At 44.6% G+C, this 70,624-nt stretch overlaps 1 protein-coding gene across 1 annotated transcript; it reads left to right on the top strand.

Moving 5' to 3' along the window:
• Nucleotides 1-17,906: 17,906 nt before the first annotated feature.
• On the top strand, nucleotides 17,907-57,251 carry txnrd3 (thioredoxin reductase 3). The gene is made up of 16 exons (XM_080495903.1): nucleotides 17,907-18,209; nucleotides 21,206-21,266; nucleotides 24,296-24,405; nucleotides 29,790-29,897; nucleotides 30,025-30,097; nucleotides 30,168-30,287; nucleotides 30,431-30,573; nucleotides 34,231-34,346; nucleotides 35,751-35,976; nucleotides 42,508-42,600; nucleotides 46,606-46,682; nucleotides 51,348-51,504; nucleotides 52,589-52,696; nucleotides 53,120-53,215; nucleotides 53,331-53,465; nucleotides 56,598-57,251. The coding sequence occupies exons 1-16, from the start codon at nucleotides 18,096-18,098 to the stop codon at nucleotides 56,658-56,660; spliced, it is 1,800 nt and encodes a 599-aa protein (XP_080352029.1). The 5' UTR covers nucleotides 17,907-18,095; the 3' UTR covers nucleotides 56,661-57,251.
• The last annotated feature ends 13,373 nt before the right edge of the window (nucleotides 57,252-70,624 follow it).

Here is a 70,624-nt window from a genome sequence, read left to right as displayed (position 1 = left end):
GCTTGTCTACCTGCCTTGTTCCTGTCATAACTTCTTCTTTGTCCTGTCCCTCGTCTTCTGCCTCTTCCTCGTCTTCGGCCGCCATGGCCGCTGAAGTAACATACTTCACCTTCAAAACACACTTCCTCTTCTCCTGCCCAAAATAAATCACCTTTCTGTTTCTTGTCCTTCTTCTTATTTCTGCTAACCTTCTCTGCATGTGTTGCCCATCTCATCAAGTGTGCTGTTTGCAGTTGGAAGGTCAACACAGTGCTCTCTCACCCTACTTTGCACTTCTGGTCTAAGTCCATTCAACAGAGCATTTGATACAGTTGGTTTCTCTGGGCTAAGTAATCCACCTGTTTTACTACAATTTTGTTTAAGAGGTTTTGTAAATCTCGTGTTTGGTCTCAAGCTCCCTGATTGTTCATGTAGGGCAGTAGTAAACAGTGAGGGGGTAAATTGTTGCCCCACTGTTTACATAAGGACGGGGGTGTGTGCTCAACTACTTCCCCAGCCTGTCCTTCATCCTCCTCTCCTTGTTCATTATCTCTATGTCCCTGTCTGTTTCTGCCTCGTGATGTTGTTTTGTTGCCCTCTTTCTTTGTTACTGAGCCATGAACTGTTTCTGTTTTTTCCTTTTATTACACCTAATTTTCTGTGATGAGCTTCACTAAGGCATTTTCGTGTACGTTGTCGCTCTTTGGTTTTTCTTTCTTTTTCCTTTCTTGTTTGTTGCATTTCTTCTACTTTAAGTCTGTTAACCAATTGAGTACATGTTTCAACATGCAGTTTCCCATTGAATTCGTATTTCTTTTTCCACGATTTTAAATATTTAACTGAATCTGGGTGATCTGGGAGTTTTGCATCACCTTTCACTTCAGTAGTTTTACCGCAACAATTATTTCCCATTTTGGTTTTTTTTGTTTTTTTTTCATAAATTGCAGATGTGTTCAGTTGTCTCACAGAAATCAAATGTTTAACTTGTATATTCCTTCAATTGTAATTTCTTTTTCAATTCTTTTGTCAATGAATAGGATCAAAACTAAACTCAAAACATTTTTCAACATAACATCTTCATTGCTCTTCAGTCTCGTTTTCTGAACATACACAATTTCTTACCTCATACTACAGATTTCCATCATGTTACAGTAGCTCACTCATACTCTGTCCATGTGCAAAAATAGATTTACAAGCTTTTGTCTGCATCATGTCTCAAAGTAAACCACCACATGGTGTCAACTTTTTGAGATTGAGGCATTTTTAATCTTGAAGGGGCGGCGTATAGTTTTGGCGGTGATGGTGGTGGTGGGGGGGACTTGTCCCCTGAGGAGTCATAAGCCAGCCCCACCACCTGCTCCACCCAACCCTCCGTCTGTATGCAAAGTGGCATACCATGCAGCACACGCGCCTCACATCCATTGTAAAGATGATCATCAGTCTGTTGAAGTTGAATCATCCTCACCTCCGGTGAGTGTTGGAAGTCTTGATTCCTGCAACTGTCGATGCTTCCAAATCCTCCATGGTCGTATAGTCGTGTTTCTGGCTATTGGACTGCACCAAGGACTTCTTAGGGGGGGGGGTGTGTCCTGCCACAATAATTCTCAATTCTGCCCTGCATTAACTGATAATGATGGTCAAATGTTACATCAGACCAAAAGCCAATAAGACAGACCAAAATCATTAATTCCGGAGATACCAAATTGCCCACGGTTTAGTTAAAGGTGTACAGGAGGATGTTATACTTCTGGGTGGATCATCAAAACTATATGTCCTCCCAATTGTCAATCATTCTGGTGACGTAAGGCCGTCGTATGTGCTTGTCCCCAGGTAGCGTGGATCTATTAGTTTTCACTTTCTGTGCATGCGCGCTTTCAGATGTATATGGTGAGCTACGCCTTCAGCGAGCTCGCAGTTCTCACCGGGTACTTTGAAAATGGCAGAGGGTCGCAAAAGAGAAAAAGTGTCTTTGAAGTGTATGAGAAGAAGAGAAAGGCTTCGGAAGAGAGAAACAAGACCAGAGTGTTTCTGGGAGATTGTTTCACACGATGGCGCTGAAAGCCCAGGTTGGGCTTCCCACTGATGCTTCAGTCACCAAGTTTCTACTCCACAGGTAAAGTTTGGCTTCTATTTGGAGAAATCCATTTCAAATCACTTCCAGTAAAAGTGATCTACGTCTATATTGTAACTTTCCAGGGTTGATTAGTTTATTTTGTAATTTGCATCGTCAGTCGTTATTACGGTGAGCGATGTGAGCGAAGCCGACTTGTAAACAGAGCGTGCACGAGGAGAACTGGGCTCGTCACGTCTCTCTACACGTTTTAGTAGGCGTTCCGTCTCGGGAGCAGGTAGAGCGTTGCGCATGTGCATTTTTTCAAAAGGTGGAGAGGGCGGTTCTTTCCTAAAATTTGGGAAAATCCTCCTGTATACCTTTAAGAGTTTTGAATTTTGGGTATAAGCCGTTACTCAGGAGATTGTGGCGTGCACCCTGGGGGAGGTTCTCTCATGCAGTATGGAGTGGATGTGTCTGATTCTGTCCATCTCTTCTTTCATGGCTTCCACAACATATTCTTTTGTGTAGAGCCCTTTCTGGTGATTTTGTGAGCTTTGATACCAGAACTAAACCAAACCATTTGTCACCATGTCAAAGACCAGAAAAGGACTTTGGGCTTCTTCAGAAGACAGAAACATTCAACAGTTTGGATTTTACAGTGCAGGGAGAACTTATTCCAACACAAGCGCAGGAAAGCACCAACTTAAACTTTCAATCATAATGTGTTGGACCTTGAAAATATTGAACCATGCATTTTTAGATGAACATAAATTATACCCCATTATGTTTATGATGAAATGGCAAAATTCACATTTTTCTTCACCTCGTTTTCAAGCTTTTCCCCACTTGAAGACAGAACATCAACAGAAACGGTAAACATCAGTCCAACAATGATAAAGTTGGACTGAGAAATTCTGCTGCTTTTTTATTTCACAATCATGTGAAAAATATACATTTAGCATTTTTCTTTTCCACTGAATTCACAGGGTTTCGGTATACCAGTGCATTCAGTCATTAAAACTCAATCCTTTCCCATACAAATTTTTAATAAGATTAAACCTCAGGGCTTGGAGACCCTAAATATTAAAGATCATATCAAAAATAGGTTGTGAATGAAGCAAGTGACAAATATTACTTGATTACAAGTGTTCATAGGCCTTTTCAATACAACTTCACTGAAGAAACACATCATGAAATCAAGGTATCAAAGCTCTGGTCGACCCAGGAGTTATGTGTTGTGCATTTCTAAGTGACAGTTACTAAAAAGGTACAACCACAAATATTGTTTGAAACAAATCGGGCTTTACAGCCTATTTATATATATATATATATATTAGGGATGTCCGATAATATCGGAGGGCCGGATTTTTACAACTGATATTGGAGTTTCCGAGTCTGCATGAACGCAGCATGTGACGTTTACGGGCGCGCGCTTGATGACGTTTAACAACAACGAATACGACACACTAGACTCGTGGCTAAGAAGGAGAAATGTCCGTGGTTTGGAACTATTTCCAAGTGTCAACCACGGATAATAAATTTGCAATTTGCAATGACTGCAAAGCGTCGGTTATGCGAGGAGGAAACAAGGTGGCTTCCTTTAATACCTCAAATTTAATAACCCATCTCAAGAAGAACCACGCGGAGTTGCATGCGACATTTGCGCAGCAAAGTGATGAAAAGAAGCAACAGCCGAAACTGAAGAAAACCACACAGTTGTCGCTTAAAGAGTCAACTGAGAAAAAACAAAAGTACGACAAGGACCACCCCAGGCGGAAAGCCATCGATCTGAAAATCATGGAGTGCATCGCAATGGATAACCAGCCTTTTTCTATCGTTAAAGATGCCGGATTTACCAAACTTGTGGAGTTCCTCGAGCCACGTTATTCCATGCCCAGTCGCAAGTATTTCTCAGACCAGTGCTTACCTGAATTGCACAGTATTGTTTACAGCCACGTCGAGAAGCTAATTTCTGGTGCTGTGTCCATTAGCTTCACTGCAGATATCTGGTCTTCAAGCGTTAACCAGGTTAGCATGTTGAGTTTGACTGCTCAATGGCTAGATGAGGACTTTGGTTTGAAAAAGGCTGTACTTCATTCTCAAGAGTGCCGTGGGTCTCACACGGCAGACCGAATTGCGTCTACTTTTGAGGGGATGTTTGACAAATGGAATATCCCCAAGGCGAAAGTGCACGTAGTGGTGAGAGACAATGCACGTAACATGGCTAAAGCTGCGATGGAGTTTGGTGTGTTAAGTCACCAAAGTCTGCCCTGCAGCTTGCAGTGAACGGAGGTGCCCTGTCTCACCGAAGCATTTCAGATGCTCTGGCTGTGGGGAGGCGACTGGTAGGACACTTCAAGCACTCACCACTGGCTTACAGTAAACTTGAGGACATACAAAAGGAACTCAAAATGCCTGTTAAAAAGCTCCAACAAGATGTGCCCACCAGGTGGAATTCCACGTTTTATATGCTGCAGAGCCTAGTGGAGCAGAAGAGGGCCATAAGTGCATTTGCTGATGATTGTGAACTACCTGCAGCTCAGAAACTGACAGCAACTCAATGGGGCCTTCTAGAGAAGATGATCCCCTTACTGTAACCTTTTGAGCAGCTAACCAAGGACATCAGCTCTGCAGAGGCCACTGCTGCAGATGTAATCCCTGCTGTGGTGTCCCTGACACGGCTGCTTACCAAGGAAGATGGATCTGACAAAGGTGTGAAAACAGCCAAACGTGCTCTACTGGAAGCTGTCAGTGATCGCTTTAATTGTGTGCAATCTGGACCTCTTCATGCCATTGCCACCATGGTTGATGCTCGTTACAAAGATCGTTTCTTTGACATGGATAAGAAAGAGGGAACACGCAATATGCTTCTGAACGTGGTGAATGAAATGACCCGCGGCAGCAATGGAGAGGCTGCTGGTGGACGTGCAGATGACCCAGGCCGGGAGGACCAGGACTGCCCACCTAAGAAGGCCCGAACTGGAAGCATGAACCTGCGGGACACGTACCAAGAAATCCTTGCAGAGAATGAAGTTGCAGGTCAAGCACCTACAAGCGAGACAGCACAGGTGAGCAATTGATAAACTTAATCATCAAACTAAATTTAGTCTGCTGTGCTGAGTGCGTCACATTAAAAATATACATTACATACAATGTGTCAGGAGTCACACACCTCGCTCTAGCACCGGATCCTCTCTGGCACTCCTGCAGGCAATCAGCTAATTGATTGCCATGCAGTCTTAAGCCCTGCAGTGAGGTGGGTCTGGTGCCAGAGGATTGTCTATTCCCAGTCCGTGTGGAGAGTTCCCCCGGGTCTCCTGTTGGCTGCTGCCGCAGGGGAGTCGGTGTTGTCCTCCCCGGGGTGGTCCCCGTTCCTGTTTCCCGGTTCCAAAAAGTCCCCGTCCGGGTTCCGTCCCGGTTCCAAGAAGTCCCCGTCCGGGTTCCGTCCCGGTTCCGTTCCCCGTCCGGGTTCCGTCCCGGTTCCGTTCCCCGTCCGGGTTCCGTCCCGGTTCCAAGAAGTTCCCCGTCCCGGTTCCGTCCCGGTTCCGTCCCCCATCCGGGTTCCATCCCGGTTCCAAGAGGTTCCCCGTCCGGGTTCCGTCCCGGTTCCAAGAGGCCCCCCAGAGATTCCTCCGGGTCCCGTCCCGGTTCCAAGAGGCCCCACAGAGATTCCCCCGGGTCCCGTCCCGGTTCCAAGAGGCCCCACAGAGATTCCCCCGGGTCCCGTCCCGGTTCCAAGAGGCCCCCCAGAGTTCCCCCCGGGTCCCGTCACCGTTCCAGCTCCCCTTTCCCTGTTTCCTCAATAAACATTGACGTTTGCAAACAATTCTCTGCTTTGAGGTCTGCTTTTGGGTTCTAGCTCCACGCACCAGCTCCCAGCCGTGACAGAATCCTCTGGCCAAGGATGAACCCAGCGGACCTGAAGCACCACGCTCCAAGCCCCAGATGCCCCGGTCCCAGTCTCCTCCAGCCCCCCCGGATGCTCTCGGGGATCTACGCCGAGCAACCGAACAAGCCGGGTAGGTCGCCAGGTGGCGACCATTGAGGGGGGGTACTGTCAGGAGTCACACACCTCGCTCTAGCACCGGATCCTCTCTGGCACTCCTGCAGGCAATCAGCTGAGTGATTGCCATGCAGCCTTAAGCCCTGCAGGGAGGAGGGTCCGGGGCCAGAGGATTGTCTATTCCCAGTCCGTGTGGAGAGTTCCCCCGGGTCTCCTGTTGGCTGCTGCCGCAGGGGAGTCGGTGTTGTCCTCCCCGGGGAGTGAGTGTCCTCCCCGGGGTGGTCCCCGTTCCTGTTTCCCGGTTCCAAAAAGTCCCCGTCCGGGTCCCGTCCCGGTTCCAAGAAGTTCCCCGTCCGGGTTCCGTTCTGGTTCCAAGAAGTTCCCCCTCCGGGTTCCGTCCCGGTTCCAAGAAGTCCCCGTCCGGGTTCCGTCCCGGTTCCGTTCCCCGTCCGGGTTCCGTCCCGGTTCCAAGAAGTTCCCCGTCCGGGTTCTGTCCCGGTTCCAAGAAGTTCCCCGTCCGGGTTCTGTCCCGGTTCCAAGAAGTTCCCCGTCCGGGTTCCGTCCCGGTTCCAAGAAGTTCCCCTCCGGGTTCCGTCCCGGTTCCGTCCCCCTCCGGGTTCCGTCCCGGTTCCAAGAAGTTCCCCCTCCGGGTTCCGTCCCGGTTCCAAGAAGTCCCCGTCCGGGTTCCGTCCCGGTTCCGTTCCCCGTCCGGGTTCCGTCCCGGTTCCAAGAAGTCCCCGTCCGGGTTCCGTCCCGGTTCCGTCCCCCTCCAGGTTCCGTCCCGGTTCCAAGAAGTTCCCCCTCCGGGTTCCGTCCCGGTTCCAAGAAGTCCCCGTCCGGGTTCCGTCCCGGTTCCGTTCCCCGTCCGGGTTCCGTCCCGGTTCCAAGAAGCTCCCCGTCCGGGTTCCGTCCCGGTTCCAAGAAGTTCCCCCTCTGGGTTCCGTCCCGGTTCCGTCCCCCTCCGGGTTCCGTCCCAGTTCCAAGAAGTTCCCCCTCCGGGTTCCGTCCCGTTTCCAAGAAGTCCCCGTCCGGGTTCCGTCCCGGTTCCGTTCCCCGTCCGGGTTCCATCTCGGTTCCAAGAAGTCCCCTGTCCGGGTTCCGTCCCGGTTCCGTCCCGGTTCCAAGAAGTTCCCCGTCCGGGTTCCGTCCCGGTTCCAAGAGACCCCCCAGAGATTCCTCCGGGTCCCGTCCCGGTTCCAAGAGGCCCACCAGAGATTCCCCCGGGTCCCGTCCCGGTTCCAAGAGGCCCCCCAGAGATTCCCCCGGGTCCCGTCCCGGTTCCAAGAGGCCCCCCAGAGATTCCCCTGGGTCCCGTCCTGGTTCCAGGAGGCCCCCCAGAGATTCCCCCGGGTCCCGTCCCGGTTCCAAGAGGCCCCCCAGAGATTCCCCCGGGTCCCGTCCCGGTTCCAAGAGGCCCCCCAGAGTTCCCCCCGGGTCCCGTCACCGTTCCAGTTCCCCTTTCCCTGTTTCCTCAATAAACATTGACGTTTGCAAACAATTTCCTGCTTGAGGTCTGCTTTTGTGTTCAGGACACTCCACGCGCCGGCTCCCAGCCGTGACACAATGAATACAAAACCATTTGGCTGTCAGTGCTTCAAAGAAAAATAATAGAAATTCTATTAAAGAAAAGGAAGAATTCTATTATATATTTATTCCCCCTCTCTCTTTTTTTATTCTTTCTTTAGGTGCATGCATATCTAGGAGAAGCCATCCTCCAGAAAGGATGCCCTTTGGAGTACTGGATGCTCAACCAGGCCCTCTTCCCCGCTGTTGCTCGTGTTGCACGCAAGTACCTGACTGCACCCTGCACCAGTGTTGACAGTGAACCAGTGTTCAGCACTGGTACCAGTACCTGACTGCACCCTGCACCAGTGTTGACAGTGAACCAGTGTTCAGCACTGGTGCCAGTACCTGACTGCACCCTGCACCATTGTTGACAGTGAACCACTGTTCAGCACTGGTACCAGTACCTGACTGCACCCTGCACCAGTGTTGACAGTGAACCAGTGTTCAGCACTGGTACCAGTACCTGACTGCACCCTGCACCAGTGTTGACAGTGAACCAGTGTTCAGCACTGGTGCCCACATCATTGATGAGAAGAGAAATCTCATACATTGCTGAGATGCTGAGATGCTTGTATTCATACAGAACAATCTCCCTCTTACACATGAGGACATGGGGAAAGAAATAGACCAGTTATATGGACGAGTCAACTTCAGTCTTTGTTTTTGTTGCACTTTAAAGGAGGGCTGTTTTAATTTTGTGAGCATTTCTGTGCCTTTCTTGTTTATATTTACACTATTGTGTTACTCTTAAAAGAGACTGAGCCCAGTTTGAGTCTATTATTTGACAAGTTATGTCCAGTTATTCATTCATTGACTGTTTACAACTAATGGACTGAAGATATGCCTCTTCCTTTTTTTTTTATATTGTCTGTGGTGTTGTTGAGTTTGTTGTTGAGGTTTCTCTCTAACACTAAATAAATATGGCACTTTTTTCCATAATTTAAGTTGTTGTTCTCTTATTTTTCTCAGTGTGTACATTTGGAAAGCCATGTTTGATTCACATATGCATCCAGTGGGGCATCACAATAAAATTAGGCATAATGTGTTAATTCCACAGTAGGAGATATTTTATGTTGTTGTTTCCTAACAGTTTTGATGTAAAAAGCCAGCAGATATCGCTATCGGTGATATCGGTATCGGAAATTAAGAGTTGGACAATATCGGAATATCGGATATCGGTAGAAAAGCCAATATCGAGCATCCCTAATATATATATATTCTTATTTCCTAAGCAAAAATGGACTCTCAGAGAAGGGAATCACTGTGTCCCATCTGTTCACAGAGCTGTTAAATTTGAACAAACATTCATCATGAATTGAATTGAATCCTTTTGTGGCAAGATTTTAGCTTCCTAACCGAGTTCGAATATCCTCCAAGATCGATCCAATTTCGCGTACACGTTCAAGAGTCGTGACCTGCACGCTCCTGAGTTGGTTTATCACATGAGTCTGAGAGTTCAAAGCTCGGCACAGTCCTCCAGTGACAATAGGCAACCTTCCCAATGTGGCTGCCCGCATCTTAACTTTGCGATAGATCAGCTCCAATCAGCAGCATACCTGCTATCTTGAATCCCAATATGTAGAGGTCCTCCACATCCTCCATGGAAAGAAAGGCCAAACACAGGAACCTCCAGGAACCCCAGGAATCCAGCATGTATCTGGCTGCAAACGTCCCATCGGGACATGCAGGCTCTCCTTTGACCGATCTTCGTGTCGTAAAAATTTGGTCGATCGCATTGAGAAACCAGTTGATCAGTTCCATGGTTCCGGTTAAATTCAGATGGGGGTCTGAACCCTCTTGTTAGATCTGACACGAGACAGTAGAGGACGGGAGCAGCAAGCAGGGAAGACGAGGGGGAGAGAAGAGAGAAGCGTCCGCCTTCGCCGAGAGCCGGAAGAAGAATTCATTCATTTTACTGTTTGCAAATGGGTAGATGAACACTGACTGTAAAAAGCAAAACACTTTCCTGGTGGACTGAGGCATCACATTTTGCACCCTTAAATTGAAAAACTGAATTGATTGCCAGCTTTGTAGTACCTCATCAAGGATTGCGCATGCATTGGGGTATGTCAAACCCGGTTCATAGTACAGGCCTCAGCTCTCCATTAAGCAATGTGTATAGTGAAACCACACTCCTTCTGGGGACATCTTTCCATTCCTGATGTTCCAGCCATGCTTCATACTGTAGAGCATCCGGCCTGATGTAAACAGGTGCTTTGTTGTCATTTCACCAGACTTGATTTCTCCGTGGTGGGAAGAGATGACTGCAGAGCAAACCTGACAACCCCAAAGGCAGGTGGTGGTGTGTTAGGAAATGCAGGAAGAGGAACTTTTCCAGAAAGACTTCAACTCCCTGAGAAGTTCTACCATGTGCTGGAGGTAGTAATCATGTGGAACCTTTTCAAAAGCTTCAATGACAAAGTGGCAGTGTGTGTTTTGCAGTGAAGTTTCATACCTTTGTGTGCGTTCCAGTTGAAAGCAGTTGACAAACCCTTGTCCAGTTGATTAGGATCATTTAAAAACTGATGAGCAAGGAGATTATGAGTTTTCATTGTCAGTTTGTGATCAATATGAAAAAAAGCATAGCTGGTCGAACCAGTGAGAAACTGCCCTTTTAAGCATATAGATTTTTCTGTAATATTCTGTCTTTTTGGGAGGACAGTCGAAAATGTTCACTCTTCGTGAAGTACTGAATTTTCTACGGTCATATTTACCAACATATGAATCCATTGAAAGAGTTAAAAAATGCATTCCAAAGATGCGTTTACCCACAGTTTCAGATCTTATACCTGAACTTTGTACACAAACTGTTGGACAAGTTCCACCTCAGAGAAACAGACCTGTGCTTCAACTTGAACACACAAAACAGCAGAAATATAAACTCAATACGTGAGGCAGCGGTACTGACAACAGGTCGGTCAGGGTTTTTGAGTGAATGTTTCTCACACCAGTGGTCTTTTCATTGATGAATGATCAGGGTTGTTCGCCCAGGGTGGAAAACCAGCCAGGTCTACCACTGCATAGAGTCACCCTGAAGATGAAGATCCCCTCACCAACAGCACGATAGGCATGTGTTTGTTTCATTCTCAACAAAAAAAAAACCCCAATAACTCTTCAGAAATGTTGGTGTGTTAAGAGATGTGTTATAATTGAAATGCAGTGATAAAAGTTTCAGACTTAACAGGTCATATGAGGTGCGGTGCACAAAACATGTTTGATTTTTCTTTTCAAAGTGTAAATCACTAAAGAACAAGAAGGTTAACTTCACTCTTCTTCATAATGCTGCAATCTGCAGGTCTGGACAGGTTCAACACCATCAGTGTCAACAAACGCAACAAAGCTGTTTTCTTGCGTGTGTTAGAAACTCGTTCAGCTGGTTCGAGGTCTTTGCTTCAGCTCACCTCCACAGCTCTGAGAAATTCTGCTGCTTCTTTATTACACATTTCTTCTTTCTTTCTTTCTCCTGGAACAACTTGTTTTCTCACGCCTCTCTTGTCTCCTCTCTGTTGCTTGTTTGATGTCTATTCTTCACAGGTGTGCCTCATTTTGACTCCTCACTACGGTGGCCCTGAACTGCAAACCACAACAACAAATCACTAAACACAACAACAAATTGAAAAACACAACTGCAAATTCAAAAACACAACAGCAAATCATTAAACACAACAACAAATTGAAAACCACAACTGCAAATTGAAAAACACAACACAAATGAAAAAACACAACTGCAAATTCAAAAACACAACACAAATGAAAAAACAACAACAAATGAAAAAACACAACAACAAATTGAAAAACACAACACAACTGAAAAAACACAACAACAAATGAAAAAAACACAACAACAAATTGAAAAACACAACACAAATAAAAAACACAACAACAAATTGAAAAACACAACGACATTCACTTTAATGGAAGAGCAGCAGGCGAGCTCTCTGATTGGACGATGGTGCAGTTCAGCCTTTGAACCGGAAGTTATTCTGCTTGGAGCGCGAATTTCAAAACATGGAAAGGTTTGGTGACTCCACCAACTCTTTCTCGCAGCTTGGACAAAACATTGTTCCTCCTTTCCTTTCCGATATTTTCTCCTCTTGAAACTAAAGGCGCCACAAGCGAAATGACCTCCGGTTCAGAAGCGCTACTGTCCCATCGTCCAATCAGAGCTATCTCTCGCTGCCAACTGGTACCTGCCTTTTCTGTTTAAGTTACCGTCTTTGTGTTTTTTCATTTGTGTTGTGTTTTTGAATTTGCAGTTGTGTTTTTTCATTTGTGTTGTGTTTTTGAATTTGCAATTCTGCTTTTCAATTTGCAGTTTGTGTTGTCTTGGTAAGTTCACAATGAACAGACAAGGCGTGATAACGTGTCGGTTAACTTTATAGCAGTCTTCACAGATAAAACATCTCGTGCTGCATGCCTGGCTGTTTACATCCAACTCCTGTTACTGCGCATGCCTAACCACTGCTGCATGCTGGGAAGTGTAGTCTTCTAATAACACACAGAACACCACATCTTTCCCCCTATAAAGAAGACATAATATTTACCCCTTACAACAAACCATGCTTAGGTATAATAATAATTATTTCTAAACTTTGCATTTCCCCTTAAGCATTAAAACATCACCTTAGATTCATGTAAACATTTTTCACATACATTTTTTCATTATTATTTTTTTTTTTTTTTTACATCTTTCAATGAACTTAAAGGTCCAGGTTGCACCTGTGTTTAGCAACAGTCCATAGTCAGGAGTCTTCAGCAACTCTCAATCAGCCTTTTAGGTGGCTGAGCATGTCTCTTAGGTCTAAACAGTCCTTCAACAGCTGGCGACTGTGAGAGTTTGGAAAGTCTCTCAGCTGCTGGTGACGCAGACACTGCTGTCAGACCACAGTCAGTGTGGTCAGGCCCACTGTTAGTTGGCTCTGCAGATTCAGCTGTGTCCTGCTGAACCGTGTCCTGAACTGCAGTGTCCTTTTTAGTCAGCTGTAGTTGAATATCTGTTCGGTTCCTCCTCAGAGACGATCCATTCTCCATCTGAATCCTGAAGGAGCGTGGCGCAACTTCCTCCGTGACTTGTCCCTTTTGTCTCCACGTGCCTGTAGAGATGTCCCTGAGACGCACTGTGTCTCCAGGCTTCAGCATGGGAAGGTGCTTCGCTGTTCGATCATGCAGCTGTTTTTGTTTCACTTTTTGTTCCTCCTTTGCTTGCCTGACTTTGTGTGCACTTTTGGGCGTCAGCAGGTCTTCACTAACTGGCAGGTTAGAGCGAATGCGCCTACCCATCAGCATTTGGGCTGGTGACAGTCCATTCTGTAAAGGTGCACTCCTGTAGATCAGTAAGCTTTTCTGAAAGTCATCTCTGTCCTGTGCTTTTTTCATCATGTTTTTTACTGTTTTCACAGAGCTTTCTGCCAAGCCGTTAGACTTTGGATAGGTTGGACTCGACGTAATGTGCTGGAACCCCCATTCTTTGGCAAAGGCAGCAAACTCACAGCTCGAAAACTGCGGGCCATTGTCTGAAAACAGTTCGCACGGGACGCCATGTCTGGCGAAGACAGTCTTGAGGTAGCCGATAACAGCTTTACTCGAGGTTGACTACAGTGCTCCAACTTCAGGATAGTTAGAGAAGTAGTCGGTGACCACGATGTAACTCTTACCATCATAGTCCAGCAGATCAGTTCCTACCTTATAGTAGGGTCTGTGGGGCACCGGATGAGTCATCAGTGGCTCTGCTTGTTGTTTTGGCCTGTAAGTGCGGCACAGGTCACATGACGCTGTTGTCTGGCTGATGTCTTGGTTGATTCTTGGCCAGAACATCACCTCTCTTGCTCTGCGCTTACACTTGACTTCTCCGAGGTGGCCTTCGTGTATCTTTTGGAGCATTTGTTTGCGCAGTGAGGGTGAAATCACAAATTTGCCCTTCAACACTATGCCATCCACCACTGTGAGCTCTTCTCTGTAGTTCCAGTAGTCACATATTTTCACGGGGCAGTGTTTTTTGTTTTCGGGCCATCCGTTCTGTACTGTGCATTTCAGTTCTTTCATCGTTTCATCTGCATCAGTCTCTCTCCGTATTTGTTCTGTTCTGTCAGCTGTTACTGGCAGAGATGTCACGATCATGTCCACATATGCCTGTATTTCTGCGCTTTTCTCACTGTCGGCATGTTCCTCCTTGTCCACTGCTCTAGACAAGGTGTCTGCGGTGTACATGTATTTTCCTTGTGTGTATAGCATGTGCACATCATACTTTTGCAGCCTGATCAGCATGCGCTGTATCCGTACTGGACAGTCATTTAGAGGTTTTGACATGATGGACACCAGCGGTTTATGATCAGTTTCTACTTCAAAAGACTGACCATAGACATATTGGTGGAAGCGCTCACATGCATACAAACTCGCTAACAGTTCCTTTTCAATTTGAGCGTACCTGGATTCGGCACTGGTCAGGGCTCTGGATGCATAAGCGACGGGTAGCCACTGCTCGTCGTGTTTCTGCAGTAGCACCGCTCCCAGGCCGTACTGTGATGCATCTGCCGATATCCTGGTGCTCCTCTCTGGGTCGTAGAACTGTAACACGGGCTCACGTGTCAGAGTCTCTTTCAGTTTCAGAAAACACTTTTCCTGCTCGTGGGACCAGATCCATTCGTTTTTTGTTCGAGAAGACTCCTGAGAGGTGCTGACTGTGTTGAAAGCTGTGGGACAAACTTAGCAAGGTAGGTAACCATCCCTAAAAACCGTCTGACTTCATCTTTATTGGTTGGTCTTTCCATGTTGTTGATTGCTGAGGTTTTTCTCGGGTCTGGCTTCACCCCCTCTTCACTAACAACGTCTCCCACAAAGGTGAGTGTTTTCACTCCGAACTCACATTTGTCCTTGTTGAGTTTCAGATTTACTTCCCTTGTTTTGTCTAGCACTTGTCTCAGTCTTTCGTCGTGTTCTTGTCGCGTTGACCCCCATACTATGATGTCATCCATCATTGTCTCTACGCCTGGAATGTGTTCAAAGATCATGTGAATAGTCTTGTGGTAGACTTCCGGCGCTGACAAGATACCATACGGCAGATGAAGAAACCTGTACCTGCCCTCCGGCGTGTTGAACGTGCACAGTCGCGAACTTTCCTCGTCCAGTCTCAGTTGCCAAAACCCAGACGACGCGTCTAGTTTACTGAACCATTTAGCGCCAGCAAACTGTGCCATAATTTCTTCTCTGGTTGGTAACTTGAAATGTTCTCTTTTGATTGCTTTGTTTAAGTCCCTTGGATCCAAGCACGTCCTCAGAGCACCTGTTTTCTTTTGCACGACGACCAGCGAGCTGACCCATTCAGTTGGTACATCTATTTTCTTGATGACCTCCAGTTTTTCCATGCGTACTAATTCCTCTTTGAGTTTTTCTCGCAGTGCGAACGGGATTTTCCTGCAGGGATGAACAACAGGAGGCACACTTTTATCCACGTGTATTTTATGTATTCCAGGTAGACATCCAAGTCCTTCGAAACAGTCTTTATACTCCTCCATGAGTGAGTCTTGATCATTTGCAGATTCTGGTGATGTCACAACAAACACTCTTTTTACCAGATCGAGCTTGGCACATGCACTGAGTCCCAGGATTGGTTGTACTCTCATGTCCACGATCAGTAGCTGTGCTTTTATCTGCCGACTTTTGTGTTTGAAGGTTGCAATGCATCCACCTTTAACAGGGACACGTTCTCCTGTGTATCCTGTCACTTTTGTTTTCACTGGATAGATTTTGCTCTTTACAGTGAGTGTTTTGTAGTCCTCCAGAGATAGCAGATTTACGTGGGCACCTGTGTCTAACTTGAATGGTATTATACTCTCATTTACCTCTATTGGCAGAATCCATTCTTCCTTTTCGATTGTACAGGCCTGCACCACATCCACAATGAACTCGTCATCCTCTTCTTCCTCATCAACTGTGTGAACTTTCTGTTTTGTAGCTGCCTTGCAACATTTAGCATAATGATTGCTTTTTCCACAGTTGTTCCAGGATTTTCCAAATGCAGGACATGACTTAGGCTAGGCCTCCACATTTACCACACTTAAACTCTGCAGATTTCACTTTTTGGTCTTTTTGTTTGGTAAATGTTTTCTTTTTCCATTGTTCTTTATGTATTGCATGAACTGTAGTTTCACCTCTCCGTAGCTCTTTTGCTTGTGCTCGGGTGGTTTCTGCTGCTCTGCACACACTAACACACTTGTCCAGTGTGAGTCCTGTCTCTCTGAGCAGTCTTTCTCTGAGACCATTATCCACTGTGCCACAAACTATCCTGTCTCTCACTAATGAGTCTCTCAATGTGTCAAATTCACATGTTTTACTCAGCGTGTGGAGCTCTGCTAGGTACTGATCAAAAGGTACTCCTTGCTTTTGGTCATGGGTGAAAAACTTGTACCTCTCAAAGGTCACGTTCTGACTAGGCACGAAGTAGTTCTCAAACTTTGTCAATAGCTCTGCCAATGTCAGATTAGCTTCATCCAGCTGAAAGCTATTGTATATATCCAAAGCATCTTCTCCAATAACATGCAAAAAGATATGAGCTTTCTGTTTTTCATCATCACCCCCTGCTCCACTAGCTGCTAGATATATATTAAATCGCTGCTTAAAGCGTTTCCAGTTATCAGCAAGACTACCAGTCAGTTGCATTGAAGTGGGTGGACTTAGCTTGTCCATGAGCGTACGTCGGGGTGAGACAACTTCCACAGCTCTCTGTTGTTGCTGGTTGTGTCCCGATCCGAGCCCGAGATCCTCTTCTTCTTGTTCGATCTCCTCTTCTTCCCCGTTTTCACTTCCACTGCTGCTCGTAACAACGCTCGTAGCCATGACATGCCGTAGCAAACTCCGCTGGCATGCTGCTTTGTTAGCACGTTTCACTCACGCGACCGGACTTTCCTTTTTTCTTTTCCATTGCTCTCCCGTGGCAAAACTTCCTTCTGTATCTGCTCACGGCCACTTCTGACACCATGTGTTGTCTTGGTAAGTTCACAACGAACAGACAAGGCGTGATAACGTGTCGGTTAACTTTATAGCAGTCTTCACAGATAAAACATCTCGTGCTGCATGCATGACTGTTTACATCCAACTCCTGTTACTGCGCATGCCTAACCACTGCTGCATGCTGGGAAGTGTAGTCTTCTAATAACACACAGAACACCACACAATTGTGTTTTTTCATTTGTGTTGTGTTTTTGAATTTGCAATTGTGTTTTTTCATTTGTGTTGTGTTTTGGAATTTGCAGTTGTGTTTTTCAATTTGCAGTTGTGTTTTTGAATTTGTCGTTGTGTTTAATGATTTGCTGTTGTGTTTTACAATTTGCAGTTGTGTTTTTGAATTTGTCGTTGTGTTTAATGATTTTCTGTTGTGTTTTTCAATTTGCTGTTGTGTTTATCAATTTGCAGTTGTGTTTTTGAATTTGTCGTTGTGTTTAATGATTTTCTGTTGTGTTTTTCAATTTGCTGTTGTGTTTATCAATTTGCAGTTGTGTTTTTCCATTTGTTGTTGTGTTTAGTGATTTATCGTTGTGGTTTGCACTTCAGGGCCACCGTAGCCACCGGACCAAGATGGCGGCACCCCCGCTCACCAGCGCTGATAGGTTGCATCTGTCGATACGTGTCTACTCTTTTATAATGTCAATGATTAAGTCTCTTTTCCTTAGCTTATGGAGAATAAGAACGTTCCTAATCATGGCCGCCACTTATAAACACTTCTGGGCTTCAGGAAAAATAGATAGGATATGCACATGTGTCATGCACATGTGTCATATACCCAATGACACATATGCGTCCTCTCCTGTCATACAGCACTTCTACCACTAGATGGCGGTAGACAACAGACCATGTCCTCTGAAAAAACAATGTGTTTTAATGACGAGGTTGTAAACAGTTCATAAATTATAATACTGACCATCTTGTTTGTAGATTAAATTAAAAATACCCGCTATCATGTCCTTAAACAGTTTGAAAACGAATCAGATTAGTATCTCCCTTTCTGAGACTCCCGAGTTCTTTATTCCTATGCAGGTAGTTGTTTCTATTTGATTCAAACTCAAAGTTTAATCCAAACACGTTTTTAATCTGTATATTTGGGAGTGTTTCCTAATCATATGCTTCTATGGTATGTAATTAGTCAACTTAGTGACGTTGAATATGTGGGTGCGTTTTGCTGTAGTGGGTGTTTTGGCACGGGCGGTGCTTGACCGCTGCAAGTTGAACAGCCATTGGTTGAGCGGTGAACGCCGTGACGCAGATGGAACGCACGCGGGGCAAAGGTTTGGCGCGGTTGGGTAAGGAGAACAGACTCGCATTGCAGACGGCGGACAGAGAGGACGCGAAGTCACACAACCGAGTCTCTTTGTAACTATTCCCCTCCCAGAGGAAGACCAAAAAAAAACACATTATCGGGTTTATTTGAGGAGTTTATCTCATCCTCTCATCCTCCAGTTGTCGGCGCTTGCTTGTGCACGGGCGCACGTAAATTCCTTGAAAATGCCTCCCGTCGAGACCGACACCGGGAGGGAGCTCAGGTCTCGAATACAGACGCTCATCGACTCCAACCAAGTGATCGTGTTCAGTAAGAGCTACTGCCCGTACTGTCTCCAGGTGAGGGGATTTATTGTTCTCTGCTGGGAGTTTGGATGTATTTTAGGGAGGACTGTGCTCAGGACATCGGTGGGAAACTTGTATCTCCCAGGGCGGAGGGCGGACTCACGGGCTCCGTCTAAGTCCTGGTTCGTCCGGTGTTTCGGCTTCACTCGTTGCGCTGTTAACTGGTGACCGACTTCCTTCGTGTTGTTGTTGCTCCTGGTAACAACGGACTTATCCTGCGAACGCAGTTTAACTGCGATTTACAATAAAGTGTTTCTTAGTTTTATTTGAACCTCTGCCGTCACGACAGACGCTAAAGGTAGTCTGTCACCGGTTCACTTTCGGCTCCAAATTGTCCGCAGTTTGGGTTTTCTTTAGGTCGTTCAAAACTTTTAAGTCACGTTTCTGGCAGAATTAACGAAGTAAATGACGTTTAATGGGTTGGTGCGAAGTTCACACTGAGTTTTACAACACTGGCTTGCATAATGTACCCTTATTAACACAGTGCTTGTCACAATAAGGGCAGGGCCCCCTGTAAGAGGCGCCAGAGAGCGAATTAGACACATCCTTTATCACTTTAGCAGAGCATTTTAATTAAATGTAAGTTTTAATGGAAAACGTTAGCAACACATGTAATAATTTGTGAGAATTCAACTATGTCGCTATAAACCAGTCGACCAGTCTCAGTATTGTAGTATTTTAATCAATGTTAAACATTCACATCAAATTTCAAATGTGATGCACATTGGTCGTTTCACACTCGACGTTTAATCTTCCTAAACTAAGGGTCCATTTACACAATGGTTTTCAAGTGAACACGTAAAACATTTGTTGTTTTGGAGGTCTGATTAGACGTCATCAGTGCTTGTAGCCACTAAAAAAACTATCTCCATGGAAATGAGGGGAAATGCAACTTTCTGGAAACAATCCGTCTGCACATGTAGAAACTCGGCCTGCCATAAATGATTATTTTGATAGTCTACTAATCACAGATTTTTTTCTCGATTAGTTGACTAATCAGACCAAACGTTAATTGAATGTAAAACATTACAGCTTATTGCGCCAGCATGAAGCTGCTCTTGTATAATCATCATTAGTTTTCAGCTTGAAGTGTTTAAGGTATATGCATAAGATGATGGTTCATTAATCCTTTACTGAAATATGCTTGTAGCAACAAACACTTGTTCAACTGTGTAGAATAAAGTGCAAACAGCTGAGTAAAATAAGGAAAAGGCACTTGCCTAAACAACACAAAAATAAATACTTCAGCTTTATTGTTTACATTCTTTTTCTTTCCGTAATTTGTCTTTGGCATCAAACATAGCAACTGTAGGCACATGTAACTAAGGAATTATGGATGTTTTGGTCTCAGTGACTCAAATATAACAAGTGTGTTTTGTGCTCAGTGCTCACAACTGTATTCAACTACACTACGCAAACATTAGCATTACCACATTTCCTATTCAAACACGTCACTGTAATATGACACAAAAAGCATGAAATGTCTGTTCTCAAAGACTAATGAATCAAATCGTCATTGCTAATGTTAACGTTTACAGCTATATGAGTAAGTAATAAGTTAGCTTCCTGTTTAAGCTAATATTAGCAGCTAACTAGCCAGTTAGCTTGTCGATACGACGGTCCCTCTTCATCGTCGTCATAAGCCACAGCGTGCTTCCTTTTCAGCTGCTCGTGCATCAGTTCTGCTACCGTGGAAGTTCTGTCTTGCAGATATTGCATTGTGCGCTTTTCTCTTTTGTTTTCTTAAAATGCTCCCACACTGTTGAGCTCCATTGCCGCCGGGTAGCCATGATACCTGAGCCCGTCTGGTACAACTTCAGGTGACATCACGGCTGGCCCTGATTACCACTATTGTGCATGTGTGACCAGGACATAAAGGCAGACGTGGCAGTGGAAGGTGCCGCTGCAGTTTTGAGAGAAAAACAAAGATTAAAAAAAATAAAAACGACGCTTCAACTATTAAATTAGTTGTCCACGATTTTAATAGTCGACATAATCGTGACTCGTCGACTAATCGTGGCAGCCCTCGTAGAAACACTGCACATGTGCACTATGGCCCTCGTAAATAGTTCTTCTGCACATGCTCAGTAGCTAGACAATAACAACGTTTGCCTCTAGAGTGGCATGACTCCCAGACCATATTCTACTTGGTAGTTTTATAGTTGACAGTCACTGTCCAATAAAATCCAATTTAGTCGTCTGTCAATATGAATGTCCGTGTACTCCCATTGTTAATGTTTAGAACGTTGTTCTCTGCGTGTACGCGTGCGGTTTCGCTGCAAAACCAGCCTATAGCACCCACTAGTAGACAACATGCTAAGTACATCTCTAAAGTTTGGGCGTCTGTCATTTAGAGCACCAGTCCACAACCTTTTTTGCGCTACGGACCGGTTTAATGTCAGACAATGTTTTCACGGACCAACCTTAAAGTGTGGTGGATAAATACAACAAAATAAAATCAGACGACCAGCACAAAAACTTTAGTATTTTGAAAATATAATAATAAACGTGAATCTACTGTGCACTTGTATGTCTTTCTACTTACTTTTATGTTCTTCTTCTGTCTCCTCACTGGAACTTTTCCCCTTTGCAAAGAATCTTTCCAAACGCGACTGGTTTTTACTCATTTAGCCGTTTGTGGGTTTAATATCAGCGCTAATGTGTCATGTGACCGACACAAGTGTGAGTCATAGACGGATGTAACGGAGAGAATTCGATCATTTTTCAAAATAAAAGATTGTTCCGACTCAGATAATAAATAAAATGTAAATGATGTAAGTTGTTTATTCTTTGTGTGCGGTCAGGTACCAAACGACCCACGGGGGTTTGGTGACTGCTGATTTAGTGCGGCTAATAATTCAAACCTTTTCTAATTCTAATGTTGAAGAACCCTGTTTTGATCAGATTGTGTACACTATGTTAGAGTTTAGAGACTACATGTTTTTGAGAACACGCGATAAGAAACTGATCCCTCTCTTGTGTGTCTGTAGGTAAAAGACTTGTTCAGAGAGCTCAAAGTGGAGTGTAACGTGGTGGAGCTGGATCTCATTGGTAAGACTGCTTTAGCTATACAGACGCATCAAAACATTTTAGCCTGATCGTTGGTGTCAGATCCAAATATATTGCACCTGATTGTAAATACACTGTTTGTATGTGTTAAGGCAAATCGATGCACAACACAGTCACTGGTTGCTTTATCTGTCTGTGAAAACAAAACTGTGGCACGAGAAGCTGATGAAAAGAAGTTGTGGTTCGATTGAAATGAAAGTGGAAGCGTAAGGTAGCCTTCAACATTCACAATGTTTCACATGTTGCTGAATCTCTGAAGATAAACTGTGCAATCTAAGCCTCTTTTAAAACTTGGGAGTCACCGTGAGCCGTGCTGCATTTCAAATTAATGTGCACTGACTGGACTTCCCTCCCCAAACGATTTGTTAGCCAACCCATGCTCGCATGCCGTCGTCTTCCTTTACTGGGAAACTGCTGACTCACTCCCCGAGTGTGGCTCCACGCGATATGGCTCTGTTCTTTCACATCTCACTCTGCGTCACTCTTGTGTCCTTTTTCAGCTGGATCAGTTTTCAGTTGAAGTTTGACGATGAATCATTTAATAATTACTGTCATTTTAGCAGTGAAACCAGTCAGGCTGTTTATTTTTTATTGTTGTAAACCATTTTGACAAAGAGGAATGTGATATTGTGTAATATTAAAATGGTGCAGGCATTACATAGTAATCGCCCCTCCTTTCTGATTGGCCACTTTAAGTGTCACTTTTTTCCTGGTCAGAAGTACATTAGAGGTTATCATTGCTGTGCAAGTAGGTCTTACATAGTTATCTCTCAGATTTCATGAGGGTCCGAGCATTGACAATGCGTAGGACCCTGTTGAAACCCTAGGTATTATTATTATTATTATTATTATTATTTGTCAACCCAAACTGACGTGATTTTGAGGGCCTTAGCATACATAACCTTTTGTGAAACTTTTTGCACTTGTCAGGTCCAGTGAAAATTCTGATAATTTGGGGGCATTACATGTGTGACTTGCGACATGGCTCAATGGCGCCACCTGCAAAATTGGGAAAAAGTAGCCCCAGAATCCCTTTTCGCCGGGAGCTACGAAAATTGACACACATATGCAACAGGCCAAGACAAACACAATACTCTCTTCCGGCCCTACTGGAAACTCAACTGAAAGTTGGATATTTGGAGGAAAATTGCATATTTCAGTGAATTTTTGCTCAAAGTTTCCCAGGGAGAAACTACAATCTATTTTCAACTTAGGCTCTTTTGATAGAAAATGGGGTTGAAGAGCAAAATTGATCAAACTTTGTTGCAAAAGTTTTCGGGTGCGGCCGTGACCACGCCATGAACTTGGTTTCACCGTGAAACAGGAAATGCACTGTAAATTGGCTGACTTTGGTCAGACCGGCCTTTAATTTAGCACATTGCATTAAAGTCCGGTCCTGATCACAACCATATGAGTGTTTCCTCTAGGATTTTCTTTTTCAGCAGCGGGGGCAGCATTTTGGACTTGCCCCATGTCTGATCACAGTCGAAACAGTCACAACCATCAGGCATAATGCACTCGCATTAGCATACATGCTAATCAGTATATGTGTTTTGATCGTCAGCATACTCGTTTACATTGGCACACGTGCTAATTAGCATCTGGGCTAATTAGCATACACGACACGCGAGAATCCATATTTGATCACTGTCGAGACACGACCATTGGGCATCGGGCCAGCTGCTGGTAACGTGAAGTGAGGTGTGCATGCAACACATTGTGACATGCAACACATTGTGACATGCAACACATTGTGACATGCAACACATTGTGACATGCATGGGCGTCTGAGGACCTCTTCAACGCTACTTGCAGCTTACATTTGATTTTATTTTATTTATTTTTTTTTTTTTTTTAACTGTGCTAGCTAAACTGGTGTCTAGTCAATGCCTAATTTTCCTTAATCTGGGTTATTCACAGAAACATAGATTGTTTTTATATATATATATATATATATATATATATATATATATATATATATATATAAAAACCCTATTGATTAATTCTATTGATAGTTTGTCATTAATTATATGAGTGGGAAACAGTGACGTTACGCGATCAATCAGAAAGAAGAGGGGATTATGAGGCGTGTATGCAACGCCTGCCACCCTAAGTGACGATACTCAACATCACCGCACGCGGAGAATCACAGAAGTCACACTGCGATTCCATCTTTTATGAGCTTGTGATTTTGGCATTGAATTTACACCGTGTAATTGTACGGACTTGCAGTTTTTTTTATTGTGTGGTTGTGGTTTTAATGTTTTGGTTTTTGTTTCCTTATAAGAGCGATCAATGGGTGTGATTGTAATTTTTCCCCGATAATCACTTTTATGTAACACCATTATATATTTTTTTAATAAAGTTTTCAAGCGTTTAGCTTTGTAATGATTTTTCTCTTTGGAAATAATTTTTTTTTCCCGGTATTTACCACAAACATTATCAGTAATTAATGACACAGCTCTGATTGAGAGATACAGAAATTGTTAATTATTCTGAATCCTTTCACTTCACTCGAGCCACTTCAGTCTCCTTGTTTCTACAATAGGTTCACTAAATACACTTTTATTGACAATATTTTCAAAGCATACAGAAAACTGCAAATAGTACATGCAGATATTTGTATTTATTAAGTGTCGAAGTTTAACAGTTACTGGCCAGACATTGGACAACATGTTCACATTTGCTTCACATGAACCCAAATGCATTAAAACAAATATACATGTTGATTAATGACCATTGGACCAATTACTTCTTCTGCTTCTGTGTATGACTCATACTCTATGGAATCGTCCGTTTAATCATCATTTTTCTTTTCTCCATGATGAGCTGGGATGTGCATTAGCAACAGGAAGCAGAACATAGAAGTTGTCATTAGTTTCAGTCTGATAAATATTTTGCCTCTCCTCGTTCGTCCTTGGATACCACTGAGATTCTGTGTTTTCTCACTATGACGGGGAGCGAGCTCAGGATGACCAGCTTTTAAAAAAAAAAATGATTTCTCTGTCTAGAGGATGGAACTGACTACCAGGAGATTCTGTTGGAGATGACGGGACAGAAAACTGTCCCCAACGTCTTCATCAACAAGAAGCACCTCGGCGGCTGCGACAAAACTGTGCAGGTGTGTGTGCATCCGTTCGTTTCAAGGAGCTCCGCTTCTGTTTTTCCATTGATCGGCGAGGTCAATGCGCAGGGCAGTTGTTCTTCCTCTCTACCCACGAAATAATGGGAGTGTTCAAAATGTTGTTGGCAGCAGAAAAGGTTGAGGTGAGATGAGACATGTGAAGGTGTGTCAGTGGCTTGGCAAACCGGTTACAACCTGGAAATGTTGGATGAGTTCACCCAGAGCTCTTTGAACTTGTTTCAGTCGTTAATAAAGGAGCAAAAGCCACAAAAATCCGTGAAGAGTTTAAAAGGCTGAAGGCAGATTGGGGGAAAATATAACTTAGATTCGCATTACATCTTTTTCAAGTGAGAACACAAATCCTTGGCATTATGAATGTCAGTTTACATGACAATGGTGTTCGGAGCCACTGAAAAACAGGTGACTTTTTTTTAAAACTCTCCGTCTCTGTGGAAATGAATGAAAAGACTTTTCTGAAACGCTGCCACTGTGCATGCACAACCCAACTGTGGTACATAGTTCCTCTGCTCATGATCAGTAAATGGACAATAATAGCAGTGTTTGCCTGTAAAGTGTCATGACTCACTCTCCATGTTCTCCTGAGACCTGCTTTGGTTTGTACAACACCAGCCATTAAATCACCAGACACATTTGGGCCAGCAGAGTTGGATCCAGGAGGATTTTACTCTGAGCTGTGCTACATGCTACTTGCTGCAGAGTTCCGGGACTGGCACACCAGCAATGCTACATGATAAAGGTATTACAGATTCTTTATCAGAAAGCTGGTGAGTGTGACGGCACACGGTTCCCACCCAACCATGTGTTGTCTGCAAGTGTGTAGATTTGCATATGGTGGACGCAGTCGTAAAGTGGAGCCTTCAAAGTTGTTGGTGTGCGTGGTGTTAACACATAGGCTATGTGAAAATGGTTTGCAGCAATGCACAGCCTTTGTTTATTGTAGCGCCCCCTCGCCTCACCAAGATACTAGAATATGACGAAAATGCGAACATTCATCTCGGTCCGGTTTTGGTTACCTTGAATCTTTTGATTCACTCACGAGGAGAGAGTAGACGTCAAGATGAACAGTGACAACCTTTATTGCCTCTGGAACAAATGTATGGAAATGCAAATAAGTAACGGAACAAATTAGGGCTGCGACAACAAATCAATAAAATTTGATTAGTAAAAGTGTTGGCAACTAATTTCATTATCGATTCATTGCGTCATGCGATTTCTGGACTATTCGCCATGTTGCAGAGCCGTTTACTTCACCGTCGGAGCTTTGTCAATGGTTTTCTGACTGAAAGTTTAAAGAAAAGAAAAAACCCATTAGCCTGCAAAGCGAGTTGAACGGAGTGAGGCGGTACAATAGAACCTGTGAGCAGCAACCTGGTAACAACGACATCCTGGCCTGGACACGTAATTTAACTGGTAACACACCTTAATGAGGACAACCTGCCTGACGAGGACAACGGACAGGTTTTCCTGGAACATTTCAAGCTGAGGGACACTGAAACAGCCAAATACTGATTATTAGAATATTCCGACATTGTGGTGTCAGATTAGTTTTGACATGGACACAGAACAATGCTGCATTGTGAAGCTCCTCTCCGTTAGTTTCACTTTCTCTTTCCAGCAGAGAACATAAGGCCTATGGACCAAAACCCACCGTAAGCGTATCCAATCTGGTCCCACCAAGCAAGGAGCTTATAGAGGATTTAGACTAGTTTGTTGTTTTTTTTAGTTTTATTGTATTTTGCACCAGAATGTTTCATTAAAATTGACTTTATGTTAAAATTGTAATAATTTTCACTATCTAACATTTTGATCTTGTAAAAACATAGACAATTCCATTCCATACACTGTGACCACAACAAAGAGATTCTTTGAAGGGTAAATTTAAAGGTTATTATAGCAATATTTTACCAGTCTGGTCCACTTGGGATGAAACTGGACTGTACGTGGTCCCTGAAGTAAATACAATCTTATTTAATAATTTTTTTATACATCTTGTATACAGGTGTGTATATATGTATTTATATTATATACATCTCTGTATTGATTCAATTATGTACTTTTAAATAACTATAACATTGTTGGTGTTTGGTTCGTTCAATATCAACTGGTCCTACAACTTGAAATGTTTTTTGTTTTTTTAACCAAGTCATCGACTAATCAAAAAAAGAATCGACTAGTATTAAAATAGTCGTTAGTTGCAGCCCCAGAACAAACATAAAATTACAAAATAGAACTTGTCCATGGTACCAAGGAATACACAAAAAGATCAGGTTTGATTCCTTTTGATGTATTTCTCCTTTAAGGGAAACGAGATCAAATGTCCCTTTTGAATTTGTGGATTATTGGCTATTTCTAACTCCACCTGGGTAGTTTTGTGTGTCTTATCTGGTCTTTGAATGAGTTCATAATCCTAATGTCTTGTGAGGACCCACATCTGGCCACATCAGTGTTCTCATCCATCCACAGTCTTATTGTCTCCGGTTTTGGCTGGCCGCTATACCCAATAGGATTCGGATTCCAATCCACTGCTGGTCCGAAGAAAAATTTAAACCAACCTACACACACAGTACAAAAAGCATACATTACTATCCTTTGTTCTATTCATCATCAGACCTCATTTCTTACATCCATCATTCAAAGTATCTTTTCAAGCATAACGAATTACTCAGATTAAAAAGTACTCCAATCCTCGTGAAATGCACCACAGCAAATGTGTTTTATTGCTGTAAACAAATGATTCTCTGTGAATTTACATATTGGAACTTGGGTGGACTCAACTGATGCACGTGAATGCATCACGAAAAGCTGTCAGCTCCTGATGTTAAAATCAGACCAACGGGGATCACGCTCCTCGCTAGATTGAACTGAAACGGTGTTTCTCGGCGGCGGCTAACCAAGATGGCGATAAAGAGCCAGAGCTATTTGCTAGAGCAATCTGACATTTCAGCCATTGCCCTTTCACACCGTGCTCACTGTCACACTGGTAAATGCAGCCTCTTAGACCTGCAGAGCGATCCTTCTCTTGGAGATTTAATGCATCACTTTTTCATGACGACCTCTTTATCAAACTTTTGGAAATGCAGACAGACCTCTATTTAGAGGTAATTGACTGCAGTGACTGATCCAAGATTGTTGAGGGAAGCTTATAAAACCTACATATGAGGCATGATTATATCGTACTCCAGCAAGAAGAAACAAGAGCGCACTCGAGAACAATCACAGAATTGAAAAGAAAATCCCAAAATTACAGGAAGAATTTCACCGATCCCAATCGAATGGAGTGCTTAAAGAGCAAAAGGCAGCAAGAACACTGTTGACTAATTTCCTAAGAGTGTAGCAATGTGCGTACTGGTCCCCGTACCGTTCGGTCCGGTCCAGAGGTGTACCGCGGTACAAACATTTTAAGACCAGGGCTGGACGTCAAGGCTTTCCCGAATGTCCGAGGCCAGTAAAAGCTTTGCTCGGGCAACTGAATCATCCACCCAACTTGCCCGAATGGGCTTGAGGTTTTTTTTGACGATATTTTGACGTTCTCTCGCCAAAAGTCACTTGGTATCGCCAACGGATCACACCATCGCTGGGCGTGGCCATTTCTTGCCCTGAGAGCGCGATCATGTGATTCTGGCGTGGATGCCGATGGTCGTGGCCGCTATTTTCTTTCCGACTCGTGTTCCTCATTCTGGTCAGTGACGTGCCCAGAAAACAGGCTTTCTGATAGGATAGCGTCAACTCCTCCTCGTCCGCCATTTAGAATTTTTTACTTCCGTCAACATTCAGATAGTCACCAGAAAATATTAAAAAGTCACTTGAATTCATCCCATAACAACAACTTCAACTAAAATGACATATTTTTGATTATTTTGACTTTCTCATCCCGAAGTTTCCTAATTTTTTATGGTGCTGGAAAAAAGTTGACTGACCAAGAAGAGGAGGAGGAACATGGACACAATTTGATTTGTTTATATAATAAAAATACATGACACACATTTACCATGTTATTGAAAAATGTAATGTTACTCAATCTGTCAAATCAAGGACGTCTTCAGCTTGTTCAGAGTGAACTTCCAAGATCATGTCTCTGCTCCGACATGAAACGACACTTCAATTTGACAAATTTAGTAACCCTGCCCAGTATTCATGTGAGTCACAGCATCATTTGCGTATGCCGTCTAAATGATGCTGTATGGCATTTAGACAATTACTTGTACCAGTACTTGGCATCGGCAGGTACCGTATTTTCCGCACTATAAGGCACCTAAATACCTCAAATTTTCACAAAAGCTGCCAGTGCACCTTATAACCCGGTGCGCCTTATATAGGGAAGAATTGCTCTACTCAAGACTGCTATTTGACAGCTGAACAACCAGAAGCTTTTATTTTGACAACTCTAACTTCTCAACTGGATCTTCAGAGCGGACGACACTCCACACAACACCTTCATCACTCATGGTTGCACACCAACATTCTAACAAACCAAAATAAACTAGATGAAATAATTACTCCCTAAACTGGGGAACAAAAACACATAAACACAATCAACACAACACCAAGCCCAACAACAACCCACAATAACCTCCAACAACACAAAACATGAATTCCCATCATGCCTTGCATCCTGAGCTCCTCAGTGCAGCCGACAGCTGCAATGAATTATGGGAGTTTCTGTTTGTGGTGTTTTAAATGCAATTATTGGGGGTTATATTTGGTTTGTGGTGTCGGTAATAATTGTGTTGTGTTGTGTTTTTGTTGCTTAGTTCATGTAGTTTAGTTTATTACCGGTAGTTGTAAGTTGTCAACCAGCAGTGAAGAAGGTTTTGTGTGTAGTGTCCTCCTGGCATAGGCTGCAGGTAGGACTATCAAAATAAAGTGTGTGCACCTCTCTGGGTGTTAGAATCAGTGGAAAATGTAACCTAATGGCTTTGAGCTATAAAGGTTGCTGATCACTGGTCTATTCCATGCGCCTTATAATGTGGTGGCCTTATATATGAACAAAGTTGTAAATTATGTCAATCAATGTAGGTGTGCCTTATAGTGTGGAAAATACGGTAGCTAAAAGTTAGTACCATGTTAATAAAAGTGGTATCAGAGCATTGCTACTCATTATGATAAAATCTCACTTGTGATCAATCTGAGCTGTAATTCTCCTCTGAGCTAAAGGGAGGCGGTATGTCAGGGTGATAATTCCTCTGTGGCAGTGTGCCATATGGATAGCAACTCCTGTCACCATCCGCTGCCGTGAGAAAACAAACATCTTATCAAAGCTACAGTCCCGCTGAGCTTCTTTGTGCCTCCATAAGTTCTGCACAGCTTGTGTTGAATATGCATAAGCACCTTTCTGATACAACACCATGTTAATGTTTCAGGCCCATAAAGACGGCAGCCTGCAGCAGCTGCTGAGCGGAGAAAAGGAAGCCTACGACTACGACCTCATTGTGATCGGAGGAGGATCTGGAGGCCTTGCATGCTCAAAGGTGAGAAGATCTAACCGCAGCAGGAAGTCTGCTGTTTTTGCTCCATTGATTGGTGTCATTTCCTGAATCAGTGAGTAACTTCTGGTTGAGTAATTAAGGCGTAAAGTATCTGCTCCGCTGACAACAGGAAGCCGCCACGTTGGGGAAGAAGGTCATGGTGCTGGACTACGTTGTGCCCACACCAAAAGGAACCACCTGGGGTAAGATGCTTCCTGTTCCTGCACCAGTCGAGACGCAGAAAGTCTGAAAGCTAATGGAATGTTTCTCCAGGTCTTGGCGGGACCTGCGTGAACGTGGGCTGCATTCCCAAGAAGCTGATGCACCAGACCGCCATGCTGGGCACCGCCATACAGGATGCCCGCAAGTTCGGCTGGGAGTTCGGGGAGACAGGTGAGGACTCGGAGCAATGGCCTCAGAGGTCCCGGTGAGGGGACGTAGCCCCTCTCATCCGCAGTCAATCAGCAGGTGAGAGTTTAGTCTCACCACCACCTTCTGGCCAGTCGTACTCACGCTCGCTTCTCATGCGTCCTCAGTGGAACACAACTGGGACGCAATGAAGACGGCAGTGAACAACTACATCGGCTCTCTGAACTGGGGCTACAGGGTGGCGCTCAGGGACAAGAACGTGAACTACGTCAACGCGTACGCCGAATTTATCGAGCCGCACAAAATCAAGGTAACCACTTCCAGATGATCTCAGTCAAGAAATGTCGAAAGCAGGTTTCAGTTGAGGAGCCACCAAAAGCACAATTACAGTTGACCGTGCAGGTCAAATACTGCCATAATAACCTTTGTTGTGGTGCAGAGAATGTGATGAAAATGTTGATATTTTTTCTATTACTACTGAAATTGACAACGATCTCAAAATAATCCAGTTTTAAATAAACCCTCTGGTGCCAAATACAGTGAAATGTCCAAGCAAGCTCTCCTATAGCTGTTGCATTCTGGTTGTTTTCACATCCTCACCCTGATGCAGAACTTTGAGGCTGGTTTGATAGCAATGAGGTAGTTCGCTTTCATAGCAGATTCACCGACATCTCGGCTCGGGTCTCAGTGTTATGTAGTGTCTGCTACTCTTAATAAATTCGCAGAAAAAAATACATTTTCTTAGAATCTTTAACAATTTGCTTTGTGGTATGGTATACCACACACTTTGCCTGCAACTAACAGTTATTTTAATGATCGATTAATCGGTCAATTATTTATTTGGTTAATCGATGAATCGGTTAAAAAAAGAAAACATTTCAGATTGTAGGACCAGTTGATATTGAACAAACCAAACATCAAATATGGCATGATTATTTAAAAGCAACTGAAGCAATACAAAAATGTATACAATATACATATATATATGTATACAAGATAATTATTAAATAAGATTTAATGCACTTCACAGACCACACACAGTCTAGTTTCATCCTGAGTGGACCAGACTGGTAAAATATTAGTATAAAGTTTCAATGTAAACTTCACTGCTCCACAGATGTGTGATGTTGCAACAGTAATCTCAGCCAGGGTGAGGTGACGTCTCTCCCCTTCAGAGTGTGCTCTGGCGGCTAGCCGGTTAGCTCGAGTGCTGCGCTGCAACGTTGATGTTTCAGAGGGAGCGAATGGTGGCCGAGTGACGCATAAATGGCGCGAGACAACAAATCGATAATTTAATTCATTTCCAACACTTGATGATCAAATTTAATCGATTTTATCAATTCATTGTTGCAGCCCTACGACATACCACATACGTGAAATGCTCTCTCTCTATAGCCATGATTCCACCCCAGTGCCAAAGTGTGTCGGGGTGGGAGGAGAGATACGGCAAAACGCATCTTGGCCCAACTCTGTCGCGCTATCCCACCACAGACAGTTTGGTTAAAATATAGGCAAGAGTTGTGAATGACGTGGGTGTGTGTCGGGCAATGAACACGGAAGGACCCAGCAATGGGCAGCCTTCCAAGTAAAGCCTTGAGCCTCCTTTCTCCATGACGTTGCTTAAATTTCTCATTGTGTCCAGCTCCCGCTGAATCTCCTCCTCTCTTCTCCTGTTACTGAAAGGGATGTCTGCGCCTTGTTGAAAGACCGCGGTGATGTGGAGTGGGCCGATGCTTAAATGAACCGAGTTTGCAAAACAACCAGTGAGGGGAAAGGCGGCGTATGTGAACGGGAGAGTTTACGGCTGATGAAATATTTAAATATTGCAGGCAAGTTGAAAGGGACAATTGTCACCACCAATCAGCTTGCAGCTGCGTTGTCGGTCCTCCTTCTGAGGCCTCAGTGGAGGGGGTGACGAAAAATGGAACTGGTTGTTAAGGTTTTTTCCGTACCATCCACATCTTTTGTCAGTGGAGCCACACGAAAACCCGTTCCATCCCGGCACAAACAGGCGGTGGGACCTCAGCGTATGTATTGTACTGCCACAGTGTTAACAACAGTCAGCCAAACTCTTTTCACAGCCAGGAAAGCGAGCAGCCTTGCTCCTTTAATGATTTCTTGTAGCTAATAGCGCTTTTCCACTAGCTCCTACTTGATCTTACTCGTCTTGACTCTACACGACTCAGCCTTGGCCGTTTCCATTACAATATACAGTAAAACTTCTGATGTAGAGACAACCTAAAATCCAGGGGATAGGGTGAGGAGCTCCGTCACCCTTAGAGATAGGGGGAGGAGCTCCGTCACCCTTAGAGATAGGGTGAGGAGCTCCGTCACCCTTAGAGATAGGGTGAGGAGCTCCGTCACCCTTAGAGATAGGGGGAGGAGCTCCGTCACCCTTAGAGATAGGGGGAGGAGCTCCGTCACCCTTAGAGATAGGGGGAGGAGCTCCGTCACCCTTAGAGATAGGGTGAGGAGCTCAGTCACCCTTAGAGATAGGGTGAGGAGCTCAGTCACCCTTAGAGATAGGGTGAGGAGCTCAGTCACCCTTAGAGATAGGGGGAGGAGCTCAGTCACCCTTAGAGATAGGGGGAGGAGCTCAGTCACCCTTAGAGATAGGGTGAGGAGCTCAGTCACCCTTAGAGATAGGGTGAGGAGCTCCGTCACCCTTAGAGATAGGGTGAGGAGCTCAGTCACCCTTAGAGATAGGGGGAGGAGCTCCGTCACCCTTAGAGACAGGGTGAGGAGCTCAGTCACCCTTAGAGATAGGGTGAGGAGCTCAGTCACCCTTAGAGACAGGGTGAGGAGCTCAGTCACCCTTAGAGACAGGGTGAGGAGCTCAGTCACCCTTAGAGACAGGGTGAGGAGCTCAGTCACCCTTAGAGACAGGGTGAGGAGCTCAGTCACCCTTAGAGATAGGGGGAGGAGCTCAGTCACCCTTAGAGACAGGGGGAGGAGCTCAGTCACCCTTAGAGACAGGGGGAGGAGCTCAGTCACCCTTAGAGACAGGGGGAGGAGCTCAGTCACCCTTAGAGATAGGGTGAGGAGCTCAGCCACCTTAGAGATAGGGTGAGGAGCTCAGTCACCAGGGAGGAGCTCGGAGTAGAGCCGCTGCTCCTCCACACTAGAGGAGCAGCTGAGGGGCTCAGGCACCTGTCTCAGATGCCCCCCGGACGCCTCCCCAGGGAGGTGTTCCAGGCATGTCCCTCCGGTAGGAGGCCTGTAGGCAGACCCAGGACACACTGGAGGGACTATGTCTCTCGGCTGGCCTGGGAACGCCTTGGGGTGCCACCGGAAGAGCTGGAGGAAGTGTCTAGGGTGAGGGGAGCTTGGGCAACTCTGTTAAGACTGCTGCCTCCGCGACCCGGCCGTGGATAGAGCGGTAGATAATGGATGGCTGGATGGAATTCACCAAAATCTGGCATTTTCCTATAAATATCTGACTTCCGGTTGAGTTTTTGGTATGGCTGTAAGAGAATTCTTCTTGACAGTCTCGGCCTGTTACATATGTGTGCCGATTTTTGTAGCTTTTGGTGAAATGGGATTCTGGGGCTACCTTTGTCCAATTTTGCATGTGGCGCCATTCGGCCATTTCGCAAGTCACATGCGTAACTCCTCCACATTATCGAAATTTTCGCCAGGCTTGACAAATGTACAAAGATCCACAAAAACGTGTCTGTTTCATGCTGGCAAATAATAATGATGATAATAATAATCCCTATGATTATGGTCCGATGCACTGTCAGTGCTTGGACCCTAGTAATCCTTACAATTTCGATGTGGTCCTTCTGCACTTTCAGTGCTAAATATGAAGAAAAATGTACATTTAGATAAAATTAGGTTTGTCCTCATGGAAACATGAATTTAATATTTTGGGGATTGTGGTAAGTGTTTGTGCATTGATTTCATAGCGCAAGACTTGAAAGTCTTATGCTTGTTTTCTTGTCTGAAGCTTTCCTTTGTCTGACAGGCCACAAATAAACGAGGAAAAGAGACTATCCACACGGCGGCCAAGTTCATCCTGGCTACCGGAGAGAGGCCGCGGTACCTGGGCATCCCGGGAGACAAGGAGTACTGCATCACCAGGTGAGTGCGCAGGTACACACACTCTAATGTGATAGCTAAGTTACCTGAATCCTCTTTGAACCAGAGGGTGTGTTTTCTCCTGCTTGTTTTCCTGTCATCTCTGCCACCACACACACACACACACACCTTGTTACCTTGTTAATGATGCAGCAGGAAGCCTTGGCTCAGGGCAATCATTAATCTCCCACCTGTCAAAACCTCATGCAGGTTTATTCTCAAGTGTGTATGGCGATCATGTGAGCAGCCGTCGCCTCTCGCATCAGATTTATAAAGACTCAGAGTGTGAAAGAAAGAAGACACAAGTGGAGTTTTACTATTTGAATGTGTTTTGTTGAGCTGGACTCCAGTGTTGGTCATAAAGTCCAAATTGAAGCCATTCAGTTCATCACTAATGAGGAGCTAGACACGTCTTTGAGGACTCCTGCTCCAATTATTTGACATGACTGTGTGCATGTGACATTAAAAAAAAATATATATATACATTTTACTTGAAGCTTCTTCAGAAAGGAGACGAGCTTGTAACAACAGCTGTAAATATGTCAACAAACCTGAATTACCCTAAAGGGCTATCCATGTGAGAATGTCGGTTCACATAAACGCTGTTTTTGGACAATCATCCACACGAGGCTGCGTTTTAGAAGCCCGAAAACATGTTGTTGTTTTTTTAAAACATGTGTCCCAGAGCAGGGAAATTCTAAAACCCTGGCTCGACATTGAGGTGTGGACAGCGAAGACCATCCTTTATGAAACAAAGATGATAATAATTGCCGTGCCTCTCCTATCCACCACGGTCTGCGATGGTATCTAATAACCACATATGTACTACATGCTCTTAAGCTTCGTGTTGAACTGTGTTCATAGTGATGTGTGGACGGAGTGTTTTGGGTTGTTTTGTTTTTTTAGAACGCCTGGGTCAAAAAAGGTCATTTTGGCTTGTGTGGACAGGGCCAAAATGTCTTTTCTATCAACACTTTGACAGGTGAGATTTCTGGTGTTCCACCAAATCAAAGCAAAAGGAGCTGTGTTTATTTAGCACGAAATACAACACAGTCATTTGTAGATGCGTTTAACAGAGAGAAACCAAACAAATCCACATGAGCGACGGTGGAAAGGAAAAACTCCCTCTAACAGGAAAAAACCTTTGCAGAAGCCAGACACCTTTTCTGATGGCCTGTTGGGGCGAGGGGATAGAGGAGATAAAGGGACAGGGGTTAATAAACAGACCTTGGTTCGGGTTAGGATACAGACCCTGGTTTGGGTTGGGAACTGGCTTGTGAACTTTCTCACTCTTATTAGCACCTAGCAGGAGAAATGCAGTATTGAAGTATCTTGTGCATCTCTAAGACAAACTGACTCAGTGCAAATGATGCTTCGGGGTAAAGAAATGGCTCTTCCCTCCTGCAGTGATGACCTGTTCTCGCTGTCATACTGCCCGGGGAAGACGCTGGTGATTGGGGCATCCTACGTGGCACTGGAGTGCGGTGGCTTCCTGGCCGGCCTGGGCCTGGATGTCACCATTATGGTGCGCTCCATTCTGCTGAGGGGCTTCGACCAGGACATGGCCAACCGGGCCGGAGAGCACATGGAGGAGCATGGGGTCAAGTTCCTCCGGAAATACGTCCCTGTCAAGGTGAGCGAGCATCCGCAGGATGGCCGTGGGTCACTGGGTTTGCTAACAAAGCATCTGCCAACAAAGCAGCAGCTGTTGAGCAGACTTTGAACCCAGAGTGTCTGCATTTGATTTATTGTTGAACCATCTGGGTTTTAACGGTTTGATCCTAAATCTGAAACGGCTTGATTATTAAATGAACCAGATCACCATTTTAATGTAAAGTGTGAGTGTTTATTCTTTCTCCAGTCCCGAGTGCAGGTAGAAAATCTTGTGAATTTCAAATAATTGATATTGTAAATTAAGCCATCTTCGTTCTCTGTTTGGGTTCATGACTATATCAAACATGTCGGACAATCTGAGTGGCATGTGATTGTCTCTCAGGCACCAAACAAAACTTGTAGGAATCTCAGCAGAACATTTTTCCATTGAATTAATGGAGAAAAAACTAAACAAAACAAATCTACCCGAATTGTATTTTTTAAATCATTAAGGTTATGGTTAGATTAGCTTTGAATCGCATCAAAACCAAATGTCCCACCACTCTAAACAGAAAATGAATCATGCTAGTAAACAGATAGGTGATTGGCGGCCTTAAAGCTCTGTGGCCGGCGGACGCACCGGTGCATCCTAATCACATGACCGTTTTAAAAGGCAGTAGCGTCATCTGGTCCAGTGTTTCAATCCGTGTCAAAAGTGCAGATATAAAACTACAAGATCGTTTTTAAATGATGTTGATAGCCCAAATAAAAGAGATGTGAGGAAAACTGTGTCCGTGTTTTTAGTTTTTAGTTAATTATAGTTTAGATTTACTTCACAAGTAAACTAAATGATTGGTTGAGCATGTCTAGGAATTTTATCATCAATAAATCTATGCCAACCGAATTTGTAGTTTTATGGTGTTTTTAGATCCACTGTGTTAATAAAGTATGCCAACCTAAAAAACAATACTTCAGAGCTGCATTTATGAGGTTGTCCTGAACAAAATGACACCAAAAAAGACAAGGTTTAAGGATTTTATATTTGAGATATAAAGGAAAAATCAATTGCAGTGAAAAACAGCACAACGTGCTTCAGGCCCAGAAGGGTTAAGGCCAATTCATACTCCAGAAGAACACGAAGAAAGTTCAGCACTTCGGAATCCTGCCAACAAAATGACGCAATCTTTTTTCGGCCAGCTCCCTCTGGCCAAAGAAAGTGGGTTCGGCTGTGCCAACCGTCCGGGGTGGAGTATGTCGATGGCGCACAGCCAAAACTTCTACACTATCAAAGGATCAAAAAACAATGTCGCTACGAACACTTGGCTGCCACAAGCCAAAGGGAACCAGTGCTGGATAAATCTACATATTTTTTTTGTTATTACTTTACAATGATGAAATAAAATCAAGTAAATATTAAATCATGAAAGTAAATGGCACAACAAAATAGCTTGCGGGAAAGAAATAGGTAGATCTTTATTGTACTTTCTAATGGATTGTGGACTACTAAATGCTTTATTGTGACATGTGATGAGTTGTAGGTCCAGTTGATATTCAAGGGACCAAACACCAAGTATGTTATGGAAGAAACATACTTATTTAAAAGTAACTAATCCAATGCATACAATATACATACACGTAAAGACAGTTTCCTCTAGGAGTTTTTTCCAGTAGCTGGAGCGAGGGCGTGCAGTTATCCATAATTTCCCTTCGTAGTTGAAGCATTTGTGCCACAACCAGTGCTGGTCAAATATATATACATTTTGTTATTTGTATAAAATCATAACATAGTATCAGGTAAATATAAAATAAAAATAGATATACACACACACACACAAACACCTGAACTTTTAGGAAAAAAATTGACCATAAATGGTGCGTTCTAGTGCATTGTGGACGACTAAATTCTACATTGTGTGTGTGTGTGTGTGTGTGTGTGTGTGTGTGTGTGTGTGTGTGTGTGTGTGTGTGTGTGTGTGTGTGTGTGTGTGTGTGTGTGTGTGTGTGTGTGTGTGTGTGTGTGTGTGTGTGTGTGTGTGTGTGTGTGTGTGTGTGTGTGTGTGTGTGTGTGTGTGTGTGTGTGTGTGTGTCAAAAAAAATTCCCCTCTCACCCTCCGCAGGCGGTCACCTGTTTTTTCTATTCCAAGCTCGGGTCCTCTACCAGAGGCCTGGGAGCTTGAGGGTCCCGGTCCTCTACCAGAGGCCTGGGAGCTTGAGGGTCCCGGTCCTCTACCAGAGGCCTGGGAGCTTGAGGGTCCTGGTCCTCTACCAGAGGCCTGGGAGCTTGAGGGTCCCGGTCCTCTACCAGAGGCCTGGGAGCTTGAGGGTCCCGGTCCTCTACCAGAGGCCTGGGAGCTTGAGGGTCCTGCGCAGTATCTTTGCTGTTCCAAGTACTGCACTTTTCTGGACTGAGATGTCCGAGGTTGTTCCAGGGATCTGCTGGAGCCACTCCTCCAGTTTGGGGGTTCCTGCCCCGAGGGCTCTACTGTCACCTTCACCTTCCAAGCCTCTCCAGCTCCTCTCTGAGCCCTTGGTATTTCTCAAGTTTCTCATGTTCCTTCTTTCTGATGTTCCCATCACTTGGTATTGCTACATCCACCACCACGGCTTTCCTCCGCCCTTTATCAACCACCACGATGTCTGGTTGGTTCGCCATTACCATCCTGTCTGTCTGTATCTGGAAGTCCCACAGGATCTTCATCGGTCATTCTCCACCACCTTTGGGGGGGTCTCCCACTGTGACCTTGGGGTTTCCAGACCATACTCCGCACAGATGTTTGGGTACACTATGCCAGCCACTTGGTTATGGCGTTCCATGTATGCTTTCCCAGCCAGCATCTTGCACCCTGCAGTTCTGTGCTGGATTGTCTCAGGTGCCTCTTTGCACAGTCTACACCTTGGGTCTTGTCTGGTGTGGTAGATCTGGGCTTCTATGGCTCTGGTGCTCAGAGCCTGCTCCTGTGCAGCCAGGATGAGGGCCTCTGTGCTGTCCTGTAGGCCAGCCCTCTCTAGCCATTGGTAGGACTTCTTGAGATCAGCCACTTCAGTTAAGTTCCGGTGGTACATCCCATGTAGGGGCTTGTCCTCCCATGATGGTCCCTCTTCCAGCACTTCCTCATCTCGCCATTGTCTGAGACTTCCGTTGAGTATGTCATCCGTTGGAGCCCTGTCCTTGATGTACGTATGGAGCTTGGATGTTTCATCCTGGATAGTGGCTCTCACGCTCACTAGTCCTCGGCCTCCTTCCTTACGGCTAGCATACAGTCTCAAGGTGCTGGATTTGGGATGGAACCCACCATGCATGGTGAGGAGCTTTCGTGTTTTAACATCTGTGGTCTGTATCTCTTCCTTTGGCCACCTTCTTATACCTGCAGGGAACCTGATCACTGGCAGGGCGTAGCTGTTTATTGCCCTGGACTTGTTCTTGCCATTGAGCTGGCTTCTTAGGACTTGCCTCACTCGCTGGAGGTATTTGGCCGTTGCCGCTTTCCTTGTTGCCTGTTCAAGGTTGCCATTTGCCTGTGGTATTCCCAGGTACTTGTAACTATCCTCAATGTCTGCTATTGTTCCTTCTGGGAGTGAGACCCCTTCAGTGTGGACTACCTTGCCTCGCTTTGTCACCATCCTACTACATTTCTCGAGCCCGAATCACATCCCAATGTCATTGCTGTAGATCCTGGTGGTGTGGATCAGGGAGTCTATGTCCCGTTCGCTCTTGGCGTACAGCTTGATGTCATCCATGTAGAGGAGGTGACTGATCGTGGCGCCGTTCCTGAGGCGGTCTCCATAGCCAGTCTTGTTGATTATTTGGCTTAGGGGGTTCAGACCTATGCAGAACAGCAGTGGGGACAGAGCATCACCTTGGTATATGCCACATTTGATGGACACTTGTGCAAGTGGCTTACCATTGGCCTCGAGGGTGGTTTTCCACAACCTCATCGAGTTTGCAACGAACGCTCTGAGAGTCCTGTTGATGTTGTACAGCTCCAAGCATTCAGTGATCCATGTGTGTGGCATTGAGTCGTAGGCTTTCTTCTAATCAATCCAGGCAGTGCACAGGTTGGTATTACGGGACCTGCAGTCTTGTGCGACTGTTCTGTCAACTAGGAGCTGGTGTTTGGCTCCTCTGGTATCTCTACCAATGCCCTTCTGTGCTTTGCTCATGTATTGATCCATGTAGTGGGGCAGATAAGTGTAATTTTTTAGAAGAATCGTGCAAATGATGATACAAGCATCAAATTTGGCACACTTGTTCTCCAAGGGGTACTAATCAAATCTGCCCGATTGGCCAATTGAAAATCCAAGATGGTGGCCATTTTTCAAGATGGCTGCCAAAATAGCCATCCGAAGTTGATATTTTGCTTAAAATATTTGTAGTTGTCAGATTTTCATGATTAAAGTGTGGATTCCTATGTTTTCAAGCCTGCTGAACTATATTTTCTAGTTTATGACATGGTTAAAACACTCTGGGACACAGTTTTCATGTTTATTTATGAATTCCATATGTTGGCTGGGTATTGCAATGTACGGGTGTAGTGTTAAGAGTTAGTACCTTTGACTCAGTGGTTAGTCACATCTATTGGATGGACTACTGACACTGGTCCTCTGCGCTCGCCAAACTCTAACCTATGGCTCCAAGAAGATGCTAGTGCACAGCATCTGCCACCCTTGTAAATTGTGTTGGCTCGCAGGTTAAACTATATGTGGTATAGCACACAGAGTCTCCGCATGTGATGGAGTACATCTACATCTAAAACCTTCAAGTGCACTCTGATGATGGTCTTGAAGGAGTGATTGTCGCGCACTACCAAGGCACATTGGTGACATCACTGCTGTGAAACTCAGCATGGGGTTCAGTGTCAGCTACATAGATGATTAATGTTGACATTATACTGCAACAACCGACTGGTATTCCAAATGCTGCCTAATCAACCCCAGATCAGTTAGGCAGCCGCACCTGAATAGACAGGATGTACCAGTGCGGGAGAGCCGAGCCAAGGATAACGGGGTTTTAGTTATCTAGATGGTTTACAGATCGCACAGGACTAGCTGGATATGAAGACATGTCTGGTGCGAAGGATGCCACATACAGCAGCAGGCACCATGAGCACACAGTGAGTGCCCAGAAATCCTTCTTTGTAAAGGTTGAATCACTGTCTGCAGTGATGCAGGAGATGGGTAACCCATTCCAAGAAGATTCAGTAGACCTGATGGTTTTAGACTCAAAAGACATTGCAAACCCAACTCAAGCTAAAATCACCAGCGAGGCAAGGAGCAGTTCCTATCATTTATGAAAGGGCTAGAGGATGAAACTGATAGTCTTTTCTATCATCCAATCAAGAAAAACCCTGTTTCATTCTTCAAACAAGATCAGACTAAGGGAATTTCGAAGGAGAAAGTCCTAAAAGATGACCAAGTTATTCTCACGACTGTTTATCTCATGCCAAAACAGACAGTGTCACTTGCAAGAATTCTTCAAGCACGAGAATCAGTCACACCCTGCATCTCTGTGATAGCGGGAAGCTTCATATGTGTCAGAAATCACAGCTGGTTGAAATCCTTGAAGCCCAAGTAAATGTCTCCGTGGGAGAACCAAAAGGAGACACAATCATCATTGATGGCTCAGCACTTATCAATGCTTCACCTCCTCGTACTTCAAAGATTTTTGATGACTATGCTAAACATCATCCCAAAAGTCCAATCCTATGGTGCTAGGCATAAACGGGTGGACATACTCTTTGATGTCTACAAGAAATCAAGTCTGAAATCTGAGACGAGGCTAAAAAGAGGGCAAGGAAGCAGAAGAAGGGTGACGGGAACAAGTAAAACACCAGGAAACTGGAAAAGCTTCCTTCGTCACCCCTGGAACAAGTCTGAACTGTTTCACTTTCTTGCTGAAAAGATCTGTAAAGCAGGGATGACAAGCACAGTCATCGTTACAAAAGGAGAAGATGCCATTACTAATGCAGTGAAGTCTCTGGATGCTCTGTCCCCATGTTATCATGAAGAAGCTGACAGTAGAATATTTGTTCATGCCAGGCATGCAACGACGGATGGCAGCAAGTCTATAATCATCAAGGCTAATGACACACATGTGCTAGTCATAGCAATATCTGTACTGCCATCCTTCCAGGAACTAGATCTTCAGGAAATGTGGATTGCCTTTGGCCAAGGAGCCCATATGCGATGGATTCCAGTCCATGAGATAGTCTCTGCAATAGGGCTTGAGAAAGCTAGAGGAATCCCCTATTTCCATGCATTCACTGGATGTGACGTTGTGTCTGCCTTCCGTGGGAAAGCAAAGAAATCTGCATGGCAGACTTGGAATGTATTTGATGACAAGGTTCAATTTAATGTCTTACTCTTCTGGTGCTTCCTGTTGAAACAGAAACCTAATAACCCAAGCAAGATATTAAAGCAGCCGTTTCCTGTTGTGCTGCTTTCTGAGACGACTGGATAATGAGATAAGACAGTTAATCAATCCACTGTTTCTGCTGAGTCATAATGACGGATGGTTTCAGCCGGAGCTTGGATCCAGAGTGACGTGAAGTGACCAGCTTCCTCTGTGTGACAGGTGGAGGAGCTGGAAGCAGGCACTCCTGGCAAGCTGAAGGTGACAGCCAAGTCTACAGAGAGCGACGAGATCATCGAGGGAGAGTACAACACTGTACGTATCATCACACTTCTCACACGGCAGTTTTTAATAGGTTGTATGCATGTATGATTGCAATCTTATGTTATACTCAAAATATATTATTAATTAGGTGTAAAGAAAATAAATTCATTAAGTTTAAATCAATGATGTCGAACACGTTAGTTCAGGGGTCACATACAGAACAATTTCATCCTGAGTGGGCAGGAATGGTATTATCGTGCTTTAAGAACATTTAAATGTAAGTTTTTCCTTGTTGTGGTGCAGAGTATATGTGATGAAAATGTCAATATTTTCAACTTCATCTTCAACTTTATGTATATCCAACATTCATTTTGAGGTGCTTTTAAAGGAAAGACACCCAACAAATCAAATCCACATGAGTGACAGTGGAAAGAACAAAACGTCCTCTTTTGGGAAGAAACCTTTGCAGAAACCAGACTCAGAGGTGGCGGCTTTCTGCTGGCCGGTTGGGAGGACAGGACAGGACAGGACAGGACAGGACAGACGGATAGATTTGGGTAGGACACGGACCCTAGTTTGGGTTGGGGGACGTAGAAGAAAAAAGCATATATATAGGCTGCACTTGACTATAAGCAATAGGTGTCCACGTTGTAACAGGACAGGAATTGCATTGTGGGAATATAAGCCCAGAGAGAAAGACAGTTTTATCAGTTCTTCACTGATTCTGGGGAGGAAGATTCCTCAGACATGGAGTCCAGCAGGGCAGTTTTACATAATATACCTAAACGCATCACTCGCCGCCATCTGCTGCTGGCGTTGTGGAGCACAGAAAGCAGAAAACTGTATAATCTTAACCTGTAAAATTCCATAAATTAGCCGCATCATTTTATAAGCAGCAGGGTTCAAAGCGTGTGAAAAAAAAATAGTGGCTCATAGTCCGGAAATGATGGTAAATGGAAACGATTTGCGTCTGGCCTTAAAAGTAGAGAGTGTTTCAGCCTCCCTAACTGAAACGGGCATCTGGTTCCACATAAGAGGAGCCTGAAAGCTAAAAGCTCTACCTCCAGTCCACTTTTAGAAAACCGAGGAACCTCCCAGGTGCAGCACTCTGAGAACCAAGTGTTATTCTGGGAAGATATGGGACTAAAGGCCAATTCATACTCATAAGAACAAGATGAAAGTTGGACAGTACGGGGTCCTGCCGAACACGATGATGTAAGTTCCTTCGGCCAGCTCCTTCTGGTCCAACAAATGAGTTTGGCCAGCACCAACCGTCCTGGCCGAACGGTGTCGGTGCTGCACTGCACAAACTTTGGCAGTGACGTGTGCTGCGCATTTGTGTGGCAGCTCACTAATCACCATCAGTCATATTTTAATCACATTTAGCTACTGTCTGAGTGCCGCAGCTCGTTATAATGCCGTGATGCACCTGAATGCATCACTCAAAGATGTCATCTCCTGCAGTTAAAACCGGACAACCATCGCGTGCTGCTTTGTGGTGCTTTGAGCATGTTCAGGGACATGTTTTCATGAAAAGTTGGATAGCTGGCTGCAAACTGTGGAATGGATTTCACTCCACGTCTAATTGAGACCCACCTCCTTTAAGGAAATCCATTCCACATGTTGCAGCCAGCGAGCAGAGCAGTGGCAGGGAAATGAGACATTTCAGCAACAGTAAGATGGGTTCATGGGTTGGAAAACCCTGCAGGTTTCCGATATGTGAATTACTTCGGTACTCATTACAGATACTCAATCAGATCGGCCTTCACCCTAATAAATAAATAGATTTGTTTGTCATCTGTGTGATAAACATGATCAGAACCAGTAGGGCTGTACCTTTAAGCGCAATGTGTTTGTGTAACAGGATGTTCTGATCAATAGTATGAAAAGCAGCACTGAGATCCAACAGGACCAGAACAGGACCAGAACAGGACCAGAACAGGACCAGAACACAGACCAGGTCTTTGTCTGAAGAGAAAATCATTAGTAACTTTGACCAGAGCGTCTCTGTGATATGATGAACTCTAAAACCTGACTGGAAAGACTCAAATAAGTAATTTTTGCTTAAATGGTCACAAAACTAACTTGCGACCACTTTTTCTAAGATTGTAGAAATAAAGGTTAGGTTGGATATTGGCCTGTAACTTGCTAAGACTCCTGGGTCAAGGTGTGTTTTTTAACAAGAGGTTTAACAACAGCAACCTTAAAGGCTTGTGGTCCATAACCTGTTATTAGAGATACGTTGATCTGATCTAGTATTGAACTACAAAAAATAACTCTTTCAAAATGAAGCCATTTTTAACAATGCCTCCTGGTGCACAATACAGTGAGACGTCAAAAACAAACCTACCGTATTTTCCACACTATAAGGCGCACCTACATTGATTGACATAATTTACAACTTTGTTCATATATCAGCCGCACCGCATTATAAGGTGCATGGAATAGACCAGTGGTCAGCAACCTTTATAGCTCAAAGCCATTAGGTTACATTTTCCACTGATTCTAACACCCAGAGAGGTGCACACACTTTATTTTGATAGTCCTACCTGCAGCCTATGCCAGGAGGACACTACACACAAAACCTTCTTCACTGCTGGTTGACAACTTACAACTACCGCTAATAAACTAAACTACATGAACTAAGCAACAAAAACACAACACAACACAATTATTACCGACACCACAAACCAAATAGAACCCCCAATAATTGTATTTAAAACACCACAAACAGAAACTCCCATAATGCATTGCAGCTATCGGCTGCACTGAGGAGCTCAGGATGCAAGGCATGATGGGAATTCATGTTTTGTGTTGTTGGAGGTTATTGTGGGTTGTTGTTGGGCTTGGTGTTGTGTTGATTGTGTTTATGTGTTTTTGTTCCCCAGTTTAGGGAGTCATTATTTCATCTAGTTTATTTTGGTTTGTTAGAACGTTGGTGTGCAACCATGAGTGATGAAGGTGTTGTGTGGAGTGTCGTCCGCTCTGAAGATCCAGTTGAGAAGTTAGAGTTGTCAAAATAAAAGCTTCTGGTTGTTCAGCTATCAAATAGCAGTCTTGAGTAGAGCAATTCTTCCATATATAAGGCGCACTGGCAGCTTTTGAGAAAATTTGAGGTATTTAGGTGCCTTATAGTGCGGAAAATACGGTACTATAGCTGTTGTATTATGGGTGTTTTTACAAACTCACCCTGACAGCATGGCTTTGAAGCTAATGCTAGTTTGCTAACTTTCATGGCAGCATTACATATCTCAGCTTTATTCATAGAATTTGATTATTTTCATAATTAAAATGGCCAACATAAGGCCTGCGGGCCAAAACCAACCCGCAAGAGGCTCCAATCCGGCTAAACCACCAAGCAACAAAAAGTTTGATTTAAAAAAATAAATAAATTGGCAGACTCACACACAGATCTTGGTGATGCAGCCATGACAGTTAACTACCTGGTTGCTATCAAACTAGCCTGTGACCCGTGCTGTCAGATTGACTTTGTAAAAACACCCATAATGCAACAGCTGCAATACATGTTTTTTGGACCTTTCAATGTATTTTGTACCAGAAGGGTTTATTAAAATTGGATTTATGTTGAGATTTTTGTGAGATATAGAAATTTTTATCATGTATATTCTGCACTACAACAAGGAAAAACGTGAAAATGTAAATTTATTATGGTACCATTTTACCAGTCTGGCCCACTCAGGATGAAATTGTTCTGTTTGTGGCCCCTGAAATAAAAAGAGTTTGACTCCCCTGCTGTAGAGCCAAACTTTCAGCAAACAAACAAATCACCCATGAAGTTGATTAACTTCTTGTAGATTTTACACATGTGGCAGTAATTTGTCTTGGTGCCGTCATGGTGTTACATGCTTGTTATAGTCTCCAACATAATGGTGCACTTGAGGTCATAAAAAGCAACTACATGTTGCCAGGATGGAGCTCGGAGTTTGTACTCTCACCCCAAGCAGAAAGATCTGATGGACGTGATTAGAGAGATATGATGCAACGTTTCGTCTGCTGTCCTCTCCGACCGTTCCTCACTGTGTGTTTGACCCTCAGGTGTTGATTGCGGTGGGCCGGGACGCCTGCACCGACAAGATCGGTCTGGACAATGTCGGGGTCAAAGTCAACCTCAAGTGAGTGAGTGAGTGAGTGAGTGAGTGAGTGAGTGAGTGAGTGAGTCACATGTGGCACACTGTGCCTTTAAGACTTGCCCAACAGTCACAGTGATTCAGCACTTTCTTATCGTGTGTGTGTGTGTGTGTGTGTGTGTGTGTGTGTGTGTGTGTGTGTGTGTGTGTGTGTGTGTGTGTGTGTGTGTGTGTGTGTGTGTGTGTGTGTGTGTGTGTGTGTGTGTGTGTGTGTGTGTGTGTGTGTGTGTGTGTGTGTGTGTGTGCAATCTGATTACACTGCTACCTCTTTTCATTAATCATTCATTAATTCTTTTCAGTCTGACTTCACAAGCAGAAAAAAGTTATTTTCATTTTTTGTTGAGTTTTTTTTTTTTAGAAATGAAAAATCAGACATGGGCCTTAATCACATCTCGGTCTCATGCTGGGGTCTCATGACCGTGTAGTACTCGGATGATCAGGTGGTCTGACCTCAACGTGGCTTATAGAAATACTATGACTCATGTGGTGTGACCTTTCACTCACTTTGTTCCGGTCATGCGACCAGTGTAAAAGTGCTCCCTTGTTCCTAAAGCCAAAAGTTCTGAAGTTTTGTTCCTTGTTGTCTGAGATGAGAAAAAGAGTGGATGGTTTATTGATCAGACGGATTTGAATTTAAAGAAAGGAATGTTTTTATGACATTATTTTACTGGTCTGGCTCGCTCAAGATTAAATTAAGCCGTTTGTGAAACCTAAACTAAGGGGCCATCCACACGAGAATGCCAGTTCACGTAAAAAGAGCTGTTTTTGGACTATCCACACGAGGCGTTTTAGAAGCCCGAAAATGTTTTTTTTTTTGTTTTTTTTTAAACACGGGTAACACAGGGGGCTTTTCCACCAGAAAGAACCAGGGGCTAGTCCAGAGCCAAGGCCAGACTTAGCACCAGTTCTTTGTCTTCCCACTGCCAAAGCTCCCACAACACAGGAGAACATCACCCGGCGCGATGCTGGCTCCACTTCTTTGTTGGGCCAAAGCGGAGCCAGGCTTTTAATTAACATTTTTGTTAAAGATAATGATTTTTTAATGATATTTTACTTAACAAAAGATTAATTTCATTGTCTTATTTTCTCATTTATCACATTTTCTAACAATTTATTGATCATTATGCCGTAAATGGCGGGCTTGCTCGGTAGATACTACTGAAACTTGGTCCACCCTCTGAATGGCACAAGTGACACACTGACTGGAGAGGCAGTTGAGCAGGAGCAGGTCTGATGTGTCGCTGAAGGCTGCCATGGTGTGTGTTTCCAGTAGGCTCTGGTCCACTTGTCGTCAAACCGCAAATCTTCCAATTGACATAGTGGTCTTGAACACCAAGTTATTAAGAGGTCTCTCAAAGTGCTCATGTACTTGAACACCCCAGTTCTTCTCACTTCCTGCAAGAATGGTAATCACACTTCCGGTTTAGCCCCGCGCTACTTGATGTGCGATACCAGTCTGTTTAATTGTTTCCAATTTAAAGCACAGTCACAAGTCAGCAAGATTACATCGCTGTGGTAAGACATCATGGAGGAGAAGTAGGCCAATGTAGGCTTTGTTTATTTGTTTATTTGTACATTAAAATTCCTCCTGAGCTCCTCAGTGCATGTGTGGTCTCTTCCCATGTCGTTCTCTCCATGTTTCTGTGACACACAGTGAAAGACAAGTCATTAGCAGAGTCAGAGAAACAAAGTTTTACAAATGGAAATACAATATAACAGACTATTGGTGCAACAGAAAGTATAATAAGAGATAAAGTAGCTGTGCTTTAGTTTTTACATTCATGCTTTACTGTTCTCAGTTTTAGAATAGACTAGACTACATTATCATCATCAAATGTATGGGCCTAAGGTGATGGTAGTGAGCATTATTTAAAATCTATCCCTAACCCTGCTACTCCATTGGCCTTTTTGTGTTAATCTGCTATTTCATATTGATTTTGTTGTGTCTGCTAATAGCAAATAGCTTTATGGTTATTTCTGTTCCTGCAGCAGCTAAATATTTCCCGACATGGACATGCTGCATATCATTACAAAGCATGTTTTGGCTAGTTTTAGTCGCTGGGTTTGTTTAACAGATGCCTTAATTTCTTAAGCAAGACGCGACTTAAAGGTATAGTAGAGGATTTTCTTCTTCCGGGTGGATCATCAAAATAACTGGTCCTCCCAATTGTCAATCATTGTGGTGATATATGACGTAAGGCCGTCGTACGTGCTCGTCCCTGCGCGCAGCTCACTCCACACGGTTCTCATCATGCCGGTGGCCGACCCCACGCATTATTCTGGGACATTTTTACACAGTTTCGCCCCCTCTGGTGCAAATCTTCTTGTAAAGTGAGCTTATGTGAGCGATGCCGACTTGTGACTTGTAAACAGAGCGTGCACGAGGAGAACTGGGCTCGTGCACGTCTCTCGCACGCGTTTTAGTAGGCGTTCCGTCTCGGGAGCAGGTACAGCGTTGCGCATGCGCATTTTTTTCAAACGGTGGAGAGGGCGGTTCTTTCCTAAAATTCCTGAAAATCCTCCTGTATACCTTTAAGAATCCTTAGACCAGCTGGAAGCTAACTAGTTAGCAACGTTAGCCTGTCGTCTTGTAAACACTGCGGCACTATAATGACAGCATGTAGCACTGGACACACTCTGATTTAGACTGTAGTCTGTAATAAAGTCAGCTCTATATGGAATATTGTGTTTCCACACTGAAGAATCCTCCAGATTGTTGTTCTTTGCTCTCCTCAGTGAAGAGGAGCTCCGTACTGAGCACACAGAAGGGAGGCCATCTGACCGGCAAACGGGCTCTAGAAACACCTCAAAGTCGTTTTCAAACTATCAACAGAAGCCATGCATCGTTTACTCGTTGGTGTACATGATCATAGCACATTTGGCGCAAAATAACCTACCTTATATGATATTTTAGATGCAAGTCTTCCCAGTAGTTCTCCGTTTAAACGAACGCGATTTCGCTGGAACAGGAAGTGCGTTTCAAACAGGAAGTGCGTTTCAAACAGGAAGTGTGGGACAGAAGTAAAAGTGGGCGGGGCGGAATAAGGTCAATATCCCATGAAGGACATGAGCTCATCTTTGCTTACATGTTTACACTCATTCCCTTTGTCTGTTCTTACTTTTTGCCTCTCCATGTTTGTGCATGACAGCACTTCTTCAAAGATAATGTCGGTGATCAACGGCTCCCATGCATCTATTTTGGAGACGATGCTAAAAGCAGGTGCAGGCTTTGACCAACTTCTTACAACATTGTGGCCTGGTATTTTAGCCCGACTGGGAGGGAACTCTGACCACTTGTGAGCCCTTGTGCCTCATTCTGTTGGACGCGATCACTCGCTCGCTCTCGCTCTCTCTCTCTCACTCTCACAGACACTCAAAAGATGGTCGCATCATGCAAGTTTGAGCCTTATCAATCAAGTACACGTTGAAAAGAAAATATAGCAGCTCGGTGTTTCAAAATGTTGCACAGTGACGAGGCCTATTTTCGAGCACAGTGACATCTGATGGCGGCATAAATCTTCACATTCTTCACTTCCCTCTTAGGCTATCCTTACACTGATCAGATTTGCCGCCATTTGGATTTATGGTTGGTTATTAGCATTATTACTGTAAGTAATAGATTACTGAAAATAGATTACTGGAACTAATTTACGAAAAATGTTAATTATTAATGGAAGTAAACAACTCTTAGAGTAATTGAGTAAGCTTGATAATTATTAACTTTTATTAACTTAAAAGCTTATAAACTATCAAAAATAATTTATTAATTAAAAATTATTAATTTGAATAAATTATTTATCAAATAATGATGAAATTGGGGCACCACCAGCTCAACTGGGAATAGCTAATACCAAAATATCAGGAGAGCATGGATTCCGGGCCCAACACTGCCAAGTCACACGTTTTATCAAGTGACACAGATCTGATTCTCGCAGTTACACTTTCCTACAACATCAAAAACATCGCAGGCTACTTCTGAACCAAGCGCCAACTGCGAAGCACACACACGCACAATCATCCATAATTGTATAATAGGATGAGAGAAAGTCAAAAGTATTGTTAGCTCGCTAAGATTCCAGTATCATTAGTACATTGTGGACTAAAACTGTACTCTATCACAGAAAAGTCATGGATGTGGAAAAGAACTTAATACATGAAGATGATTATTACATGTACATTGCTGTGTGAAAATGGCGTCCTGGGTGGTGAGACTGCTGGCATGAGGTGTGTCAATGGGACAGTGAATGTTTACTGACAGTCACAGTTTGTTCAAATCCAAACTTCTTGGGACAAACCCCATAGGAAATGCTTGGGGGGTCATTGTGGACCCCAAGGATGGAAAAAAACCGAAATATCTGAAACTGCATGAGGAATGTTTTCAAAATTCAAATTGCCTCATGTCACAACACAAACATGTTTCATGAGGAATACCTGGAATATGAAAATGTAGAAACTTTTAAGTTCAAAGATTTTCACGAATAACAACCCTTTGGGGTCATTTTTGACCACATCAAAGGTGCATCTAAGGGTTAAAGCGTTTTTCTTAAGATTTTTCATATCTTGAAGGGTTTTCATGTTTTGTTTAGTTTTTTATAAACCATGAAAATACGGGAACACGGACTGTTTCTGATGAGTCTCGCCCTCCTGCAGGAACGGGAAGGTCCCGGTGAACGACGAGGAGCAGACCAACGTGCCGCACATCTATGCCATCGGGGACATCCTGGAGGGGAAGTGGGAGCTCACGCCCGTCGCCATCCAGGCTGGCAAGCTGCTGGCACGCCGCCTCTACGCTGGCTCCAAAGTCATGGTGGGAGAAGACACAAGGATAAAGCTGGACGGCTCTTTACATTGACTTGCTTTAACAGTCTGAAACTGAAAAGCAAACACAAATGGAAATAATCTTATTAATTGATCTTGAACTACCTGAAATGACTTTATGAAGATATTTCTTGTGTCAATTATTTTACTGGATTCATGTCATTAATTCAAAAATTATTTTATGGGGAAGTTAAATTCAGCTTCTTTTAAAAGTATTAAACACCAGTTTTTGGCATAAATCCAATTTTTTGGAAGGACATTAGTATAGTTTGTAAGAAACAGAATTCTGAACGTTTTGGGAAGATACGAAGTGAGAAATTTAGTCTATTAGCAGATTTTTGATTATAATGTGTCCAATGCAAGGCATTTACATTTTCCAAAAGATTTTTTATGGATATAATTATATATGACATTACAAAAGGAAAAATCGAAACATTGTGGATCAAGTTTCTCCATTTCCAAAGATTTCCATGAGTTGAAGGGTTTATAACTCCTCATGACACAATAAAATGCTGCACAAAGTGCTTTACAGGCTGAAAACTGAGACGCGCACACACACACACACACACACACACACACACACACACACACTAAAAGTGATTACGCAGTATCTTGAAGTCTTTTCTCCAGTCTGAGGACCTGATCAAAGCTTTTAATTGAATGTTTTCAAGGGAAGCTGAGATTTGGTGGATTCAATTGATCTATTTTTAATTCTATAGGTTGACGAGTGATGTTATTGGCTTCTTTTTGGATTATGAAACATCTTAAGGTACATCAGGCAATGTATTGAGTAGATTTGATGGAGCAGATTTGTTTGATTTTGGGTCAGTTTAGTTAGAACACATTAAATGACATACTCAATTCCATTATATGTACATGCACATACATTTTCACTGTCTTAATCTTAATGAAGTTGTGCAGATTTACTTTGATAATAGGATTTAAATAGTACAACGCATATTTTCTTCTTGTTCTTGTTCAGCTGACATGTTTCATTCAGTGCTTTGACTCCCTTGAGCTTCACAGCCTCTGGAGGAAACGTCATCAGACACTGTTGTGCTGTGTCTCTGCAGTGCGACTACTTGAATGTGCCCACCACGGTGTTCACCCCGCTGGAGTATGGCTCTTGTGGCCTGTCGGAGGAGAAAGCCACGGAGCTGTATGGCCAGGAGAACCTCGAGGTAAAACGCCATCAGCCATTTACACGTTTCAACACGCAAGAGGGAATGTGCCGACAACAATACGCTGTAAACGTCAACAGTGGGAGTCAAAGTTGTGTTGTCCTCTGTTGCCACGGAGACGTAGCCTTTTTAAGAAGTTGCATTGTCAGTGGCTCCGTTGGTGTGTAAACGGACCAAATCACAAACGAAAGCTCTCCGTCTCTGCTTGGACGTGTAGCAGCGTAGAAGCGGCCTTGCAGTCTCTGCTGGAAGCTGGCAGTGGCTTGTGAGGCTTTCTGTCTGCTGGGCTTCACGTCCAGACCTGCCGCCTCAATGTTTGTGTTGGCGGGCCCATTACACATCTGTTGTTGCTCCGGCATGCTTCAGGCCTGAGTGAGCTGGATGGGGGAGTTCCGCTTCTTGATCCAGTTGTCTTCCTCTCAGGTGTTCCACAGTCTCTTCTGGCCTCTGGAGTTCACCGTGCCCGGCAGAGACAACAACAGATGCTACGCTAAGATCATCTGCAATAAACTGGACGATGTGAGCCTCCCTCCCTCCCTCCCTCCCTCCCTCCCTCCCTCCCTCCACTCCCTCCCTCCACGCAGTACTCACAGTTGTTCATGTTCTTATCAATCTGAAACACGTTTCTCTGTAGGACCGAGTCATCGGCTTCCACTACCTCGGACCAAATGCCGGCGAGGTGACGCAAGGCTTCGGAGCAGCCATGAAATGTGGTGCGACCAAGGAGCAGTTGGATGGGACCATCGGGATCCACCCCACCTGCGCTGAGGTGAGCACACAATTCTTTTACTTCATATCTGTGAACTGTAACAACCCCCAACACAAAAAACACTCAGCAGGACGAATGAGCTCTGAAATGTTCTTCTTTTATTTCAAATTGTTGTTTGTACCAGCTCGGTCTTCAACACACGTGGACCCCAACCTTTTTTTGTTTAATGTCAGACAGTGTTTTCACGGACCAGCCTTCAGATGTGGTGGATTAATACAACAAAATAAAACGACACGACCAACTCAATAACTGTGGTATTTTCTAAGTAAATATTCTAATAAACGTGAATCCACTGTGTACGTCCAGTCTACTCACTGGGCCTTTTCCCTTTTGCAAAGAAACTTTATGAAGACATATGTTTTTACCGTATTTTCCGCACTATAAGGCACCTAAATACCTCAAATTTTCTCAAAAGCTGCCAGTGCGCCTTATATATGGACGATTGTTCTACTCAAGACTGCTATTTGACAGCTGAACAACCAGAAGCTTTTATTTTGACAACTCTAACTTCTCAACCGGATGTTCAGAGCGGACGACACTCCACACAACACCTTCATCACTCATGGTTGCACACCAACATTCTAACAAACCAAAATAAACTAGATGAAATAATGACTCCCTAAACTGGGGAACAAAAACACATAAACACAATCAACACAACACCAAGCCCAACAACAACCCACAATAACCTCCAACAACACAAAACATGAATTTGTCGCTGAATTTCCTTGCAGCGACAAATTCAACCTGAGCTCCTCAGTGCAGCCGATAGAAACTCCCATAATTCATTGCAGCTGTTTGTGGTGTTTTAAATGCAATTATTGGGGGTTCTATTTGGTTTGTGGTGTCGGTAATAATTGTGTTGTGTTGTGTTTTTGTTGCTTAGTTCATGTAGTTTAGTTTATTACCGGTAGTTGTAAGTTGTCAACCAGCAGTGAAGAAGGTTTTGTGTGTAGTGTCCTCCTGGCATAGGCTGCAGGTAGGACTATCAAAATAAAGTGTGTGCACCTCTCTGGGTGTTAGAATCAGTGGAAAATGTAACTTAATGGCTTTGAGCTATAAAGGTTCCTGACCACTGGTCTGTTCCATGCGCCTTATAATGCGGTGTGCCTTATATATGAATGAAGTTGTAAATTATGTCAATCAAGGAAGGTGCGCCTTATAGGGCAGAAAATACGGTACTCATTTTTCTGCTTGTGGGTTTAATATCAGCGCTAATGTATCACGTGACCGACACAAGCGTGAGTTTTAGACGGATGTCATGGAGAGAAGTTGGTCATTTTTCATAATAAAACATTGTTCAGACTTGGATAATATATAAAATGGAAATGGTAAGGTAAGGAAAAGTAAGTTGTTTATTCTTTGTGTGTGGCCAGGTACTGGGGTTGGGGGCTGCTGCTCTATAGATAGATGCTACACTGCTGTGTGGGCCCCGTAATCCAGGGGGCTGTGGCTCCCTGAAACTCCGGTGTAAATATGCAAATAAACCTTTTGCTTTCATTTTTATGTTATGTGCACACCAGACAGGCAAGATGAATAAAATAGGAAAAATGGCTGAAAAAGGTTCCAAAAGCAAAAGAAATATTTCTTTTTATAAAAGTGTAGCTATGAAACGTCATAAATATATTGAGTTTTTAGGGGGTTTTTTATGCTTTTATTTTCCTTCATTTCAGTTTTGTGGCTCCAGACAAATTTTATTTGATGGAAAATTGCAAAAATGGCTCTTTTGCTCATTAAAGTTGCAGACCTGGGAGTTGTGTGTAGCACTGACACACAGTTCACTGCAGCGCACATCATTTGAGTGTGAATTAAGTTTGATGACGCTAATAAGTGCTCATATCAACAAGTAGCTGAAGGTTAGTACTCGTACTCCTTTAAAAAGTGCCAACGGCTCAAACGAGTCTGTCTGGCATTAAATAAACAAACATCTTCGACTTCTTTGGAAAAAGGGTTTAACTGGTTTTAAACTCGCTCAGCTCTACAAACCAGTTTTGCATGCTTCTTAAGGGCCGTCCACACCAGGAAACCAGTTTCCACCTTTCACCTCAACAAGCTGTTTGTGGCCTGTCGTCCACATGAGGCAGTTTTAGAAGCATGAAAACAGGTTTTGTTAGCACGGGTACCGCAGTGGGGAACATCTAAAACCCTGGCTTGTGACAATCGTCCTGGTGTCGAACTGCAAGTTTGCGGCTTCAACGCTTTTGGGAGTTTTAAAGCTGCAATCATTTGATGAACATGATATAAAGTGAAGGCAGCATGAAGGTATCTCCTGACTTTAACGCGAGTTTGAAATGAATTTAATCTGGCGGTAGATGAACAAGATCAACTTGTCGGCTGCACTCGGATGTCTGTAACTGTGGGAGAGTCGCTGTGCACACAGACTTCCATCCACTCCGACTACACACTCCTTTATCCTAAATGTAATATTAGCTTTGAATCGTGATAATAAACAGATGAGTGAGCCGCAGCTGGCGAAGTTAAACAATGTCCCACATCTGAGTTGGAGCGCAGCGTTGCGCTTCCTTCCCAGAGTGTGAAGCAGCGTTTACACGACAGCATTTACAGTGAAAACCCAACGTTTTTGCATTTGAGTTGCCAAAGAGTTTGTGTTTCCGGCTGTGGTGCACGAGCAGGCTTTCAGAAAAGTGGTTTTCCCCCTGTTTCCATGTAGACTGACTTTCTTTAAAATCCACCGAAGCTGATTGTAATGATCTCGAGCGCAGGTTCGATAGGACAGGAACGGTGATGATTGTTCCAAAAGTGTCAGTAGATCGAATAAAAAAGAGGCGTGCAGCTTCGCGGGATCTTCGAAGTTTAATCTTTGGCATCTGTCGCCATGACGACTGCCAGACTCGATGCCTTCACGTGCTTCGTATTCCAGTGGTGTCGAAATGGTTGTAGTTCAGGGGTCACATGCAAACGGATTTCACCTGGAGTGGGGCTCAGTCAGTGTAGTGGTGCCACTACTCGTAAGACATCAGTCCAAATAGGTCCATGCTTTCTTCAAAAGGTTTTACTTGATGGCTTAGCGGGCCATGTTGCAGGCGTGGTTTTGCCTTGTGAGCTTCATGCGTGTTGTTTTTTCTCCAAACTGTGCTGCTCTAACGTGCGTGTGTCGGCTCCGCCCTGCAGATCTTCACCACTCTGGATGTGACCAAGAGCTCCGGCGGCGACATCCAGCAGGCCGGCTGCTGAGGTTAAATCCCGCTGGTTTGGCAGGCGGCTCTCCTCGGACGGGCCGCCCACTGAGCAGCGGGGTCAATCTGCTGATGTTCCCACCAGCGTGACCTTCTCGGAGGAAGCTACCCCACACGCAACCACTCAACGTGTGTGTGTGTGTGTGTGAGCGGTCTGTGACATCCTCGCCCTTAACCTGGTGCACAGGTGGACCAGGATTGATGTCCCTCTGCAGAAACACGTCATGGTTGTGAACACTTCCACCCCCCCCACTTCTTTTTTCTCCAATCACTGGGCTCTCGTGGCCTCTGTCTGAATACGTAGATTCTCACCCTGTTGCTTCAATCCACTCACAGATTCTCATCCTTGTTATTTATCTTTTGCTACATGGAGGAATCATTTTGTATCATCTGTGCAGGTTCTGTCTTTCCAGACTTCCTGGTTCATTCTGAGCTTTTTGCCGTTTGCTGCTGCGCGCGCGTGTGTGCGTGTGTGTGTGTGTGTGTGTGTAAGATCTTCTAGAGGCTGGTGTACTGTTGGTAATCTGTATAAATGATTTGTTTGTTGGTGTCGAATCACTGAAGATGTGTAATAAAGGATGGATTCAAATTTGGTCTCTTTTTTTCATAGATTTGATCAGACTGTGATCTTTAAACTCTGGAAATCAAAGCAGTCCCTTTACATCCCTGCAATATCATTTAGGTCTGTTTGTTGCAGCTTAATAATGACAAGTTCCAGGCAAAATCCTTTTTTCACTTGCTTATTTAGAAGTCCAAAGTGTGGTTATAAGGGAAGTCTGGTATTAATGTTGCAGTTAACGGGAAGAAACCTCACACAATCTTGATGCCATTAAAAGAGTTCTCTCAAAACACCTCATTTACTGGAGAGCCCGTGAGGATTCACATTTTTTTTCTGCAGGTTTTGCTTCATGTTATGCCAATATTTTTTTAAATGCAATACACAGCCATACACCTCCTACACCTTGTTTTTAACTCTAGATTTAGGAAGGTGGTAAAATACCTCAAACAGAGAAAACGATATAATTCCTGTCAGTTAAGTAAATCAGATTAATAGCCATTAACTAATACAGATCGAAACTGATGTCAAAATGTTGCCAATAAATCAATGTTCAACCAAATCTTTATTTTTTTTGTTTTAGCAACTTTCATTAATGTGGGAGTGCAGTTTTCCACAGTTTCTTGGATATTTTAGTACATCTTTGACTTTATTACATTCAAGATGTTAAATCGGTACCTTACTGATCACTTCACACAGTTTTTTTCAAACAGAAAATGACATGCCTCAAGGCTCTATCTTGGGTCTCTTGCTTTTTGGAAATAACTGCAACCAATAATGTGGACTGTGTGACTTTGGCTTTATTACATTCAAATGTCCAAAATTGTTTCCTGACACCAGATTTGAGTGTCTTTGCAGCCTTGAATACTGCAGATCACCAATTTCTTTCAAACAGATTAAAGATGTATCTCACCACTGCACCAAAGGTGAAGGAGCGAGTGGTCACCCCGACGCTGAATGTGTTTGGCCTGGTTGCTGTTGCACCTGAATATAAGCCGCACCCACCTAATTTAAAAAGAAAAAGAAATTTGTACATCTATAGGCTTGACTATAAGCTGTAAATGTCCATGTTGCAGCATGAATTTCACTTGTGGGCTGTGAGGCTGGAGCTCCAGAGGTGAAGCCCTGTGTGCGCTGGCTTGTGTGAGCACTCCTCGGACTGTACAGTGGCACACATTGGCTGTGAAGCTGGAGCTGCTGGAGGAGGGCAGGTTGTGTTGCCAAGACGATGAGCAGTCTGGCTCATCCACTCCACCACTCAATGGGGGGTCGATGGTGGGTCAGATGGAACTCTGAAAAGTGAATAAAGCCCCAGAGATGTATCCACGGCATGAAGCCCGTTAATCCTTAAAAATCCATATACTGTGTATATATATATATATATATATATATATATATATAGCTGCGTCATTGTAAAAGCCGCAAGGATCATTGCGCGTGAAAATATGTGCAACTTATAGTCTGGAAAGTACAGTAGAACGTTTGTCATGAATCCAAAAAACACTGGCCTCCACCCTCACAGCAAACTGGTAGGCAGAGACTTATTCCACAGTCTCGGGTTGTCCATACGAGAATGTTGGTTCCACCCTACGGAGGAAGCTCATTTCAGCCGCTTGTATCCGGGATCTGGTTCTTTCGGTCATGACCCATAGTTCATGACTATAGGTGAGGGTAGGAACGAAGATCGACCGGTAAATCAAGAGCTTCACTTTTTGGCTCAGCTCCTTCTTCACCACGACGGACCGATACAACGTCCGCATGACTGCAGACGCCGCACCGATCCGTCTGTCGATCTCACGCTCCATCTTTCCCCCACTCGTGAACAAGACCCCGAGATACTTGAACTCCTCCAGTTGGGACAAGGGCACTCCACCGACCTGGAGGGGGCAAGACACCTTGTTCTGGTGGAGAACCATGGCCTCGGATTTAGAGGTGCTAATCCTCTTCCCAGTTGCGTCACACTCGGCTGCGAACCACACCAATGCACATTGTAGGTCCTGGTTCGATGAAGCCAACAGAACCACATCATCTGCAAAGAGCAGAGACAAGAGCCTGTGGTCCCCAAACCAGACCCCCTCTGGTCCCTGGCTGTGCCTAGAAATTCTGTCCATATATATAAGGAACAGAACCGGTAATAAAGGACACCCCTGCCGGAGGCCAACGTGCACTGGGAACAGGTCCGACTTACTGCCGGCAATGTGAACCAAACTCCTGCTCCGGGAATACAAGGACCAAACAGCCCTTAACAAAGGGCCCCGGACTCCATACTCCCGGAGCACCCCCCACAGAACATCTCGAGGGACACGGTCGAACGCCTTCTCCAGATCCACAAAACACATGTGGACTGGTTGGGCGAACTCCCACGAACCCTCAAGCACCTGGTGGAGGGTATAGAGCTGGTCCAGTGTTCCACCATCAGGAGAACCTGGTGGAGGGTATAGAGCTGGTCCAGTGTTCCACCATCAGGAGCACCTGGTGGAGGGTATAGAGCTGGTCCAGTGTTCCACCATCAGGAGAACCTGGTGGAGGGTATAGAGCTGGTCCAGTGTTCCACCATCAGGAGAACCTGGTGGAGGGTATAGAGCTGGTTCATTGTTCCACCATCAGGAGAACCTGGTGGAGGGTATAGAGCTGGTCCAGTGTTCCACCATCAGGAGAACCTGGTGGAGGGTATAGAGCTGGTCCAGTGTTCCACCATCAGGAGAACCTGGTGGAGGGTATAGAGCTGGTCCAGTGTTCCACCATCAGGAGAACCTGGTGGAGGGTATAGAGCTGGTCCAGTGTTCCACCATCAGGAGCACCTGGTGGAGGGTATAGAGCTGGTCCAGTGTTCCACCATCAGGAGAACCTGGTGGAGGGTATAGAGCTGGTCCAGTGTTCCACCATCAGGAGAACCTGGTGGAGGGTATAGAGCTGGTCCAGTGTTCCACCATCAGGAGAACCTGGTGGAGGGTATAGAGCTGGTTCATTGTTCCACCATCAGGAGAACCTGGTGGAGGGTATAGAGCTGGTCCAGTGTTCCACCATCAGGAGAACCTGGTGGAGGGTATAGAGCTGGTCCAGTGTTCCACCATCAGGAGAACCTGGTGGAGGGTATAGAGCTGGTCCATTGTTCCACCATCAGGAGAACCTGGTGGAGGGTATAGAGCTGGTCCAGTGTTCCACCATCAGGAGAACCTGGTGGAGGGTCTAGAGCTGGTCCAGTGTTCCACGACCAGGAGAACCTGGTGGAGGGTATAGAGCTGGTCCAGTGTTCCACCATCAGGAGAACCTGGTGGAGAGTATAGAGCTGCTCCAGTGTTCCACCATCAGGAGAACCTGGTGGAGGGTATAGAGCTGGTCCAGTGTTCCACCATCAGGAGAACCTGGTGGAGGGTATAGAGCTGGTCCAGTGTTCCACCATCAGGAGAACCTGGTGGAGGGTATAGAGCTGGTTCATTGTTCCACCATCAGGAGAACCTGGTGGAGGGTATAGAGCTGGTCCAGTGTTCCACCATCAGGAGAACCTGGTGGAGGGTATAGAGCTGGTCCAGTGTTCCACCATCAGGAGAACCTGGTGGAGGGTATAGAGCTGGTCCAGTGTTCCACCATCAGGAGAACCTGGTGGAGGGTATAGAGCTGGTCCAGTGTTCCACCATCAGGAGCACCTGGTGGAGGGTATAGAGCTGGTCCAGTGTTCCACCATCAGGAGAACCTGGTGGAGGGTATAGAGCTGGTCCAGTGTTCCACCATCAGGAGAACCTGGTGGAGGGTATAGAGCTGGTCCAGTGTTCCACCATCAGGAGAACCTGGTGGAGGGTATAGAGCTGGTCCAGTGTTCCACCATCAGGAGAACCTGGTGGAGGGTATAGAGCTGGTCCAGTGTTCCACCATCAGGAGAACCTGGTGGAGGGTATAGAGCTGGTCCAGTGTTCCACCATCAGGAGAACCTGGTGGAGGGTATAGAGCTGGTTCATTGTTCCACCATCAGGAGAACCTGGTGGAGGGTATAGAGCTGGTCCAGTGTTCCACCATCAGGAGAACCTGGTGGAGGGTATAGAGCTGGTCCAGTGTTCCACCATCAGGAGAACCTGGTGGAGGGTATAGAGCTGGTCCATTGTTCCACCATCAGGAGAACCTGGTGGAGGGTATAGAGCTGGTCCAGTGTTCCACCATCAGGAGAACCTGGTGGAGGGTCTAGAGCTGGTCCAGTGTTCCACGACCAGGAGAACCTGGTGGAGGGTATAGAGCTGGTCCAGTGTTCCACCATCAGGAGAACCTGGTGGAGGGTATAGAGCTGGTCCAGTGTTCCACCATCAGGAGAACCTGGTGGAGGGTACAGAGCTGGTCCAGTGTTCCACCATCAGGAGAACCTGGTGGAGGGTATAGAGCTGGTCCATTGTTCCACCATCAGGAGAACCTGGTGGAGGGTATAGAGCTGGTCCATTGTTCCACCATCAGGAGAACCTGGTGGAGGGTATAGAGCTGGTCCAGTGTTCCACCATCAGGAGAACCTGGTGGAGGGTATAGAGCTGGTCCATTGTTCCACCATCAGGAGAACCTGGTGGAGGGTATATTTCTGGTCCATTGTTCCACCATCAGGAGAACCTGGTGGAGGGTATAGAGCTGGTCCAGTGTTCCACCATCAGGAGAACCTGGTGGAGGGTATAGAGCTGGTCCAGTGTTCCACCATCAGGAGAACCTGGTGGAGGGTATAGAGCTGGTCCATTGTTCCACCATCAGGAGAACCTGGTGGAGGGTATAGAGCTGGTCCAGTGTTCTACCATCAGGAGAACCTGGTGGAGGGTATAGAGCTGGTCCGTTGTTCCACCATCAGGAGAACCTGGTGGAGGGTATAGAGCTGGTCCATTGTTCCACCATCAGGAGAACCTGGTGGAGGGTATAGAGCTGGTCCAGTGTTCCACCATCAGGAGAACCTGGTGGAGGGTATAGAGCTGGTCCATTGTTCCACCATCAGGAGAACCTGGTGGAGGGTATATTTCTGGTCCATTGTTCCACCATCAGGAGAACCTGGTGGAGGGTATAGAGCTGGTCCATTGTTCCACCATCAGGAGAACCTGGTGGAGGGTATAGAGCTGGTCCAGTGTTCCACCATCAGGAGAACCTGGTGGAGGGTATAGAGCTGGTCCAGTGTTCCACCATCAGGAGCACCTGGTGGAGGGTATAGAGCTGGTCCAGTGTTCTACCATCAGGAGAACCTGGTGGAGGGTCTAGAGCTGGTCCAGTGTTCTACCATCAGGAGAACCTGGTGGAGGGTCTAGAGCTGGTCCAGTGTTCCACGACCAGGAGAACCTGGTGGAGGGTATAGAGCTGGTCCAGTGTTCCACCATCAGGAGAACCTGGTGGAGGGTATAGAGCTGGTCCAGTGTTCCACCATCAGGAGAACCTGGTGGAGGGTACAGAGCTGGTCCAGTGTTCCACCATCAGGAGAACCTGGTGGAGGGTATAGAGCTGGTCCATTGTTCCACCATCAGGAGAACCTGGTGGAGGGTATAGAGCTGGTCCATTGTTCCACCATCAGGAGAACCTGGTGGAGGGTATAGAGCTGGTCCAGTGTTCCACCATCAGGAGAACCTGGTGGAGGGTATAGAGCTGGTCCATTGTTCCACCATCAGGAGAACCTGGTGGAGGGTATAGAGCTGGTCCAGTGTTCTACCATCAGGAGAACCTGGTGGAGGGTATAGAGCTGGTCCATTGTTCCACCATCAGGAGAACCTGGTGGAGGGTATAGAGCTGGTCCATTGTTCCACCATCAGGAGAACCTGGTGGAGGGTATAGAGCTGGTCCAGTGTTCCACCATCAGGACAACCTGGTGGAGGGTATAGAGCTGGTCCATTGTTCCACCATCAGGAGAACCTGGTGGAGGGTATAGAGCTGGTCCATTGTTCCACCATCAGGAGAACCTGGTGGAGGGTATAGAGCTGGTCCAGTGTTCCACCATCAGGAGAACCTGGTGGAGGGTATAGAGCTGGTCCATTGTTCCACCATCAGGAGAACCTGGTGGAGGGTATATTTCTGGTCCATTGTTCCACCATCAGGAGAACCTGGTGGAGGGTATAGAGCTGGTCCATTGTTCCACCATCAGGAGAACCTGGTGGAGGGTATAGAGCTGGTCCAGTGTTCCACCATCAGGAGAACCTGGTGGAGGGTATAGAGCTGGTCCAGTGTTCCACCATCAGGAGAACCTGGTGGAGGGTATAGAGCTGGTCCAGTGTTCTACCATCAGGAGAACCTGGTGGAGGGTCTAGAGCTGGTCCAGTGTTCCACGACCAGGAGAACCTGGTGGAGGGTATAGAGCTGGTCCAGTGTTCCACCATCAGGAGAACCTGGTGGAGGGTCTAGAGCTGGTCCAGTGTTCCACCATCAGGAGAACCTGGTGGAGGGTCTAGAGCTGGTCCAGTGTTCCACCATCAGGAGAACCTGGTGGAGGGTATAGAGCTGGTCCATTGTTCCACCATCAGGAGAACCTGGTGGAGGGTCTAGAGCTGGTCCAGTGTTCCACCATCAGGAGAACCTGGTGGAGGGTCTAGAGCTGGTCCAGTGTTCCACCATCAGGAGAACCTGGTGGAGGGTCTAGAGCTGGTCCAGTGTTCCACCATCAGGAGAACCTGGTGGAGGGTATAGAGCTGGTCCAGTGTTCCACCATCAGGAGCACCTGGTGGAGGGTATAGAGCTGGTCCAGTGTTCCACCATCAGGAGAACCTGGTGGAGGGTCTAGAGCTGGTCCAGTGTTCCACCATCAGGAGCACCTGGTGGAGGGTATAGAGCTGGTCCAGTGTTCCACCATCAGGAGAACCTGGTGGAGGGTATAGAGCTGGTCCAGTGTTCCACGACCAGGACGAAAACCGCATTGTTCCTCTTGGATCTGACCCAGATAGCAAAAAGTTATTGAATCGACATTGTAGTTCCGTCAGGCTGAAGAGTGAGATCAACATTGATGTCAGAACATTGACAATAACATTGACTTTGCTCGCTATGATCAACATTGAAATAATGTTGAATTTTCAATGAACCCAGACGAGGAATCAACCTTGATTCAACCATGTTATCATCAACATTGAATTGCATCAACATTGATTCAACTAGATATACACGTTGAAAAATTACTATTAAAAGGCCATTTCAGCACTTTTAACATTCCTCTATTTTTTAATGTGTCAAATAAAGCCAAAATAATCACTTTAATCTATATTTAGTGACGTTCCACAGGGGTCATGCCAAAGTCCTCCAGTAGTGACATCACTGCACTGAAGGGAAGTGATGTCACTGCTGGAAAACCACGTTTTGATCAACAACTGCAGAACTTTAAAACCAAATAGAATCGTATGATTATTTCTTACAATCATAAAATACAGGGGAAGGGTGAAACATTGTGAAGTGGTTCATTAAGTATGCATACTGCAGTGGTTCTCAAACTTTTTATACAGGCCTCACTTTATATACTGTCAGGTCTAAACCCCTGAAATAGGTCAATAAAGAGAAGACACGGGAATCGAGAAACAATCAAGGCACTTGCAGCAAGGGAAGACACCAAGTTCACCTCACAGGGTCACTCAGAAGTCTTCCCAGAATGCTCTCTACCAGCCTTCTTTATTGACAGCTCAGTGGGCGGGTACATAAGTTGTAAACACACTGGTTCAAACTGGTTCCTGTGGTCTGTCTTACAGGATCATAAAAACACAACTAATTCAAAGGGGGAGAAACACAAACAATTAACAGATAAAGATCTCATGTGAGGTGCAGGGCTGCAGGCCGCTGCACTCAAAGGTCTGCACAGAATTTGCACAAGCATGAACAAATGATAATGAAATATTTCCCTGACATTTACTCAAATTGATTATAATTATGCCATTAAAAGGTAAATATTCGAAAATAAGTAGAGCGCTTGCAGATGGCATTTTTTATTTTTTTTTAAAGAAACTAAGGTTGAGAACAGTTGCTTTACTTGCCGTCAGGCTGGGACTGGAAGCAGGACTCAGGTGCAGAGGATATCAGTAAAATTAGTGTTTTATTAAAACTAAAAATCCACAGACCTATGAAACAAGGGACAACTCAACATGGGGTAGGGGTGGGGAGACAAGGGGGTGAACTGAAAACCACTGAACAGCTTTTAATCCCCATGGAACACGTCAGCTCTGTGGCCTCTCCTTCCTCAGCACGCCACCACTCCTCTCAGGTGCAGAGCGCAGCCACTTCTGCATTGCACCCTCGTACTGCTGTTCAGTCAGCCTCCGGTCAAACTGACGAGCAGCCGCTGTGAGAAAGAAAGAAGGAAACACGGTACTTGTTATAAAAGCAGCAGTGGTCACGCTCCTTCAAAAGTGACAAATGTCCAGTGACCTTTCATGTGCTACTGATGTTCAGGCAACCTTAAAGGACCACCTCACCAATTGTGGACCTCATCGTCATATAATATATCCACACTGATGCTCGTACAAAAAATGCCACCATTTCTGTCTAACCTGTCTCACGAGAGCATTGGACAGTTCAGAAACCTGACTACCGATTAAATCACATCAAATACAGAACGACTGGACTAACTGAGCATGACAGAGGAACATGACCCTTTAGACCGAACTTCTCTGTGTCACCATCATTTTAACCATGTTGAACATTATTTTATGCTTTAAGTGTTAAAAATAGCAGATATATGAGCTTACAGACAGCAGAGTACCAAGCTGTGAGCTTGTAGATCTGCTATTTTTGAAAACTATTGAAAGTTTGTGAAAAACTTTGAACGTGTGTATTTTTAAGGTAAACATTTGTAACTCAAGTCTTTGCTCCAGAGGGTCCATAGAACATATTTGGAGATGGGGTCAGCAGTCAAATATCATTTGGGGGTCCTTGACATGAAACACGTTTGAGTAGCAATAGAACCATTCTAGTAGTGTTTAGGAATATTTTTTTATTTTTTAGAACTGTTCTCTGGTCTGAATGAGCGAAGAGCTTCATGGAGGGAAATGCATCCACTTTAGCCATTCATCTGGTTTATTCATATTTACTAGAGACAATTAAAATACTTATGAATGATTTAGATTCAATATGTCAATGAGCCAAATCCGTAAAGTAGTAAAGCTAGTATTTGTTAGACTCCCTGAAGATGCAGTCCTGCATCAGTGTGTCCTTGAAGGCCTCTTGGGGACTTTCCCCCCAGTTGACCCTGCAGGCCAGACTGTTGGTCATGATACTGGAGAGCACTCTCCTGATCAGACGTTCTGAGCTGGTTCCTCCAACAACGCCAGGCGGCTCATCTGAACACAGAGGGAACATGTTTAGTGCTAAAGTGTACAGTGTGCCATGTCAAATGAGAAGTACATTTTAAAGTATAAAGTTAGTAAATCTGTGCAGTGACATAAAGGCGTGATCGTCTAGTTTCATCATTACGTGAAACTTTGGCGGAGTCGCTGCCCCACTCAGCCTCGGCCATCCATACATTTTCTGACGTAATTGCCAAAGACACTGCTGACTAAATAACATTTATGAATCTGACCACTATCGTGGGAATTGTCAGAAACGCCCGCACAATGAAAACCATGGTTGTACTATGGCCGTACAGTGTTTGATGAATTGAGCCCAATATTTCTATGCCAAAAACTCCCTAGATTTCAGACGACATAAGAAAATACACAATTGTTCACCATCTTCTGACGGACTGTTTCCTCCTTCAGTGCAGTTTCAGCCTCATCAAACTGCTCCTCATTGGTCAGTGGCGGCACCACAGGGAAGTGGTCTTCCCTCTGCGATTCAGGTCCAGTACTGTGTTAGCGCACGTGCAGCCAACAATGTTTGACCGCATGGCCTGAGCTGCCGACTGCGCATGGATCCTCCATCTTCCCGTCAGAACAATCACACATTAAAAGCCAATAAAGATACCCAGACGGCTAAACTCCTACAATGAAACCCAAACTACTTTAGGAAATGTGGAGAACACTGGGCAACAGAAGTGGGGATATTTCCGTTCACGTATTGAAACGAAGTGAGTCCAGAGTGGAGCATGGCCATCATGAACCACCCGCGGCCTGCGCCAAGTCTGCAGACCAGCATTGCGGAGAGTATGTTGCCCCCCCCCCCCCCCCCCCCCCCCCCCCCCCGCCACCCTTCCTCCCACCGACTTTCCCAATGGAACTCTCCCGACACCGGGACCAAAGTGTTCGTCATTAGCAGCTGGGACAGTTGTCGACCGAAAATAACATTTGAGTTTCTACGATTTATGTTGAGAGGCCAAATTTAGCTAACTGGCTAGCAGCACATTGCTCGCACTTTTTTTTAATGAAACCGGGCAAATACAACTTTGCAAGCAAATACGCTCATGACACGTATTTAACATTAATGTTACACGGTGACTCAAGACATCAATTATTATGCTGAAATGCTGACAATGAAATATCCACTTACCTTCTGAAATGATGCTGTGACCGCGCACAACAACTCCTTCGCAGCAATGAGACCCTCCCACAGCGATCACACCTGATTCTACCCACAATGCAAAGCGCGCATGACGAGATCACGTGCGTTCTCACGATAATGAACGATAATGAACATCATTATGTTACATAATGAACATCGAGATTGCAGCATAAAGCTGCAATCTCCAGACAGTTTCCAGCCGTCTGCGAAGCACAATGTGAACCTGTTTGTGTTTGTGTGTGTGTGTGTGTGTGTGTGTGTGTGTGTGTGTGTGTGTGTGTGTGTGTGTGTGTGTGTGTGTGTGTGTGTGTGTGTGTGTGTGTGTGTGTGTGTGTGTGTATTCTGTCTTTTTCACTCTACATCTGCCAAGCACTTTGAAATTGCTCGTTTTGATAAGTGTTGTATGAAAAACCTTTTGTATTAACATTATTATTATCATTATCATGATCATCAACAACATACATTTAACAGATATGAATCTCGTGTAGTGGAATATACTTTATTCATGTGGAATAAAGTATACTTAACTCCACTACTTAATTCCATTATACGAGATTCATATAATCTTTGAATTTAACAATTTTACAGGAAAGAGCATTTTACACCAAATGTCTAGTTTGTGGTCCTCATGGAGGCCATGTACCAGATGCTCTGAGGTGTGCAGGCGCCACAGTAGGTGGAGCAGCTGCCTAAAACTGCTACTGCCTTGATCTCATGAGATTGTCATTGCCAGCAAATGGAGCCTGGTCAAATATAAACCACATCATGAAGAAAATATATTATAAAATTATATGAATAATATTTTGATTTGGTGTTTCGTAAATGTCCTCAGGGTGAAAATATCCAGAATCCCTAAATATCTCTTTTTGGATTCGGTCTAGAATATGGACGTCCCTAAAGCATATTTTTGTTGATATGCACCATATCTGGTCAAATACGAACCCAGTTGACATGAAGACAAAATATTGTGCAGTATAGGCATTTTGGAGTTCGTCATATGTTCTATTAGGCCATATCTAATCACACATTTTTTTTCTGGAATATGGATCAAATGCATGGTATATCTGAATATGTTAATTATACAGTATATATTAAATTAATGTATCACTTAAAGCCATAACTCTGGAACCGCTATAGATTTTCCAATGCATATGGTTGTGTTGACATATCTAATCAAATACGGATTAAGTATACAGCTCCTTATGACTATGATGTAATGCACAATACAAAAATATAGTGACACTCTAATTTGAGTAGAATAATTGCAATATTTGCAAAATATATCATATCAAAGTTCAACCATGTGAAAGTTGACCTTGATTTTAAGGCACTTCTGGACGGGACATTAAATTCATGTCAGTTGTACCTAATGAGTCACAGTCTCAGAATCTGTTGTCCATTTGTCTCAGTGTCATTTCTAGGCCTTTTAAGCCATAAGTAATAACAATAATAAAAATATCAGCAGAAGAAGATTGCTGCTCAAGTGAATGCGTAAGTTCAAACGTCTTTGTCATCACAATATTATTGCAAGGGAATACTGCTTGATGGTAGCTTATTAATTTATTTCTTTTAGGTGCAATTCCGCGGGGAGAAGCCTCTTGGCAGCAGCTGAAAGTGAAATATAAAAACATTGTCCAATCGGGTAAGACCGCTGCTAATTTAATTGTTAATCAATACATTTCTTAACGTAATTTCGATCATGTGTGACATTGTACAGTAAATATCAAGTGGCCATTTGACTGTGAAGGTGTTTTATTCCCAACATAATGCTGTTCTCAAACACATAAATGTCTTCTCACCCACATCATGTGCTGTCAAATAACTAAGGCTAAACTAACGCAGACTTTACTCAGCCAACAGGAAGAAGGCAGATGTAAAACGGGTGGAGGCCCAGCACCTCCACCTTTAACAGAGGCAGAATGTTGGGAGGCCAGTGGCTGAGGGAATCCCTAGAGGAGCTCCTCTTCAGAGCTCACCCCTCAAGACACCACTTCCTTCATAATATATCATATGCCGAGGCCTATATATCTCTTTAAGCCTATTTCTGTTCATCTTTATTTCCCCATCATGTCTTTTTTTTTGTCACCCAACAGATTGTGATGGTGCTCTCTGCCTGCTGGACCCTCTCATGCCACAACAGACCTTGTAAGTAGGCAACACTCCAAAGATCTTGCAAAATGGTAGTTTAAATATACTGAAACATATTCATCTAGGATGAAGAGTACGAGGAAACCCTGTCTGCTGCCTTTACTGAGGAGGATCCACAAAGGCCTATAGAGGTATGATAGTTCTCATCCTGTTTACATTTCTGAAACATTGTGGTGGAATAAAGAGTGATATTATGTCTACACTGAAGTATTGACACATTATTTTAACAGGGCCTGGCTGGGCAGCAGCAGGAGGGTCCCTCAACAGCCACTGCAAGGACTGACAGTGAGACAGATGTTCAGTAAACACCAGAGGTTCATTCTGGGGAATTCATGTCCAACTGTAATAATTGAATGTCCTCCTTATGTCCTCCCAGTTATCTGTAAAACAGTTCTATAGACTCCACCTGCTCCAGAAGATGGAAACAACTGCTAAGGAAATGCAGTAGTTGGACCGCCAGATTAGAAATGCAGATCTGTAAATAGAACTACTGGAGCACAAGTTAAGGGTGGGTGTACAGTCCCAGGTGAATTATGCTAACTACTAACTACATTAACTAAACTAGCTCTTGTATTTGTAGGAAATAAAAAAGACCAAATGCATTGTGCATCATGTCTTTATTTGGTGGTGGTGGTGGTGATGGTGGTGATGGTGGTGGTGGTGGTGATCAGACCCCGAAGTGATGATGTCATATGGTGTCTCTGACAGCTCTGCCGTCCTGCATAGCTTCTCCATAGCTGACAAGTCAATGGGCTCATCATCATCATCGGGGTCCTCTCTATGTAGGGCAGGGTCCTCTCTATGTAGGGCAGGGTCCTCTCTATGTAGGGCAGGGCCCTCTCTATGTAGGG

This window comes from Blennius ocellaris, assembly GCF_963422515.1.
Source record: "Blennius ocellaris genome assembly, chromosome: 4".
Taxonomy (NCBI): Eukaryota; Metazoa; Chordata; class Actinopteri; order Blenniiformes; family Blenniidae; genus Blennius; species Blennius ocellaris.
Note: the sequence above shows the minus strand (reverse complement) of the source record. Positions and strands in the feature narration are given on the sequence as shown.

Bases quoted from the DNA above. Each gene is read 5' to 3' on its own strand.
- txnrd3 (XM_080495903.1), top strand. From the start codon at position 18,096: ATGCCTCCCGTCGAGACCGACACCGGGAGGGAGCTCAGGTCTCGAATA. The intron at 42,601-46,605 runs GTACGTATCATC...TTTGACCCTCAG, and splicing joins TCGAGGGAGAGTACAACACT to GTGTTGATTGCGGTGGGCCG. The intron at 53,216-53,330 runs GTGAGCCTCCCT...GTTTCTCTGTAG, and splicing joins TCTGCAATAAACTGGACGAT to GACCGAGTCATCGGCTTCCA.